This window comes from Leucopleurus acutus (genome assembly GCF_964270905.1).
Source record: "Leucopleurus acutus genome assembly, chromosome: 6".
Classification (NCBI taxonomy): domain Eukaryota; kingdom Metazoa; phylum Chordata; class Mammalia; order Artiodactyla; family Delphinidae; genus Leucopleurus; species Leucopleurus acutus.
In genome coordinates, this window is record NC_139149.1 from 2,785,303 (window position 1) to 2,855,062 (window position 69,760).

The following is a 69,760-nucleotide window of genomic DNA, read 5'->3' on the forward strand; positions in this document are numbered from 1 at the left end:
CCTTGTTAACATTTCCTGGCGTGCAGAGTCCAAGGCGACACGCTGTCCTCTTCCTTGGAAACCTACGTTGCCACAGCTTGCCAAACGCTACCGAAGGCAGTCCTAACCAGTCTCGTGTGCTGCGCAACTTTGATTCGGTTACGAAAAGCCACCTGCATTGCGGTGAACACTCTGCTCAGCGTTCTTTCCGGGAGCTCACAGTTGCTCCCTCTCTAGGTTAAGCAAGGTGTCGAGGTGAGGTCCAGACTGAGCCAAGAGCACAATTGCTCACTTTGCAGTGGTAGTCGTCCTAAGAGGCATTGCCTACTACGCCTTGCTAAGGTCTTCGTTCTGTTAGGGAAGTCGCCACACTTAGACGCCTGTAAAGGAGAATTTATTCAGCGAAGTTCCCAGTGTATTGCGACGGTCTCCCTTCGCAGTGCCAATACAGCAGGGACTTAGCTTTGCTGCTAACTAGGCTAGGTGACCCTGCATACAGAAGCAGGCGTTTCCCTTTGGAAGCTTGGATCCCGGTTTCTCAGGGGCTGCTTGCAAGACCCTGCTATTGCCCAGCATCTGTCCTCTGCCCCTACGCCTGGGTAGGAAGCCAGTATTTTAGCCTGAGAAGCAGGGCTCTTGCAACTCTGGAGGAGAGCTAATCCTGCAGCCCACGTTCGTCCTGGGAAACCGCAAGGCGACCCTTGGCCTCAGAGTAGTGGCGAAATTGCCGCCGGACAGGTCTTGCCTGCCGCGGTTTCCATGAGTTCGCCACCGTTTTCGGGCTTAAGTGGAGAGCGAGGAGAGCTGTCGGCTCTCACAGAACTCTGGCCTCCGCACTGTCTGCCATGCAACTGCACTCAAGACCACACGTCTCCTCCCGACCTGCTGAGAAACAGGCATCCGCGTAGGCCCTTGTTAACATTTCCTGGCGTGCAGAGTCCAAGGCGACACGCTGTCCTCTTCCTTGGAAACCTACGTTGCCACAGCTTGCCAAACGCTACCGAAGGCAGTCCTAACCAGTCTCGTGTGCTGCGCAACTTTGATTCGGTTACGAAAAGCCACCTGCATTGCGGTGAACACTCTGCTCAGCGTTCTTTCCGGGAGCTCACAATTGCCGCCTCTCTAGGTTAAGCAGGAAGTCGTAGTGAGGACCAACCTGAGCAAAGAGCACAATTCCTCACGTTACACTGGTAGTCGTCGAAAGAGGAATTGCCAACTACGCCTGGCTAAGGCCTTCCCTGGGTTAAGGAACCAGCCACACTTAGACGCCTTTAAAGGAAAATTTATTCAGCGAAGTTCCCATTGTTTGGCGATGGTCAACCTTTGCAGCGCCAATACTGCAGGGACTTAGGATTGCTGCTAACAAGGCTAGGTGACCCTGCAGACAGAAGCAGGCGTTTCCCTTTGGAAGCTTGGATCCCGGTTTCCTAGGGGCTGCTTCCAAGGCCCTGCTATTGCCCAGCATCTGTCCTCTGCCCCTACGCCTGGGTAGGAAGCCAGTATTTTAGCCTGAGAGGCAGGGCTCTTGCATCTCTGGAGGAGAGCTAATCCTGCAGCCCACGTTCGTCCTGGGAAACCGCAAGGCGACCCTTGGCCTCAGTGTAGTGTCGAAATTGCCACCGGACAGGTCTTGCCTGCCGCGGTTTCCGTGAGTTCTCCACCGTTTTCGGGCTTAAATGGAGAGCGAGGAGAGCTGTCGGCTCTCACAGAACTCTGGCCTCCGCACTGTCTGCCATGCAACTGCACTCAAGACCACACGTCTCCTCCCGACCTGCTGAGAAACAGGCATCCGCGTAGGCCCTTGTTAACATTTCCTGGCGTGCAGAGTCCAAGGCGACACGCTGTCCTCTTCCTTGGAAACCTACGTTGCCACAGCTTGCCAAACGCTACCGAAGGCAGTCCTAACCAGTCTCGTGGGCTGCGCAACTTTGATTCGGTTACGAAAAGCCACCTGCATTGCGATGAACACTCTGCTCAGCGTTCTTTCCGGGAGCTCACAGTTGCTCCCTCTCTAGGTTAAGCAAGGTGTCGAGGTGAGGTCCAGACTGAGCCAAGAGCACAATTGCTCACTTTGCAGTGGTAGTCGTCCTAAGAGGCATTGCCTACTACGCCTTGCTAAGGTCTTCGTTCTGTTAGGGAAGTCGCCACACTTAGACGCCTGTAAAGGAGAATTTATTCAGCGAAGTTCCCAGTGTCTTGCGACGGTCTCCCTTCGCAGTGCCAATACAGCAGGGACTTAGCTTTGCTGCTAACTAGGCTAGGTGACCCTGCATACAGAAGCAGGCGTTTCCCTTTGGAAGCTTGGATCCCGGTTTCCTAGGGGCTGCTTCCAAGGCCCTGCTATTGCCCAGCATCTGTCCTCTGCCCCTACGCCTGGGTAGGAAGCCAGTATTTTAGCCTGAGAGGCAGGGCTCTTGCATCTCTGGAGGAGAGCTAATCCTGCAGCCCACGTTCGTCCTGGGAAACCGCAAGGCGACCCTTGGCCTCAGTGTAGTGTCGAAATTGCCGCCGGACAGGTCTTGCCTGCCGCGGTTTCCGTGAGTTCGCCACCGTTTTCGGGCTTAAGTGGAGAGCGAGGAGAGCTGTCGGCTCTCACAGAACTCTGGCCTCCGCACTGTCTGCCATGCAACTGCACTCAAGACCACACGTCTCCTCCCGACCTGCTGAGAAACAGGCATCCGCGTAGGCCCTTGTTAACATTTCCTGGCGTGCAGAGTCCAAGGCGACACGCTGTCCTCTTCCTTGGAAACCTACGTTGCCACAGCTTGCCAAACGCTACCGAAGGCAGTCCTAACCAGTCTCGTGTGCTGCGCAACTTTGATTCGGTTACGAAAAGCCACCTGCATTGCGGTGAACACTCTGCTCAGCGTTCTTTCCGGGAGCTCACAGTTGCTCCCTCTCTAGGTTAAGCAAGGTGTCGAGGTGAGGTCCAGACTGAGCCAAGAGCACAATTGCTCACTTTGCAGTGGTAGTCGTCCTAAGAGGCATTGCCTACTACGCCTTGCTAAGGTCTTCGTTCTGTTAGGGAAGTCGCCACACTTAGACGCCTGTAAAGGAGAATTTATTCAGCGAAGTTCCCAGTGTCTTGCGACGGTCTCCCTTCGCAGTGCCAATACAGCAGGGACTTAGCTTTGCTGCTAACTAGGCTAGGTGACCCTGCATACAGAAGCAGGCGTTTCCCTTTGGAAGCTTGGATCCCGGTTTCTCAGGGGCTGCTTGCAAGAGCCTGCTATTGCCCAGCATCTGTCCTCTGCCCCTACGTCTGGGTAGGAAGCGAGTATTTTAGCCTGAGAAGCAGGGCTCTTGCAACTCTGGAGGAGAGCTAATCCTGCAGCCCACGTTCGTCCTGGGAAACCGCAAGGCGACCCTTGGCCTCAGAGTAGTGGCGAAATTGCCGCCGGACAGGTCTTGCCTGCCGCGGTTTCCATGAGTTCGCCACCGTTTTCGGGCTTAAGTGGAGAGCGAGGAGAGCTGTCGGCTCTCACAGAACTCTGGCCTCCGCACTGTCTGCCATGCAACTGCACTCAAGACCACACGTCTCCTCCCGGCCTGCTGAGAAACAGGCCGCCGTGTAGGCCCTTCGTAACACTTCTTGGCCTGTAGACTCCAAGGCGACACACTGTCCTCTTCCTTGGAAAACTACGGTGCCCCAGCTTGCCAACGCTCACGAAGGCAGTCCGAGCCCGTCTCGTGTGCTGGGCCACTTGCATTCAGTGAGGAAAAGCCACCTGCATTGAGGTGAACACTCTGCTCAGCGTTCTTTCCGGGAGCTCACAATTGCCGCCTCTCTAGGTTAAGCAGGAAGTCGTAGTGAGGACCAACCTGAGCAAAGAGCACAATTCCTCACGTTACACTGGTAGTCGTCGAAAGAGGAATTGCCAACTACGCCTGGCTAAGGCCTTCCCTGGGTTAAGGAACCAGCCACACTTAGACGCCTTTAAAGGAAAATTTATTCAGCGAAGTTCCCATTGTTTGGCGATGGTCAACCTTTGCAGCGCCAATACTGCAGGGACTTAGGTTTGCTGCTAACAAGGCTAGGTGACCCTGCAGACAGAAGCAGGCGTTTCCCTTTGGAAGCTTGGATCCCGGTTTCCTAGGGGCTGCTTCCAAGGCCCTGCTATTGCCCAGCATCTGTCCTCTGCCCCTACGCCTGGGTAGTAAGCCAGTATTTTAGCCTGAGAGGCAGGGCTCTTGCATCTCTGGAGGAGAGCTAATCCTGCAGCCCACGTTCGTCCTGGGAAACCGCAAGGCGACCCTTGGCCTCAGTGTAGTGTCGAAATTGCCGCCGGACAGGTCTTGCCTGCCGCGGTTTCCGTGAGTTCTCCACCGTTTTCGGGCTTAAATGGAGAGCGAGGAGAGCTGTCGGCTCTCACAGAACTCTGGCCTCCGCACTGTCTGCCATGCAACTGCACTCAAGACCACACGTCTCCTCCCGACCTGCTGAGAAACAGGCATCCGCGTAGGCCCTTGTTAACATTTCCTGGCGTGCAGAGTCCAAGGCGACACGCTGTCCTCTTCCTTGGAAACCTACGTTGCCACAGCTTGCCAAACGCTACCGAAGGCAGTCCTAACCAGTCTCGTGTGCTGCGCAACTTTGATTCGGTTACGAAAAGCCACCTGCATTGCGGTGAACACTCTGCTCAGCGTTCTTTCCGGGAGCTCACAATTGCCGCCTCTCTAGGTTAAGCAGGAAGTCGTAGTGAGGACCAACCTGAGCAAAGAGCACAATTCCTCACGTTACACTGGTAGTCGTCGAAAGAGGAATTGCCAACTACGCCTGGCTAAGGCCTTCCCTGGGTTAAGGAACCAGCCACACTTAGACGCCCTTAAAGGAAAATTTATTCAGCGAAGTTCCCATTGTTTGGCGATGGTCAACCTTTGCAGCGCCAATACTGCAGGGACTTAGGTTTGCTGCTAACAAGGCTAGGTGACCCTGCAGACAGAAGCAGGCGTTTCCCTTTGGAAGCTTGGATCCCGGTTTCCTAGGGGCTGCTTCCAAGGCCCTGCTATTGCCCAGCATCTGTCCTCTGCCCCTACGCCTGGGTAGGAAGCCAGTATTTTAGCCTGAGAGGCAGGGCTCTTGCATCTCTGGAGGAGAGCTAATCCTGCAGCCCACGTTCATCCTGGGAAACCGCAAGGCGACCCTTGGCCTCAGTGTAGTGTCGAAATTGCCGCCGGACAGGTCTTGCCTGCCGCGGTTTCCGTGAGTTCTCCACCGTTTTCGGGCTTAAATGGAGAGCGAGGAGAGCTGTCGGCTCTCACAGAACTCTGGCCTCCGCACTGTCTGCCATGCAACTGCACTCAAGACCACACGTCTCCTCCTGACCTGCTGAGAAACAGGCATCCGCGTAGGCCCTTGTTAACATTTCCTGGCGTGCAGAGTCCAAGGCGACACGCTGTCCTCTTCCTTGGAAACCTACGTTGCCACAGCTTGCCAAACGCTACCGAAGGCAGTCCTAACCAGTCTCGTGGGCTGCGCAACTTTGATTCGGTTACGAAAAGCCACCTGCATTGCGGTGAACACTCTGCTCAGCGTTCTTTCCGGGAGCTCACAGTTGCTCCCTCTCTAGGTTAAGCAAGGTGTCGAGGTGAGGTCCAGACTGAGCCAAGAGCACTATTGCTCACTTTGCCGTGGTAGTCGTCCTAAGAGGCATTGCCTACTACGCCTTGCTAAGGTCTTCGTTCTGTTAGGGAAGTCGCCACACTTAGACGCCTGTAAAGGAGAATTTATTCAGCGAAGTTCCCAGTGTCTTGCGACGGTCTCCCTTCGCAGTGCCAATACAGCAGGGACTTAGCTTTGCTGCTAACTAGGCTAGGTGACCCTGCATACAGAAGCAGGCGTTTCCCTTTGGAAGCTTGGATCCCGGTTTCTCAGGGGCTGCTTGCAAGACCCTGCTATTGCCCAGCATCTGTCCTCTGCCCCTACGCCTGGGTAGGAAGCCAGTATTTTAGCCTGAGAAGCAGGGCTCTTGCAACTCTGGAGGAGAGCTAATCCTGCAGCCCACGTTCGTCCTGGGAAACCGCAAGGCGACCCTTGGCCTCAGAGTAGTGGCGAAATTGCCGCCGGACAGGTCTTGCCTGCCGCGGTTTCCATGAGTTCGCCACCGTTTTCGGGCTTAAGTGGAGAGCGAGGAGAGCTGTCGGCTCTCACAGAACTCTGGCCTCCGCACTGTCTGCCATGCAACTGCACTCAAGACCACACGTCTCCTCCCGGCCTGCTGAGAAACAGGCCGCCGTGTAGGCCCTTCGTAACACTTCTTGGCCTGTAGACTCCAAGGCGACACACTGTCCTCTTCCTTGGAAAACTACGGTGCCCCAGCTTGCCAACGCTCACGAAGGCAGTCCGAGCCCGTCTCGTGTGCTGGGCCACTTGCATTCAGTGAGGAAAAGCCACCTGCATTGAGGTGAACACTCTGCTCAGCGTTCTTTCCGGGAGCTCACAATTGCCGCCTCTCTAGGTTAAGCAGGAAGTCGTAGTGAGGACCAACATGAGCAAAGAGCAAAATTCCTCACGTTACACTGGTAGTCGTCGAAAGAGGAATTGCCAACTACGCCTGGCTAAGGCCTTCCCTGGGTTAAGGAACCAGCCACACTTAGACGCCCTTAAAGGAAAATTTATTCAGCGAAGTTCCCATTGTTTGGCGATGGTCAACCTTTGCAGCGCCAATACTGCAGGGACTTAGGTTTGCTGCTAACAAGGCTAGGTGACCCTGCAGACAGAAGCAGGCGTTTCCCTTTGGAAGCTTGGATCCCGGTTTCCTAGGGGCTGCTTCCAAGGCCCTGCTATTGCCCAGCATCTGTCCTCTGCCCCTACGCCTGGGTAGGAAGCCAGTATTTTAGCCTGAGAGGCAGGGCTCTTGCATCTCTGGAGGAGAGCTAATCCTGCAGCCCACGTTCGTCCTGGGAAACCGCAAGGCGACCCTTGGCCTCAGTGTAGTGTCGAAATTGCCGCCGGACAGGTCTTGCCTGCCGCGGTTTCCGTGAGTTCTCCACCGTTTTCGGGCTTAAATGGAGAGCGAGGAGAGCTGTCGGCTCTCACAGAACTCTGGCCTCCGCACTGTCTGCCATGCAACTGCACTCAAGACCACACGTCTCCTCCCGACCTGCTGAGAAACAGGCATCCGCGTAGGCCCTTGTTAACATTTCCTGGCGTGCAGAGTCCAAGGCGACACGCTGTCCTCTTCCTTGGAAACCTACGTTGCCACAGCTTGCCAAACGCTACCGAAGGCAGTCCTAACCAGTCTCGTGTGCTGCGCAACTTTGATTCGGTTACGAAAAGCCACCTGCATTGCGGTGAACACTCTGCTCAGCGTTCTTTCCGGGAGCTCACAGTTGCTCCCTCTCTAGGTTAAGCAAGGTGTCGAGGTGAGGTCCAGACTGAGCCAAGAGCACAATTGCTCACTTTGCAGTGGTAGTCGTCCTAAGAGGCATTGCCTACTACGCCTTGCTAAGGTCTTCGTTCTGTTAGGGAAGTCGCCACACTTAGACGCCTGTAAAGGAGAATTTATTCAGCGAAGTTCCCAGTGTCTTGCGACGGTCTCCCTTCGCAGTGCCAATACAGCAGGGACTTAGCTTTGCTGCTAACTAGGCTAGGTGACCCTGCATACAGAAGCAGGCGTTTCCCTTTGGAAGCTTGGATCCCGGTTTCTCAGGGGCTGCTTGCAAGACCCTGCTATTGCCCAGCATCTGTCCTCTGCCCCTACGCCTGGGTAGGAAGCCAGTATTTTAGCCTGAGAAGCAGGGCTCTTGCAACTCTGGAGGAGAGCTAATCCTGCAGCCCACGTTCGTCCTGGGAAACCGCAAGGCGACCCTTGGCCTCAGAGTAGTGGCGAAATTGCCGCCGGACAGGTCTTGCCTGCCGCGGTTTCCATGAGTTCGCCACCGTTTTCGGGCTTAAGTGGAGAGCGAGGAGAGCTGTCGGCTCTCACAGAACTCTGGCCTCCGCACTGTCTGCCATGCAACTGCACTCAAGACCACACGTCTCCTCCCGGCCTGCTGAGAAACAGGCCGCCGTGTAGGCCCTTCGTAACACTTCTTGGCCTGTAGACTCCAAGGCGACACACTGTCCTCTTCCTTGGAAAACTACGGTGCCCCAGCTTGCCAACGCTCACGAAGGCAGTCCGAGCCCGTCTCGTGTGCTGGGCCACTTGCATTCAGTGAGGAAAAGCCACCTGCATTGAGGTGAACACTCTGCTCAGCGTTCTTTCCGGGAGCTCACAATTGCCGCCTCTCTAGGTTAAGCAGGAAGTCGTAGTGAGGACCAACATGAGCAAAGAGCAAAATTCCTCACGTTACACTGGTAGTCGTCGAAAGAGGAATTGCCAACTACGCCTGGCTAAGGCCTTCCCTGGGTTAAGGAACCAGCCACACTTAGACGCCCTTAAAGGAAAATTTATTCAGCGAAGTTCCCATTGTTTGGCGATGGTCAACCTTTGCAGCGCCAATACTGCAGGGACTTAGGTTTGCTGCTAACAAGGCTAGGTGACCCTGCAGACAGAAGCAGGCGTTTCCCTTTGGAAGCTTGGATCCCGGTTTCCTAGGGGCTGCTTCCAAGGCCCTGCTATTGCCCAGCATCTGTCCTCTGCCCCTACGCCTGGGTAGGAAGCCAGTATTTTAGCCTGAGAGGCAGGGCTCTTGCATCTCTGGAGGAGAGCTAATCCTGCAGCCCACGTTCGTCCTGGGAAACCGCAAGGCGACCCTTGGCCTCAGTGTAGTGGAGAAATTGCCGCCGGACAGGTCTTGCCTGCCGCGGTTTCCGTGAGTTCTCCACCGTTTTCGGGCTTAAATGGAGAGCGAGGAGAGCTGTCGGCTCTCACAGAACTCTGGCCTCCGCACTGTCTGCCATGCAACTGCACTCAAGACCACACGTCTCCTCCCGACCTGCTGAGAAACAGGCATCCGCGTAGGCCCTTGTTAACATTTCCTGGCGTGCAGAGTCCAAGGCGACACGCTGTCCTCTTCCTTGGAAACCTACGTTGCCACAGCTTGCCAAACGCTACCGAAGGCAGTCCTAACCAGTCTCGTGTGCTGCGCAACTTTGATTCGGTTACGAAAAGCCACCTGCATTGCGGTGAACACTCTGCTCAGCGTTCTTTCCGGGAGCTCACAATTGCCGCCTCTCTAGGTTAAGCAGGAAGTCGTAGTGAGGACCAACCTGAGCAAAGAGCACAATTCCTCACGTTACACTGGTAGTCGTCGAAAGAGGAATTGCCAACTACGCCTGGCTAAGGCCTTCCCTGGGTTAAGGAACCAGCCACACTTAGACGCCCTTAAAGGAAAATTTATTCAGCGAAGTTCCCATTGTTTGGCGATGGTCAACCTTTGCAGCGCCAATACTGCAGGGACTTAGGTTTGCTGCTAACAAGGCTAGGTGACCCTGCAGACAGAAGCAGGCGTTTCCCTTTGGAAGCTTGGATCCCGGTTTCCTAGGGGCTGCTTCCAAGGCCCTGCTATTGCCCAGCATCTGTCCTCTGCCCCTACGCCTGGGTAGGAAGCCAGTATTTTAGCCTGAGAGGCAGGGCTCTTGCATCTCTGGAGGAGAGCTAATCCTGCAGCCCACGTTCATCCTGGGAAACCGCAAGGCGACCCTTGGCCTCAGTGTAGTGTCGAAATTGCCGCCGGACAGGTCTTGCCTGCCGCGGTTTCCGTGAGTTCTCCACCGTTTTCGGGCTTAAATGGAGAGCGAGGAGAGCTGTCGGCTCTCACAGAACTCTGGCCTCCGCACTGTCTGCCATGCAACTGCACTCAAGACCACACGTCTCCTCCTGACCTGCTGAGAAACAGGCATCCGCGTAGGCCCTTGTTAACATTTCCTGGCGTGCAGAGTCCAAGGCGACACGCTGTCCTCTTCCTTGGAAACCTACGTTGCCACAGCTTGCCAAACGCTACCGAAGGCAGTCCTAACCAGTCTCGTGGGCTGCGCAACTTTGATTCGGTTACGAAAAGCCACCTGCATTGCGGTGAACACTCTGCTCAGCGTTCTTTCCGGGAGCTCACAGTTGCTCCCTCTCTAGGTTAAGCAAGGTGTCGAGGTGAGGTCCAGACTGAGCCAAGAGCACTATTGCTCACTTTGCCGTGGTAGTCGTCCTAAGAGGCATTGCCTACTACGCCTTGCTAAGGTCTTCGTTCTGTTAGGGAAGTCGCCACACTTAGACGCCTGTAAAGGAGAATTTATTCAGCGAAGTTCCCAGTGTCTTGCGACGGTCTCCCTTCGCAGTGCCAATACAGCAGGGACTTAGCTTTGCTGCTAACTAGGCTAGGTGACCCTGCATACAGAAGCAGGCGTTTCCCTTTGGAAGCTTGGATCCCGGTTTCTCAGGGGCTGCTTGCAAGACCCTGCTATTGCCCAGCATCTGTCCTCTGCCCCTACGCCTGGGTAGGAAGCCAGTATTTTAGCCTGAGAAGCAGGGCTCTTGCAACTCTGGAGGAGAGCTAATCCTGCAGCCCACGTTCGTCCTGGGAAACCGCAAGGCGACCCTTGGCCTCAGAGTAGTGGCGAAATTGCCGCCGGACAGGTCTTGCCTGCCGCGGTTTCCATGAGTTCGCCACCGTTTTCGGGCTTAAGTGGAGAGCGAGGAGAGCTGTCGGCTCTCACAGAACTCTGGCCTCCGCACTGTCTGCCATGCAACTGCACTCAAGACCACACGTCTCCTCCCGGCCTGCTGAGAAACAGGCCGCCGTGTAGGCCCTTCGTAACACTTCTTGGCCTGTAGACTCCAAGGCGACACACTGTCCTCTTCCTTGGAAAACTACGGTGCCCCAGCTTGCCAACGCTCACGAAGGCAGTCCGAGCCCGTCTCGTGTGCTGGGCCACTTGCATTCAGTGAGGAAAAGCCACCTGCATTGAGGTGAACACTCTGCTCAGCGTTCTTTCCGGGAGCTCACAATTGCCGCCTCTCTAGGTTAAGCAGGAAGTCGTAGTGAGGACCAACATGAGCAAAGAGCAAAATTCCTCACGTTACACTGGTAGTCGTCGAAAGAGGAATTGCCAACTACGCCTGGCTAAGGCCTTCCCTGGGTTAAGGAACCAGCCACACTTAGACGCCCTTAAAGGAAAATTTATTCAGCGAAGTTCCCATTGTTTGGCGATGGTCAACCTTTGCAGCGCCAATACTGCAGGGACTTAGGTTTGCTGCTAACAAGGCTAGGTGACCCTGCAGACAGAAGCAGGCGTTTCCCTTTGGAAGCTTGGATCCCGGTTTCCTAGGGGCTGCTTCCAAGGCCCTGCTATTGCCCAGCATCTGTCCTCTGCCCCTACGCCTGGGTAGGAAGCCAGTATTTTAGCCTGAGAGGCAGGGCTCTTGCATCTCTGGAGGAGAGCTAATCCTGCAGCCCACGTTCGTCCTGGGAAACCGCAAGGCGACCCTTGGCCTCAGTGTAGTGTCGAAATTGCCGCCGGACAGGTCTTGCCTGCCGCGGTTTCCGTGAGTTCTCCACCGTTTTCGGGCTTAAATGGAGAGCGAGGAGAGCTGTCGGCTCTCACAGAACTCTGGCCTCCGCACTGTCTGCCATGCAACTGCACTCAAGACCACACGTCTCCTCCCGACCTGCTGAGAAACAGGCATCCGCGTAGGCCCTTGTTAACATTTCCTGGCGTGCAGAGTCCAAGGCGACACGCTGTCCTCTTCCTTGGAAACCTACGTTGCCACAGCTTGCCAAACGCTACCGAAGGCAGTCCTAACCAGTCTCGTGTGCTGCGCAACTTTGATTCGGTTACGAAAAGCCACCTGCATTGCGGTGAACACTCTGCTCAGCGTTCTTTCCGGGAGCTCACAGTTGCTCCCTCTCTAGGTTAAGCAAGGTGTCGAGGTGAGGTCCAGACTGAGCCAAGAGCACAATTGCTCACTTTGCAGTGGTAGTCGTCCTAAGAGGCATTGCCTACTACGCCTTGCTAAGGTCTTCGTTCTGTTAGGGAAGTCGCCACACTTAGACGTCTGTAAAGGAGAATTTATTCAGCGAAGTTCCCAGTGTCTTGCGACGGTCTCCCTTCGCAGTGCCAATACAGCAGGGACTTAGCTTTGCTGCTAACTAGGCTAGGTGACCCTGCATACAGAAGCAGGCGTTTCCCTTTGGAAGCTTGGATCCCGGTTTCTCAGGGGCTGCTTGCAAGACCCTGCTATTGCCCAGCATCTGTCCTCTGCCCCTACGCCTGGGTAGGAAGCGAGTATTTTAGCCTGAGAAGCAGGGCTCTTGCAACTCTGGAGGAGAGCTAATCCTGCAGCCCACGTTCGTCCTGGGAAACCGCAAGGCGACCCTTGGCCTCAGAGTAGTGGCGAAATTGCCGCCGGACAGGTCTTGCCTGCCGCGGTTTCCATGAGTTCGCCACCGTTTTCGGGCTTAAGTGGAGAGCGAGGAGAGCTGTCGGCTCTCACAGAACTCTGGCCTCCGCACTGTCTGCCATGCAACTGCACTCAAGACCACACGTCTCCTCCCGGCCTGCTGAGAAACAGGCCGCCGTGTAGGCCCTTCGTAACACTTCTTGGCCTGTAGACTCCAAGGCGACACACTGTCCTCTTCCTTGGAAAACTACGGTGCCCCAGCTTGCCAACGCTCACGAAGGCAGTCCGAGCCCGTCTCGTGTGCTGGGCCACTTGCATTCAGTGAGGAAAAGCCACCTGCATTGAGGTGAACACTCTGCTCAGCGTTCTTTCCGGGAGCTCACAATTGCCGCCTCTCTAGGTTAAGCAGGAAGTCGTAGTGAGGACCAACATGAGCAAAGAGCAAAATTCCTCACGTTACACTGGTAGTCGTCGAAAGAGGAATTGCCAACTACGCCTGGCTAAGGCCTTCCCTGGGTTAAGGAACCAGCCACACTTAGACGCCCTTAAAGGAAAATTTATTCAGCGAAGTTCCCATTGTTTGGCGATGGTCAACCTTTGCAGCGCCAATACTGCAGGGACTTAGGTTTGCTGCTAACAAGGCTAGGTGACCCTGCAGACAGAAGCAGGCGTTTCCCTTTGGAAGCTTGGATCCCGGTTTCCTAGGGGCTGCTTCCAAGGCCCTGCTATTGCCCAGCATCTGTCCTCTGCCCCTACGCCTGGGTAGGAAGCCAGTATTTTAGCCTGAGAGGCAGGGCTCTTGCATCTCTGGAGGAGAGCTAATCCTGCAGCCCACGTTCGTCCTGGGAAACCGCAAGGCGACCCTTGGCCTCAGTGTAGTGGAGAAATTGCCGCCGGACAGGTCTTGCCTGCCGCGGTTTCCGTGAGTTCTCCACCGTTTTCGGGCTTAAATGGAGAGCGAGGAGAGCTGTCGGCTCTCACAGAACTCTGGCCTCCGCACTGTCTGCCATGCAACTGCACTCAAGACCACACGTCTCCTCCTGACCTGCTGAGAAACAGGCATCCGCGTAGGCCCTTGTTAACATTTCCTGGCGTGCAGAGTCCAAGGCGACACGCTGTCCTCTTCCTTGGAAACCTACGTTGCCACAGCTTGCCAAACGCTACCGAAGGCAGTCCTAACCAGTCTCGTGTGCTGCGCAACTTTGATTCGGTTACGAAAAGCCACCTGCATTGCGGTGAACACTCTGCTCAGCATTCTTTCCGGGAGCTCACAATTGCCGCCTCTCTAGGTTAAGCAGGAAGTCGTAGTGAGGACCAACCTGAGCAAAGAGCACAATTCCTCACGTTACACTGGTAGTCGTCGAAAGAGGAATTGCCAACTACGCCTGGCTAAGGCCTTCCCTGGGTTAAGGAACCAGCCACACTTAGACGCCTTTAAAGGAAAATTTATTCAGCGAAGTTCCCATTGTTTGGCGATGGTCAACCTTTGCAGCGCCAATACTTCAGGGACTTAGGTTTGCTGCTAACAAGGCTAGGTGACCCTGCAGACAGAAGCAGGCGTTTCCCTTTGGAAGCTTGGATCCCGGTTTCCTAGGGGCTGCTTCCAAGGCCCTGCTATTGCCCAGCATCTGTCCTCTGCCCCTACGCCTGGGTAGGAAGCCAGTATTTTAGCCTGAGAGGCAGGGATCTTGCATCTCTGGAGGAGAGCTAATCCTGCAGCCCACGTTCGTCCTGGGAAACCGCAAGGCGACCCTTGGCCTCAGTGTAGTGTCGAAATTGCCGCCGGACAGGTCTTGCCTGCCGCGGTTTCCGTGAGTTCTCCACCGTTTTCGGGCTTAAATGGAGAGCGAGGAGAGCTGTCGGCTCTCACAGAACTCTGGCCTCCGCACTGTCTGCCATGCAACTGCACTCAAGACCACACGTCTCCTCCCGACCTGCTGAGAAACAGGCATCCGCGTAGGCCCTTGTTAACATTTCCTGGCGTGCAGAGTCCAAGGCGACACGCTGTCCTCTTCCTTGGAAACCTACGTTGCCACAGCTTGCCAAACGCTACCGAAGGCAGTCCTAACCAGTCTCGTGTGCTGCGCAACTTTGATTCGGTTACGAAAAGCCACCTGCATTGCGGTGAACACTCTGCTCAGCGTTCTTTCCGGGAGCTCACAGTTGCTCCCTCTCTAGGTTAAGCAAGGTGTCGAGGTGAGGTCCAGACTGAGCCAAGAGCACAATTGCTCACTTTGCAGTGGTAGTCGTCCTAAGAGGCATTGCCTACTACGCCTTGCTAAGGTCTTCGTTCTGTTAGGGAAGTCGCCACACTTAGACGCCTGTAAAGGAGAATTTATTCAGCGAAGTTCCCAGTGTCTTGCGACGGTCTCCCTTCGCAGTGCCAATACAGCAGGGACTTAGGTTTGCTGCTAACTAGGCTAGGTGACCCTGCATACAGAAGCAGGCGTTTCCCTTTGGAAGCTTGGATCCCGGTTTCTCAGGGGCTGCTTGCAAGACCCTGCTATTGCCCAGCATCTGTCCTCGGCCCCTACGCCTGGGTAGGAAGCGAGTATTTTAGCCTGAGAAGCAGGGCTCTTGCAACTCTGGAGGAGAGCTAATCCTGCAGCCCACGTTCGTCCTGGGAAACCGCAAGGCGACCCTTGGCCTCAGAGTAGTGGCGAAATTGCCGCCGGACAGGTCTTGCCTGCCGCGGTTTCCATGAGTTCGCCACCGTTTTCGGGCTTAAGTGGAGAGCGAGGAGAGCTGTTGGCTCTCACAGAACTCTGGCCTCCGCACTGTCTGCCATGCAACTGCACTCAAGACCACACGTCTCCTCCCGGCCTGCTGAGAAACAGGCCGCCGTGTAGGCCCTTCGTAACACTTCTTGGCCTGTAGACTCCAAGGCGACACACTGTCCTCTTCCTTGGAAAACTACGGTGCCCCAGCTTGCCAACGCTCACGAAGGCAGTCCGAGCCCGTCTCGTGTGCTGGGCCACTTGCATTCAGTGAGGAAAAGCCACCTGCATTGAGGTGAACACTCTGCTCAGCGTTCTTTCCGGGAGCTCACAATTGCCGCCTCTCTAGGTTAAGCAGGAAGTCGTAGTGAGGACCAACCTGAGCAAAGAGCACAATTCCTCACGTTACACTGGTAGTCGTCGAAAGAGGAATTGCCAACTACGCCTGGCTAAGGCCTTCCCTGGGTTAAGGAACCAGCCACACTTAGACGCCTTTAAAGGAAAATTTATTCAGCGAAGTTCCCATTGTTTGGCGATGGTCAACCTTTGCAGCGCCAATACTGCAGGGACTTAGGTTTGCTGCTAACAAGGCTAGGTGACCCTGCAGACAGAAGCAGGCGTTTCCCTTTGGAAGCTTGGATCCCGGTTTCCTAGGGGCTGCTTCCAAGGCCCTGCTATTGCCCAGCATCTGTCCTCTGCCCCTATGCCTGTGTAGGAAGCCAGTATTTTAGCCTGAGAGGCAGGGCTCTTGCATCTCTGGAGGAGAGCTAATCCTGCAGCCCACGTTCGTCCTGGGAAACCGCAAGGCGACCCTTGGCCTCAGTGTAGTGGAGAAATTGCCGCCGGACAGGTCTTGCCTGCCGCGGTTTCCGTGAGTTCTCCACCGTTTTCGGGCTTAAATGGAGAGCGAGGAGAGCTGTCGGCTCTCACAGAACTCTGGCCTCCGCACTGTCTGCCATGCAACTGCACTCAAGACCACACGTCTCCTCCCGACCTGCTGAGAAACAGGCATCCGCGTAGGCCCTTGTTAACATTTCCTGGCGTGCAGAGTCCAAGGCGACACGCTGTCCTCTTCCTTGGAAACCTACGTTGCCACAGCTTGCCAAACGCTACCGAAGGCAGTCCTAACCAGTCTCGTGTGCTGCGCAACTTTGATTCGGTTACGAAAAGCCACCTGCATTGCAGTGAACACTCTGCTCAGCGTTCTTTCCGGGAGCTCACAATTGCCGCCTCTCTAGGTTAAGCAGGAAGTCGTAGTGAGGACCAACCTGAGCAAAGAGCACAATTCCTCACGTTACACTGGTAGTCGTCGAAAGAGGAATTGCCAACTACGCCTGGCTAAGGCCTTCCCTGGGTTAAGGAACCAGCCACACTTAGACGCCTTTAAAGGAAAATTTATTCAGCGAAGTTCCCATTGTTTGGCGATGGTCAACCTTTGCAGCGCCAATACTGCAGGGACTTAGGTTTGCTGCTAACAAGGCTAGGTGACCCTGCAGACAGAAGCAGGCGTTTCCCTTTGGAAGCTTGGATCCCGGTTTCCTAGGGGCTGCTTCCAAGGCCCTGCTATTGCCCAGCATCTGTCCTCTGCCCCTACGCCTGGGTAGGAAGCCAGTATTTTAGCCTGAGAGGCAGGGCTCTTGCATCTCTGGAGGAGAGCTAATCCTGCAGCCCACGTTCGTCCTGGGAAACCGCAAGGCGACCCTTGGCCTCAGTGTAGTGTCGAAATTGCCGCCGGACAGGTCTTGCCTGCCGCGGTTTCCGTGAGTTCTCCACCGTTTTCGGGCTTAAATGGAGAGCGAGGAGAGCTGTCGGCTCTCACAGAACTCTGGCCTCCGCACTGTCTGCCATGCAACTGCACTCAAGACCACACGTCTCCTCCCGACCTGCTGAGAAACAGGCATCCGCGTAGGCCCTTGTTAACATTTCCTGGCGTGCAGAGTCCAAGGCGACACGCTGTCCTCTTCCTTGGAAACCTACGTTGCCACAGCTTGCCAAACGCTACCGAAGGCAGTCCTAACCAGTCTCGTGTGTTGTGCAACTTTGATTCGGTTACGAAAAGCCACCTGCATTGCGGTGAACACTCTGCTCAGCGTTCTTTCCGGGAGCTCACAGTTGCTCCCTCTCTAGGTTAAGCAAGGTGTCGACGTGAGGTCCAGACTGAGCCAAGAGCACAATTGCTCACTTTGCAGTGGTAGTCGTCCTAAGAGGCATTGCCTACTACGCCTTGCTAAGGTCTTCGTTCTGTTAGGGAAGTCGCCACACTTAGACGCCTGTAAAGGAGAATTTATTCAGCGAAGTTCCCAGTGTCTTGCGACGGTCTCCCTTCGCAGTGCCAATACAGCAGGGACTTAGCTTTGCTGCTAACTAGGCTAGGTGACCCTGCATACAGAAGCAGGCGTTTCCCTTTGGAAGCTTGGATCCCGGTTTCTCAGGGGCTGCTTGCAAGACCCTGATATTGCCCAGCATCTGTCCTCTGTCCCTACGCCTGGGTAGGAAGCGAGTATTTTAGCCTGAGAAGCAGGGCTCTTGCAACTCTGGAGGAGAGCTAATCCTGCAGCCCACGTTCGTCCTGGGAAACCGCAAGGCGACCCTTGGCCTCAGAGTAGTGGCGAAATTGCCGCCGGACAGGTCTTGCCTGCCGCGGTTTCCATGAGTTCGCCACCGTTTTCGGGCTTAAGTGGAGAGCGAGGAGAGCTGTCGGCTCTCACAGAACTCTGGCCTCCGCACTGTCTGCCATGCAACTGCACTCAAGACCACACGTCTCCTCCCGGCCTGCTGAGAAACAGGCCGCCGTGTAGGCCCTTCGTAACACTTCTTGGCCTGTAGACTCCAAGGCGACACACTGTCCTCTTCCTTGGAAAACTACGGTGCCCCAGCTTGCCAACGCTCACGAAGGCAGTCCGAGCCCGTCTCGTGTGCTGGGCCACTTGCATTCAGTGAGGAAAAGCCACCTGCATTGAGGTGAACACTCTGCTCAGCGTTCTTTCCGGGAGCTCACAATTGCCGCCTCTCTAGGTTAAGCAGGAAGTCGTAGTGAGGACCAACCTGAGCAAAGAGCACAATTCCTCACGTTACACTGATAGTCGTCGAAAGAGGAATTGCCAACTACGCCTGGCTAAGGCCTTCCCTGGGTTAAGGAACCAGCCACACTTAGACGCCTTTAAAGGAAAATTTATTCAGCGAAGTTCCCATTGTTTGGCGATGGTCAACCTTTGCAGCGCCAATACTGCAGGGACTTAGGTTTGCTGCTAACAAGGCTAGGTGACCCTGCAGACAGAAGCAGGCGTTTCCCTTTGGAAGCTTGGATCCCGGTTTCCTAGGGGCTGCTTCCAAGGCCCTGCTATTGCCCAGCATCTGTCCTCTGCCCCTACGCCTGGGTAGGAAGCCAGTATTTTAGCCTGAGAGGCAGGGCTCTTGCATCTCTGGAGGAGAGCTAATCCTGCAGCCCACGTTCGTCCTGGGAAACCGCAAGGCGACCCTTGGCCTCAGTGTAGTGTCGAAATTGCCGCCGGACAGGTCTTGCCTGCCGCGGTTTCCGTGAGTTCTCCACCGTTTTCGGGCTTAAATGGAGAGCGAGGAGAGCTGTCGGCTCTCACAGAACTCTGGCCTCCGCACTCTCTGCCATGCAACTGCACTCAAGACCACACGTCTCCTCCCGACCTGCTGAGAAACAGGCATCCGCGTAGGCCCTTGTTAACATTTCCTGGCGTGCAGAGTCCAAGGCGACACGCTGTCCTCTTCCTTGGAAACCTACGTTGCCACAGCTTGCCAAACGCTACCGAAGGCAGTCCTAACCAGTCTCGTGTGCTGCGCAACTTTGATTCGGTTACGAAAAGCCACCTGCATTGCAGTGAACACTCTGCTCAGCGTTCTTTCCGGGAGCTCACAATTGCCGCCTCTCTAGGTTAAGCAGGAAGTCGTAGTGAGGACCAACCTGAGCAAAGAGCACAATTCCTCACGTTACACTGGTAGTCGTCGAAAGAGGAATTGCCAACTACGCCTGGCTAAGGCCTTCCCTGGGTTAAGGAACCAGCCACACTTAGACGCCTTTAAAGGAAAATTTATTCAGCGAAGTTCCCATTGTTTGGCGATGGTCAACCTTTGCAGCGCCAATACTGCAGGGACTTAGGTTTGCTGCTAACAAGGCTAGGTGACCCTGCAGACAGAAGCAGGCGTTTCCCTTTGGAAGCTTGGATCCCGGTTTCCTAGGGGCTGCTTCCAAGGCCCTGCTATTGCCCAGCATCTGTCCTCTGCCCCTACGCCTGGGTAGGAAGCCAGTATTTTAGCCTGAGAGGCAGGGCTCTTGCATCTCTGGAGGAGAGCTAATCCTGCAGCCCACGTTCGTCCTGGGAAACCGCAAGGCGACCCTTGGCCTCAGTGTAGTGTCGAAATTGCCGCCGGACAGGTCTTGCCTGCCGCGGTTTCCGTGAGTTCTCCACCGTTTTCGGGCTTAAATGGAGAGCGAGGAGAGCTGTCGGCTCTCACAGAACTCTGGCCTCCGCACTGTCTGCCATGCAACTGCACTCAAGACCACACGTCTCCTCCCGACCTGCTGAGAAACAGGCATCCGCGTAGGCCCTTGTTAACATTTCCTGGCGTGCAGAGTCCAAGGCGACACGCTGTCCTCTTCCTTGGAAACCTACGTTGCCACAGCTTGCCAAACGCTACCGAAGGCAGTCCTAACCAGTCTCGTGTGCTGCGCAACTTTGATTCGGTTACGAAAAGCCACCTGCATTGCGGTGAACACTCTGCTCAGCGTTCTTTCCGGGAGCTCACAGTTGCTCCCTCTCTAGGTTAAGCAAGGTGTCGAGGTGAGGTCCAGACTGAGCCAAGAGCACAATTGCTCACTTTGCAGTGGTAGTCGTCCTAAGAGGCATTGCCTACTACGCCTTGCTAAGGTCTTCGTTCTGTTAGGGAAGTCGCCACACTTAGACGCCTGTAAAGGAGAATTTATTCAGCGAAGTTCCCAGTGTCTTGCGACGGTCTCCCTTCGCAGTGCCAATACAGCAGGGACTTAGCTTTGCTGCTAACTAGGCTAGGTGACCCTGCATACAGAAGCAGGCGTTTCCCTTTGGAAGCTTGGATCCCGGTTTCTCAGGGGCTGCTTGCAAGACCCTGCTATTGCCCAGCATCTGTCCTCTGCCCCTACGCCTGGGTAGGAAGCGAGTATTTTAGCCTGAGAAGCAGGGCTCTTGCAACTCTGGAGGAGAGCTAATCCTGCAGCCCACGTTCGTCCTGGGAAACCGCAAGGCGACCCTTGGCCTCAGAGTAGTGGCGAAATTGCCGCCGGACAGGTCTTGCCTGCCGCGGTTTCCATGAGTTCGCCACCGTTTTCGGGCTTAAGTGGAGAGCGAGGAGAGCTGTCGGCTCTCACAGAACTCTGGCCTCCGCACTGTCTGCCATGCAACTGCACTCAAGACCACACGTCTCCTCCCGGCCTGCTGAGAAACAGGCCGCCGTGTAGGCCCTTCGTAACACTTCTTGGCCTGTAGACTCCAAGGCGACACACTGTCCTCTTCCTTGGAAAACTACGGTGCCCCAGCTTGCCAATGCTCATGAAGGCAGTCCGAGCCCGTCTCGTGTGCTGGGCCACTTGCATTCAGTGAGGAAAAGCCACCTGCATTGAGGTGAACACTCTGCTCAGCGTTCTTTCCGGGAGCTCACAATTGCCGCCTCTCTAGGTTAAGCAGGAAGTCGTAGTGAGGACCAACCTGAGCAAAGAGCACAATTCCTCACGTTACACTGGTAGTCGTCGAAAGAGGAATTGCCAACTACGCCTGGCTAAGGCCTTCCCTGGGTTAAGGAACCAGCCACACTTAGACGCCTTTAAAGGAAAATTTATTCAGCGAAGTTCCCATTGTTTGGCGATGGTCAACCTTTGCAGCGCCAATACTGCAGGAACTTAGGTTTGCTGCTAACAAGGCTAGGTGACCCTGCAGACAGAAGCAGGGGTTTCCCTTTGGAAGCTTGGATCCCGGTTTCCTAGGGGCTGCTTCCAAGGCCCTGCTATTGCCCAGCATCTGTCCTCTGCACCTACGCCTGGGTAGGAAGCCAGTATTTTAGCCTGAGAGGCAGGGCTCTTGCATCTCTGGAGGAGAGCTAATCCTGCAGCCCACGTTCGTCCTGGGAAACCGCAAGGCGACCCTTGGCCTCAGTGTAGTGTCGAAATTGCCGCCGGACAGGTCTTGCCTGCCGCGGTTTCCGTGAGTTCGCCACCGTTTTCGGGCTTAAATGGAGAGCGAGGAGAGCTGTCGGCTCTCACAGAACTCTGGCCTCCGCACTGTCTGCCATGCAACTGCACTCAAGACCACACGTCTCCTCCCGACCTGCTGAGAAACAGGCATCCGCGTAGGCCCTTGTTAACATTTCCTGGCGTGCAGAGTCCAAGGCGACACGCTGTCCTCTTCCTTGGAAACCTACGTTGCCACAGCTTGCCAAACGCTACCGAAGGCAGTCCTAACCAGTCTCGTGTGCTGCGCAACTTTGATTCGGTTACGAAAAGCCACCTGCATTGCAGTGAACACTCTGCTCAGCGTTCTTTCCGGGAGCTCACAATTGCCGCCTCTCTAGGTTAAGCAGGAAGTCGTAGTGAGGACCAACCTGAGCAAAGAGCACAATTCCTCACGTTACACTGGTAGTCGTCGAAAGAGGAATTGCCAACTACGCCTGGCTAAGGCCTTCCCTGGGTTAAGGAACCAGCCACACTTAGACGCCTTTAAAGGAAAATTTATTCAGCGAAGTTCCCATTGTTTGGCGATGGTCAACCTTTGCAGCGCCAATACTGCAGGGACTTAGGTTTGCTGCTAACAAGGCTAGGTGACCCTGCAGACAGAAGCAGGCGTTTCCCTTTGGAAGCTTGGATCCCGGTTTCCTAGGGGCTGCTTCCAAGGCCCTGCTATTGCCCAGCATCTGTCCTCTGCCCCTACGCCTGGGTAGGAAGCCAGTATTTTAGCCTGAGAGGCAGGGCTCTTGCATCTCTGGAGGAGAGCTAATCCTGCAGCCCACGTTCGTCCTGGGAAACCGCAAGGCGACCCTTGGCCTCAGTGTAGTGTCGAAATTGCCGCCGGACAGGTCTTGCCTGCCACGGTTTCCGTGAGTTCTCCACCGTTTTCGGGCTTAAATGGAGAGCGAGGAGAGCTGTCGGCTCTCACAGAACTCTGGCCTCCGCACTGTCTGCCATGCAACTGCACTCAAGACCACACGTCTCCTCCCGACCTGCTGAGAAACAGGCATCCGCGTAGGCCCTTGTTAACATTTCCTGGCGTGCAGAGTCCAAGGCGACACGCTGTCCTCTTCCTTGGAAACCTACGTTGCCACAGCTTGCCAAACGCTACCGAAGGCAGTCCTAACCAGTCTCGTGTGCTGCGCAACTTTGATTCGGTTACGAAAAGCCACCTGCATTGCGGTGAACACTCTGCTCAGCGTTCTTTCCGGGAGCTCACAGTTGCTCCCTCTCTAGGTTAAGCAAGGTGTCGAGGTGAGGTCCAGACTGAGCCAAGAGCACAATTGCTCACTTTGCAGTGGTAGTCGTCCTAAGAGGCATTGCCTACTACGCCTTGCTAAGGTCTTCGTTCTGTTAGGGAAGTCGCCACACTTAGACGCCTGTAAAGGAGAATTTATTCAGCGAAGTTCCCAGTGTCTTGCGACGGTCTCCCTTCGCAGTGCCAATACAGCAGGGACTTAGCTTTGCTGCTAACTAGGCTAGGTGACCCTGCATACAGAAGCAGGCGTTTCCCTTTGGAAGCTTGGATCCCGGTTTCTCAGGGGCTGCTTGCAAGACCCTGCTATTGCCCAGCATCTGTCCTCTGCCCCTACGCCTGGGTAGGAAGCGAGTATTTTAGCCTGAGAAGCAGGGCTCTTGCAACTCTGGAGGAGAGCTAATCCTGCAGCCCACGTTCGTCCTGGGAAACCGCAAGGCGACCCTTGGCCTCAGAGTAGTGGCGAAATTGCCGCCGGACAGGTCTTGCCTGCCGCGGTTTCCATGAGTTCGCCACCGTTTTCGGGCTTAAGTGGAGAGCGAGGAGAGCTGTCGGCTCTCACAGAACTCTGGCCTCCGCACTGTCTGCCATGCAACTGCACTCAAGACCACACGTCTCCTCCCGGCCTGCTGAGAAATAGGCCGCCGTGTAGGCCCTTCGTAACACTTCTTGGCCTGTAGACTCCAAGGCGACACACTGTCCTCTTCCTTGGAAAACTACGGTGCCCCAGCTTGCCAACACTCACGAAGGCAGTCCGAGGCCGTCTCGTGTGCTGGGCCACTTGCATTCAGTGAGGAAAAGCCACCTGCATTGAGGTGAACACTCTGCTCAGCGTTCTTTCCGGGAGCTCACAATTGTCGCCTCTCTAGGTTAAGCAGGAAGTCGTAGTGAGGACCAACCTGAGCAAAGAGCACAATTCCTCACGTTACACTGGTAGTCGTCGAAAGAGGAATTGCCAACTACGCCTGGCTAAGGCCTTCCCTGGGTTAAGGAACCAGCCACACTTAGACGCCTTTAAAGGAAAATTTATTCAGCGAAGTTCCCATTGTTTGGCGATGGTCAACCTTTGCAGCACCAATACTGCAGGGACTTAGGTTTGCTGCTAACAAGGCTAGGTGACCCTGCAGACAGAAGCAGGCGTTTCCCTTTGGAAGCTTGGATCCCGGTTTCCTAGGGGCTGCTTCCAAGGCCCTGCTATTGCCCAGCATCTGTCCTCTGCCCCTACGCCTGGGTAGGAAGCCAGTATTTTAGCCTGAGAGGCAGGGCTCTTGCATCTCTGGAGGAGAGCTAATCCTGCAGCCCACGTTCGTCCTGGGAAACCGCAAGGCGACCCTTGGCCTCAGTGTAGTGTCGAAATTGCCGCCGGACAGGTCTTGCCTGCCGCGGTTTCCGTGAGTTCTCCACCGTTTTCGGGCTTAAATGGAGAGCGAGGAGAGCTGTCGGCTCTCACAGAACTCTGGCCTCCGCACTGTCTGCCATGCAACTGCACTCAAGACCACACGTCTCCTCCCGACCTGCTGAGAAACAGGCATCCGCGTAGGCCCTTGTTAACATTTCCTGGCGTGCAGAGTCCAAGGCCACACGCTGTCCTCTTCCTTGGAAACCTACGTTGCCACAGCTTGCCAAACGCTACCGAAGGCAGTCCTAACCAGTCTCGTGTGTTGCGCAACTTTGATTCGGTTACGAAAAGCCACCTGCATTGCGGTGAACACTCTGCTCAGCGTTCTTTCCGGGAGCTCACAGTTGCTCCCTCTCTAGGTTAAGCAAGGTGTCGAGGTGAGGTCCAGACTGAGCCAAGAGCACAATTGCTCACTTTGCAGTGGTAGTCGTCCTAAGAGGCATTGCCTACTACGCCTTGCTAAGGTCTTCGTTCTGTTAGGGAAGTCGCCACACTTAGACGCCTGTAAAGGAGAATTTATTCAGCGAAGTTCCCAGTGTCTTGCGACGGTCTCCCTTCGCAGTGCCAATACAGCAGGGACTTAGCTTTGCTGCTAACTAGGCTAGGTGACCCTGCATACAGAAGCAGGCGTTTCCCTTTGGAAGCTTGGATCCCGGTTTCTCAGGGGCTGCTTGCAAGACCCTGCTATTGCCCAGCATCTGTCCTCGGCCCCTACGCCTGGGTAGGAAGCGAGTATTTTAGCCTGAGAAGCAGGGCTCTTGCAACTCTGGAGGAGAGCTAATCCTGCAGCCCACGTTCGTCCTGGGAAACCGCAAGGCGACCCTTGGCCTCAGAGTAGTGGCGAAATTGCCGCCGGACAGGTCTTGCCTGCCGCGGTTTCCATGAGTTCGCCACCGTTTTCGGGCTTAAGTGGAGAGCGAGGAGAGCTGTCGGCTCTCACAGAACTCTGGCCTCTGCACTGTCTGCCATGCAACTGCACTCAAGACCACACGTCTCCTCCCGGCCTGCTGAGAAACAGGCCGCCGTGTAGGCCCTTCGTAACACTTCTTGGCCTGTAGACTCCAAGGCGACACACTGTCCTCTTCCTTGGAAAACTACGGTGCCCCAGCTTGCCAACGCTCACGAAGGCAGTCCGAGCCCGTCTCGTGTGCTGGGCCACTTGCATTCAGTGAGGAAAAGCCACCTGCATTGAGGTGAACACTCTGCTCAGCGTTCTTTCCGGGAGCTCACAATTGCCGCCTCTCTAGGTTAAGCAGGAAGTCGTAGTGAGGACCAACCTGAGCAAAGAGCACAATTCCTCACGTTACACTGGTAGTCGTCGAAAGAGGAATTGCCAACTACGCCTGGCTAAGGCCTTCCCTGGGTTAAGGAACCAGCCACACTTAGACGCCTTTAAAGGAAAATTTATTCAGCGAAGTTCCCATTGTTTGGCGATGGTCAACCTTTGCAGCGCCAATACTGCAGGGACTTAGGTTTGCTGCTAACAAGGCTAGGTGACCCTGCAGACAGAAGCAGGCGTTTCCCTTTGGAAGCTTGGATCCCGGTTTCCTAGGGGCTGCTTCCAAGGCCCTGCTATTGCCCAGCATCTGTCCTCTGCCCCTACGCCTGGGTAGGAAGCCAGTATTTTAGCCTGAGAGGCAGGGCTCTTGCATCTCTGGAGGAGAGCTAATCCTGCAGCCCACGTTCGTCCTGGGAAACCGCAAGGCGACCCTTGGCCTCAGTGTAGTGTCGAAATTGCCGCCGGACAGGTCTTGCCTGCCGCGGTTTCCGTGAGTTCTCCACCATTTTCGGGCTTAAATGGAGAGCGAGGAGAGCTGTCGGCTCTCACAGAACTCTGGCCTCCGCACTGTCTGCCATGCAACTGCACTCAAGACCACACGTCTCCTCCCGACCTGCTGAGAAACAGGCATCCGCGTAGGCCCTTGTTAACATTTCCTGGCGTGCAGAGTCCAAGGCGACACGCTGTCCTCTTCCTTGGAAACCTACGTTGCCACAGCTTGCCAAACGCTACCGAAGGCAGTCCTAACCAGTCTCGTGTGCTGCGCAACTTTGATTCGGTTACGAAAAGCCACCTGCATTGCGGTGAACACTCTGCTCAGCGTTCTTTCCGGGAGCTCACAGTTGCTCCCTCTCTAGGTTAAGCAAGGTGTCGAGGTGAGGTCCAGACTGAGCCAAGAGCACAATTGCTCACTTTGCAGTGGTAGTCGTCCTAAGAGGCATTGCCTACTACGCCTTGCTAAGGTCTTCGTTCTGTTAGGGAAGTCGCCACACTTAGACGCCTGTAAAGGAGAATTTATTCAGCGAAGTTCCCAGTGTCTTGCGACGGTCTCCCTTCGCAGTGCCAATACAGCAGGGACTTAGCTTTGCTGCTAACTAGGCTAGGTGACCCTGCATACAGAAGCAGGCGTTTCCCTTTGGAAGCTTGGATCCCGGTTTCTCAGGGGCTGCTTGCAAGACCCTGCTATTGCCCAGCATCTGTCCTCTGCCCCTACGCCTGGGTAGGAAGCGAGTATTTTAGCCTGAGAAGCAGGGCCCTTGCAACTCTGGAGGAGAGCTAATCCTGCAGCCCACGTTCGTCCTGGGAAACCGCAAGGCGACCCTTGGCCTCAGAGTAGTGGCGAAATTGCCGCCGGACAGGTCTTGCCTGCCGCGGTTTCCATGAGTTCGCCACCGTTTTCGGGCTTAAGTGGAGAGCGAGGAGAGCTGTCGGCTCTCACAGAACTCTGGCCTCCGCACTGTCTGCCATGCAACTGCACTCAAGACCACACGTCTCCTCCCGGCCTGCTGAGAAACAGGCCGCCGTGTAGGCCCTTCGTAACACTTCTTGGCCTGTAGACTCCAAGGCGACACACTGTCCTCTTCCTTGGAAAACTACGGTGCCCCAGCTTGCCAACGCTCACGAAGGCAGTCCGAGCCCGTCTCGTGTGCTGGGCCACTTGCATTCAGTGAGGAAAAGCCACCTGCATTGAGGTGAACACTCTGCTCAGAGTTCTTTCCGGGAGCTCACAATTGCCGCCTCTCTAGGTTAAGCAGGAAGTCGTAGTGAGGACCAACCTGAGCAAAGAGCACAATTCCTCACGTTACACTGGTAGTCGTCGAAAGAGGAATTGCCAACTAAGCCTGGCTAAGGCCTTCCCTGGGTTAAGGAACCAGCCACACTTAGACGCCTTTAAAGGAAAATTTATTCAGCGAAGTTCCCATTGTTTGGCGATGGTCAACCTTTGCAGCGCCAATACTGCAGGGACTTAGGTTTGCTGCTAACAAGGCTAGGTGACCCTGCAGACAGAAGCAGGGGTTTCCCTTTGGAAGCTTGGATCCCGGTTTCCTAGGGGCTGCTTCCAAGGCCCTGCTATTGCCCAGCATCGGTCCTCTGCCCCTACGCCTGGGTAGGAAGCCAGTATTTTAGCCTGAGAGGCAGGGCTCTTGCATCTCTGGAGGAGAGCTAATCCTGCAGCCCACGTTCGTCCTGGGAAACCGCAAGGCGACCCTTGGCCTCAGTGTAGTGTCGAAATTGCCGCCGGACAGGTCTTGCCTGCCGCGGTTTCCGTGAGTTCGCCACCGTTTTCGGGCTTAAATGGAGAGCGAGGAGAGCTGTCGGCTCTCACAGAACTCTGGCCTCCGCACTGTCTGCCATGCAACTGCACTCAAGACCACACGTCTCCTCCCGACCTGCTGAGAAACAGGCATCCACGTAGGCCCTTGTTAACATTTCCTGGCGTGCAGAGTCCAAGGCGACACGCTGTCCTCTTCCTTGGAAACCTACGTTGCCACAGCTTGCCAAACGCTACCGAAGGCAGTCCTAACCAGTCTCGTGTGCTGCGCAACTTTGATTCGGTTACGAAAAGCCACCTGCATTGCGGTGAACACTCTGCTCAGCGTTCTTTCCGGGAGCTCACAGTTGCTCCCTCTCTAGGTTAAGCAAGGTGTCGAGGTGAGGTCCAGACTGAGCCAAGAGCACAATTGCTCACTTTGCAGTGGTAGTCGTCCTAAGAGGCATTGCCTACTACGCCTTGCTAAGGTCTTCGTTCTGTTAGGGAAGTCGCCACACTTAGACGCCTGTAAAGGAGAATTTATTCAGCGAAGTTCCCAGTGTCTTGCGACGGTCTCCCTTCGCAGTGCCAATACAGCAGGGACTTAGCTTTGCTGCTAACTAGGCTAGGTGACACTGCATACAGAAGCAGGCGTTTCCCTTTGGAAGCTTGGATCCCGGTTTCTCAGGGGCTGCTTGCAAGACCCTGCTATTGCCCAGCATCTGTCCTCTGCCCCTACGCCTGGGTAGGAAGCGAGTATTTTAGCCTGAGAAGCAGGGCTCTTGCAACTCTGGAGGAGAGCTAATCCTGCAGCCCACGTTCGTCCTGGGAAACCGCAAGGCGACCCTTGGCCTCAGAGTAGTGGCGAAATTGCCGCCGGACAGGTCTTGCCTGCCGCGGTTTCCATGAGTTCGCCACCGTTTTCGGGCTTAAGTGGAGAGCGAGGAGAGCTGTCGGCTCTCACAGAACTCTGGCCTCCGCACTGTCTGCCATGCAACTGCACTCAAGACCACACGTCTCCTCCCGGCCTGCTGAGAAACAGGCCGCCGTGTAGGCCCTTCGTAACACTTCTTGGCCTGTAGACTCCAAGGCGACACACTGTCCTCTTCCTTGGAAAACTACGGTGCCCCAGCTTGCCAACGCTCACGAAGGCAGTCCGAGCCCGTCTCGTGTGCTGGGCCACTTGCATTCAGTGAGGAAAAGCCACCTGCATTGAGGTGAACACTCTGCTCAGAGTTCTTTCCGGGAGCTCACAATTGCCGCCTCTCTAGGTTAAGCAGGAAGTCGTAGTGAGGACCAACCTGAGCAAAGAGCACAATTCCGCACGTTACACTGGTAGTCGTCGAAAGAGGAATTGCCAACTACGCCTGGCTAAGGCCTTCCCTGGGTTAAGGAACCAGCCACACTTAGACGCCTTTAAAGGAAAATTTATTCAGCGAAGTTCCCATTGTTTGGCGATGGTCAACCTTTGCAGCGCCAATACTGCAGGGACTTAGGTTTGCTGCTAACAAGGCTAGGTGACCCTGCAGACAGAAGCAGGGGTTTCCCTTTGGAAGCTTGGATCCCGGTTTCCTAGGGGCTGCTTCCAAGGCCCTGCTATTGCCCAGCATCTGTCCTCTGCCCCTACGCCTGGGTAGGAAGCCAGTATTTTAGCCTGAGAGGCAGGGCTCTTGCATCTCTGGAGGAGAGCTAATCCTGCAGCCCACGTTCGTCCTGGGAAACCGCAAGGCGACCCTTGGCCTCAGTGTAGTGTCGAAATTGCCGCCGGACAGGTCTTGCCTGCCGCGGTTTCCGTGAGTTCGCCACCGTTTTCGGGCTTAAATGGAGAGCGAGGAGAGCTGTCGGCTCTCACAGAACTCTGGCCTCCGCACTGTCTGCCATGCAACTGCACTCAAGACCACACGTCTCCTCCCGACCTGCTGAGAAACAGGCATCCGCGTAGGCCCTTGTTAACATTTCCTGGCGTGCAGAGTCCAAGGCGACACGCTGTCCTCTTCCTTGGAAACCTACGTTGCCACAGCTTGCCAAACGCTACCGAAGGCAGTCCTAACCAGTCTCGTGTGCTGCGCAACTTTGATTCGGTTACGAAAAGCCACCTGCATTGCGGTGAACACTCTGCTCAGCGTTCTTTCCGGGAGCTCACAGTTGCTCCCTCTCTAGGTTAAGCAAGGTGTCGAGGTGAGGTCCAGACTGAGCCAAGAGCACAATTGCTCACTTTGCAGTGGTAGTCGTCCTAAGAGGCATTGCCTACTACGCCTTGCTAAGGTCTTCGTTCTGTTAGGGAAGTCGCCACACTTAGACGCCTGTAAAGGAGAATTTATTCAGCGAAGTTCCCAGTGTCTTGCGACGGTCTCCCTTCGCAGTGCCAATACAGCAGGGACTTAGCTTTGCTGCTAACTAGGCTAGGTGACACTGCATACAGAAGCAGGCGTTTCCCTTTGGAAGCTTGGATCCCGGTTTCTCAGGGGCTGCTTGCAAGACCCTGCTATTGCCCAGCATCTGTCCTCTGCCCCTACGCCTGGGTAGGAAGCGAGTATTTTAGCCTGAGAAGCAGGGCTCTTGCAACTCTGGAGGAGAGCTAATCCTGCAGCCCACGTTCGTCCTGGGAAACCGCAAGGCGACCCTTGGCCTCAGAGTAGTGGCGAAATTGCCGCCGGACAGGTCTTGCCTGCCGCGGTTTCCATGAGTTCGCCACCGTTTTCGGGCTTAAGTGGAGAGCGAGGAGAGCTGTCGGCTCTCACAGAACTCTGGCCTCCGCACTGTCTGCCATGCAACTGCACTCAAGACCACACGTCTCCTCCCGGCCTGCTGAGAAACAGGCCGCCGTGTAGGCCCTTCGTAACACTTCTTGGCCTGTAGACTCCAAGGCGACACACTGTCCTCTTCCTTGGAAAACTACGGTGCCCCAGCTTGCCAACGCTCACGAAGGCAGTCCGAGCCCGTCTCGTGTGCTGGGCCACTTGCATTCAGTGAGGAAAAGCCACCTGCATTGAGGTGAACACTCTGCTCAGAGTTCTTTCCGGGAGCTCACAATTGCCGCCTCTCTAGGTTAAGCAGGAAGTCGTAGTGAGGACCAACCTGAGCAAAGAGCACAATTCCTCACGTTACACTGGTAGTCGTCGAAAGAGGAATTGCCAACTACGCCTGGCTAAGGCCTTCCCTGGGTTAAGGAACCAGCCACACTTAGACGCCTTTAAAGGAAAATTTATTCAGCGAAGTTCCCATTGTTTGGCGATGGTCAACCTTTGCAGCGCCAATACTGCAGGGACTTAGGTTTGCTGCTAACAAGGCTAGGTGACCCTGCAGACAGAAGCAGGGGTTTCCCTTTGGAAGCTTGGATCCCGGTTTCCTAGGGGCTGCTTCCAAGGCCCTGCTATTGCCCAGCATCTGTCCTCTGCCCCTACGCCTGGGTAGGAAGCCAGTATTTTAGCCTGAGAGGCAGGGCTCTTGCATCTCTGGAGGAGAGCTAATCCTGCAGCCCACGTTCGTCCTGGGAAACCGCAAGGCGACCCTTGGCCTCAGTGTAGTGTCGAAATTGCCGCCGGACAGGTCTTGCCTGCCGCGGTTTCCGTGAGTTCGCCACCGTTTTCGGGCTTAAATGGAGAGCGAGGAGAGCTGTCGGCTCTCACAGAACTCTGGCCTCCGCACTGTCTGCCATGCAACTGCACTCAAGACCACACGTCTCCTCCCGACCTGCTGAGAAACAGGCATCCGCGTAGGCCCTTGTTAACATTTCCTGGCGTGCAGAGTCCAAGGCGACACGCTGTCCTCTTCCTTGGAAACCTACGTTGCCACAGCTTGCCAAACGCTACCGAAGGCAGTCCTAACCAGTCTCGTGTGCTGCGCAACTTTGATTCGGTTACGAAAAGCCACCTGCATTGCGGTGAACACTCTGCTCAGCGTTCTTTCCGGGAGCTCACAATTGCCGCCTCTCTAGGTTAAGCAGGAAGTCGTAGTGAGGACCAACCTGAGCAAAGAGCACAATTCCTCACGTTACACTGGTAGTCGTCGAAAGAGGAATTGCCAACTACGCCTGGCTAAGGCCTTCCCTGGGTTAAGGAACCAGCCACACTTAGACGCCTTTAAAGGAAAATTTATTCAGTGAATTTCCCATTGTTTGGCGATGGTCAACCTTTGCAGCGCCAATACTGCAGGGACTTAGGTTTGCTGCTAACAAGGCTAGGTGACCCTGCAGACAGAAGCAGGCGTTTCCCTTTGGAAGCTTGGATCCCGGTTTCCTAGGGGCTGCTTCCAAGGCCCTGCTATTGCCCAGCATCTGTCCTCTGCCCCTACGCCTGGGTAGGAAGCCAGTATTTTAGCCTGAGAGGCAGGGCTCTTGCATCTCTGGAGGAGAGCTAATCCTGCAGCCCACGTTCGTCCTGGGAAACCGCAAGGCGACCCTTGGCCTCAGTGTAGTGTCGAAATTGCCGCCGGACAGGTCTTGCCTGCCACGGTTTCCGTGAGTTCTCCACCGTTTTCGGGCTTAAATGGAGAGCGAGGAGAGCTGTCGGCTCTCACAGAACTCTGGCCTCCGCACTGTCTGCCATGCAACTGCACTCAAGACCACACGTCTCCTCCCGACCTGCTGAGAAACAGGCATCCGCGTAGGCCCTTGTTAACATTTCCTGGCGTGCAGAGTCCAAGGCGACACGCTGTCCTCTTCCTTGGAAACCTACGTTGCCACAGCTTGCCAAACGCTACCGAAGGCAGTCCTAACCAGTCTCGTGTGCTGCGCAACTTTGATTCGGTTACGAAAAGCCACCTGCATTGCGGTGAACACTCTGCTCAGCGTTCTTTCCGGGAGCTCACAGTTGCTCCCTCTCTAGGTTAAGCAAGGTGTCGAGGTGAGGTCCAGACTGAGCCAAGAGCACAATTGCTCACTTTGCAGTGGTAGTCGTCCTAAGAGGCATTGCCTACTACGCCTTGCTAAGGTCTTCGTTCTGTTAGGGAAGTCGCCACACTTAGACGCCTGTAAAGGAGAATTTATTCAGCGAAGTTCCCAGTGTCTTGCGACGGTCTCCCTTCGCAGTGCCAATACAGCAGGGACTTAGCTTTGCTGCTAACTAGGCTAGGTGACCCTGCATACAGAAGCAGGCGTTTCCCTTTGGAAGCTTGGATCCCAGTTTCTCAGGGGCTGCTTGCAAGACCCTGCTATTGCCCAGCATCTGTCCTCTGCCCCTACGCCTGGGTAGGAAGCGAGTATTTTAGCCTGAGAAGCAGGGCTCTTGCCACTCTGGAGGAGAGCTAATCCTGCAGCCCACGTTCGTCCTGGGAAACCGCAAGGCGACCCTTGGCCTCAGAGTAGTGGCGAAATTGCCGCCGGACAGGTCTTGCCTGCCGCGGTTTCCATGAGTTCGCCACCGTTTTCGGGCTTAAGTGGAGAGCGAGGAGAGCTGTCAGCTCTCACAGAACTCTGGCCTCCGCACTGTCTGCCATGCAACTGCACTCAAGACCACACGTCTCCTCCCGGCCTGCTGAGAAATAGGCCGCCGTGTAGGCCCTTCGTAACACTTCTTGGCCTGTAGACTCCAAGGCGACACACTGTCCTCTTCCTTGGAAAACTACGGTGCCCCAGCTTGCCAACACTCACGAAGGCAGTCCGAGGCCGTCTCGTGTGCTGGGCCACTTGCATTCAGTGAGGAAAAGCCACCTGCATTGAGGTGAACACTCTGCTCAGCGTTCTTTCCGGGAGCTCACAATTGCCGCCTCTCTAGGTTAAGCAGGAAGTCGTAGTGAGGACCAACCTGAGCAAAGAGCACAATTCCTCACGTTACACTGGTAGTCGTCGAAAGAGGAATTGCCAACTACGCCTGGCTAAGGCCTTCCCTGGGTTAAGGAACCAGCCACACTTAGACGCCTTTAAAGGAAAATTTATTCAGCGAAGTTCCCATTGTTTGGCGATGGTCAACCTTTGCAGCGCCAATACTGCAGGGACTTAGGTTTGCTGCTAACAAGGCTAGGTGACCCTGCAGACAGAAGCAGGCGTTTCCCTTTGGAAGCTTGGATCCCGGTTTCCTAGGGGCTGCTTCCAAGGCCCTGCTATTGCCCAGCATCTGTCCTCTGCCCCTACGCCTGGGTAGGAAGCCAGTATTTTAGCCTGAGAGGCAGGGCTCTTGCATCTCTGGAGGAGAGCTAATCCTGCAGCCCACGTTCGTCCTGGGAAACCGCAAGGCGACCCTTGGCCTCAGTGTAGTGTCGAAATTGCCGCCGGACAGGTCTTGCCTGCCGCGGTTTCCGTGAGTTCTCCACCGTTTTCGGGCTTAAATGGAGAGCGAGGAGAGCTGTCGGCTCTCACAGAACTCTGGCCTCCGCACTGTCTGCCATGCAACTGCACTCAAGACCACACGTCTCCTCCCGACCTGCTGAGAAACAGGCATCCGCGTAGGCCCTTGTTAACATTTCCTGGCGTGCAGAGTCCAAGGCGACACGCTGTCCTCTTCCTTGGAAACCTACGTTGCCACAGCTTGCCAAACGCTACCGAAGGCAGTCCTAACCAGTCTCGTGTGCTGCGCAACTTTGATTCGGTTACGAAAAGCCACCTGCATTGCGGTGAACACTCTGCTCAGCGTTCTTTCCGGGAGCTCACAATTGCCGCCTCTCTAGGTTAAGCAGGAAGTCGTAGTGAGGACCAACCTGAGCAAAGAGCACAATTCCTCACGTTACACTGGTAGTCGTCGAAAGAGGAATTGCCAACTACGCCTGGCTAAGGCCTTCCCTGGGTTAAGGAACCAGTCACACTTAGACGCCTTTAAAGGAAAATTTATTCAGCGAAGTTCCCATTGTTTGGCGATGGTCAACCTTTGCAGCGCCAATACTGCAGGGACTTAGGTTTGCTGCTAACAAGGCTAGGTGACCCTGCAGACAGAAGCAGGCGTTTCCCTTTGGAAGCTTGGATCCCGGTTTCCTAGGGGCTGCTTCCAAGGCCCTGCTATTGCCCAGCATCTGTCCTCTGCCCCTACGCCTGGGTAGGAAGCCAGTATTTTAGCCTGAGAGGCAGGGCTCTTGCATCTCTGGAGGAGAGCTAATCCTGCAGCCCACGTTCGTCCTGGGAAACCGCAAGGCGACCCTTGGCCTCAGTGTAGTGTCGAAATTGCCGCCGGACAGGTCTTGCCTGCCGCGGTTTCCGTGAGTTCTCCACCGTTTTCGGGCTTAAATGGAGAGCGAGGAGAGCTGTCGGCTCTCACAGAACTCTGGCCTCCGCACTGTCTGCCATGCAACTGCACTCAAGACCACACGTCTCCTCCCGACCTGCTGAGAAACAGGCATCCGCGTAGGCCCTTGTTAACATTTCCTGGCGTGCAGAGTCCAAGGCGACACGCTGTCCTCTTCCTTGGAAACCTACGTTGCCACAGCTTGCCAAACGCTACCGAAGGCAGTCCTAACCAGTCTCGTGGGCTGCGCAACTTTGATTCGGTTACGAAAAGCCACCTGCATTGCGGTGAACACTCTGCTCAGCGTTCTTTCCGGGAGCTCACAGTTGCTCCCTCTCTAGGTTAAGCAAGGTGTCGAGGTGAGGTCCAGACTGAGCCAAGAGCACAATTGCTCACTTTGCAGTGGTAGTCGTCTTAAGAGGCATTGCCTACTACGCCTTGCTAAGGTCTTCGTTCTGTTAGGGAAGTCGCCACACTTAGACGCCTGTAAAGGAGAATTTATTCAGCGAAGTTCCCAGTGTCTTGCGACGGTCTCCCTTCGCAGTGCCAATACAGCAGGGACTTAGCTTTGCTGCTAACTAGGCTAGGTGACCCTGCATACAGAAGCAGGCGTTTCCCCTTTGGAAGCTTGGATCCCGGTTTCTCAGGGGCTGCTTGCAAGACCCTGCTATTGCCCAGCATCTGTCCTCTGCCCCTACGCCTGGGTAGGAAGCGAGTATTTTAGCCTGAGAAGCAGGGCTCTTGCAACTCTGGAGGAGAGCTAATCCTGCAGCCCACGTTCGTCCTGGGAAACCGCAAGGCGACCCTTGGCCTCAGAGTAGTGGCGAAATTGCCGCCGGACAGGTCTTGCCTGCCGCGGTTTCCATGAGTTCGCCACCGTTTTCGGGCTTAAGTGGAGAGCGAGGAGAGCTGTCGGCTCTCACAGAACTCTGGTCTCCGCACTGTCTGCCATGCAACTGCACTCAAGACCACACGTCTCCTCCCGGCCTGCTGAGAAACAGGCCGCCGTGTAGGCCCTTCGTAACACTTCTTGGCCTGTAGACTCCAAGGCGACACACTGTCCTCTTCCTTGGAAAACTACGGTGCCCCAGATTGCCAACGCTCACAAAGGCAGTCCGAGCCCGTCTCGTGTGCTGGGCCACTTGCATTCAGTGAGGAAAAGCCACCTGCATTGAGGTGAACACTCTGCTCAGCGTTCTTTCCGGGAGCTCACAATTGCCGCCTCTCTAGGTTAAGCAGGAAGTCGTAGTGAGGACCAACCTGAGCAAAGAGCACAATTCCTCATGTTACACTGGTAGTCGTCGAAAGAGGAATTGCCAACTACGCCTGGCTAAGGCCTTCCCTGGGTTAAGGAACCAGCCACACTTAGACGCCTTTAAAGGAAAATTTATTCAGCGAAGTTCCCATTGTTTGGCGATGGTCAACCTTTGCAGCGCCAATACTGCAGGGACTTAGGTTTGCTGCTAACAAGGCTAGGTGACCCTGCAGACAGAAGCAGGCGTTTCCCTTTGGAAGCTTGGATCCCGGTTTCCTAGGGGCTGCTTCCAAGGCCCTGCTATTGCCCAGCATCTGTCCTCTGCCCCTACGCCTGGGTAGGAAGCCAGTATTTTAGCCTGAGAGGCAGGGCTCTTGCATCTCTGGAGGAGAGCTAATCCTGCAGCCCACGTTCGTCCTGGGAAACCGCAAGGCGACCCTTGGCCTCAGTGTAGTGGAGAAATTGCCGCCGGACAGGTCTTGCCTGCCGCGGTTTCCGTGAGTTCTCCACCGTTTTCGGGCTTAAATGGAGAGCGAGGAGAGCTGTCGGCTCTCACAGAACTCTGGCCTCCGCACTGTCTGCCATGCAACTGCACTCAAGACCACACGTCTCCTCCCGACCTGCTGAGAAACAGGCATCCGCGTAGGCCCTTGTTAACATTTCCTGGCGTGCAGAGTCCAAGGCGACATGCTGTCCTCTTCCTCGGAAACCTACGTTGCCACAGCTTGCCAAACGCTACCGAAGGCAGTCCTAACCAGTCTCGTGTGCTGCGCAACTTTGATTCGGTTACGAAAAGCCACCTGGATTGCGGTGAACACTCTGCTCAGCGTTCTTTCCGGGAGCTCACAGTTGCTCCCTCTCTAGGTTAAGCAAGGTGTCGAGGTGAGGTCCAGACTGAGCCAAGAGCACAATTGCTCACTTTGCAGTGGTAGTCGTCCTTAGAGGCATTGCCTACTACGCCTTGCTAAGGTCTTCGTTCTGTTAGGGAAGTCGCCACCCTTAGACGCCTGTAAAGGAGAATTTATTCAGCGAAGTTCCCAGTGTCTTGCGACGGTCTCCCTTCGCAGTGCCAATACAGCAGGGACTTAGCTTTGCTGCTAACTAGGCTAGGTGACCCTGCATACAGAAGCAGGCGTTTCCCTTTGGAAGCTTGGATCCCGGTTTCTCAGGGGCTGCTTGCAAGACCCTGCTATTGCCCAGCATCTGTCCTCTGCCCCTACGCCTGGGTAGGAAGCGAGTATTTTAGCCTGAGAAGCAGGGCTCTTGCAACTCTGGAGGAGAGCTAATCCTGCAGCCCACGTTCGTCCTGGGAAACCGCAAGGCGACCCTTGGCCTCAGAGTAGTGGCGTAATTGCCGCCGGACAGGTCTTGCCTGCCGCAGTTTCCATGAGTTCACCACCGTTTTCGGGCTTAAGTGGAGAGCGAGGAGAGCTGTCGGCTCTCACAGAACTCTGGCCTCCGCACTGTCTGCCATGCAACTGCACTCAAGACCACACGTCTCCTCCCGGCCTGCTGAGAAACAGGCCGCCGTGTAGGCCCTTCGTAACACTTCTTGGCCTGTAGACTCCAAGGCGACACACTGTCCTCTTCCTTGGAAAACTACGGTGCCCCAGCTTGCCAACGCTCACGAAGGCAGTCCGAGCCCGTCTCGTGTGCTGGGCCACTTGCATTCAGTGAGGAAAAGCCACCTGCATTGAGGTGAACACTCTGCTCAGCGTTCTTTCCGGGAGCTCACAATTGCCGCCTCTCTAGGTTAAGCAGGAAGTCGTAGTGAGGACCAACCTGAGCAAAGAGCACAATTCCTCACGTTACACTGGTAGTCGTCGAAAGAGGAATTGCCAACTAAGCCTGGCTAAGGCCTTCCCTGGGTTAAGGAACCAGCCACACTTAGACGCCTTTAAAGGAAAATTTATTAAGCGAAGTTCCCATTGTTTGGCGATGGTCAACCTTTGCAGCGCCAATACTGCAGGGACTTAGGTTTGCTGCTAACAAGGCTAGGTGACCCTGCAGACAGAAGCAGGGGTTTCCCTTTGGAAGCTTGGATCCCGGTTTCCTAGGGGCTGCTTCCAAGGCCCTGCTATTGCCCAGCATCTGTCCTCTGCCCCTACGCCTGGGTAGGAAGCCAGCATTTTAGCCTGAGAGGCAGGGCTCTTGCATCTCTGGAGGAGAGCTAATCCTGCAGCCCACGTTCGTCCTGGGAAACCGCAAGGCGACCCTTGGCCTCAGTGTAGTGTCGAAATTGCCGCCGGACAGGTCTTGCCTGCCGTGGTTTCCGTGAGTTCTCCACCGTTTTCGGGCTTAAATGGAGAGTGAGGAGAGCTGTCGGCTCTCACAGAACTCTGACCTCCGCACTGTCTGCCATGCAACTGCACTCAAGACCACACGTCTCCTCCCGGCCTGCTGAGAAACAGGCATCCGCGTAGGCCCTTGTTAACATTTCCTGGCGTGCAGAGTCCAAGGCGACACGCTGTCCTCTTCCTTGGAAACCTACGTTGCCACAGCTTGCCAAACGCTACCGAAGGCAGTCCTAACCAGTCTCGTGTGCTGCGCAACTTTGATTCGGTTACGAAAAGCCACCTGCATTGCAGTGAACACTCTGCTCAGCGTTCTTTCCGGGAGCTCACAATTGCCGCCTCTCTAGGTTAAGCAGGAAGTCGTAGTGAGGACCAACCTGAGCAAAGAGCACAATTCCTCACGTTACACTGGTAGTCGTCGAAAGAGGAATTGCCAACTACGCCTGGCTAAGGCCTTCCCTGGGTTAAGGAAGCAGCCACACTTAGACGCCTTTAAAGGAAAATTTATTCAGCGAAGTTCCCATTGTATGGCGATGGTCAACCTTTGCAGCGCCAATACTGCAGGGACTTAGGTTTGCTGCTAACAAGGCTAGGTGACCCTGCAGACAGAAGCAGGCGTTTCCCTTTGGAAGCTTGGATCCCGGTTTCCTAGGGGCTGCTTCCAAGGCCCTGCTATTGCCCAGCATCTGTCCTCTGCCCCTACGCCTGGGTAGGAAGCCAGCATTTTAGCCTGAGAGGCAGGGCTCTTGCATCTCTGGAGGAGAGCTAATCCTGCAGCCCACGTTTGTCCTGGGAAACCGCAAGGCGACCCTTGGCCTCAGTGTAGTGTCGAAATTGCCGCCGGACAGGTCTTGCCTGCCGCGGTTTCCGTGAGTTCTCCACCGTTTTCGGGCTTAAATGGAGAGCGAGGAGAGCTGTCGGCTCTCACAGAACTCTGGCCTCCGCACTGTCTGCCATGCAACTGCACTCAAGACCACACGTCTCCTCCCGACCTGCTGAGAAACAGGCATCCGCGTAGGCCCTTGTTAACATTTCCTGGCGTGCAGAGTCCAAGGCGACACGCTGTCCTCTTCCTTGGAAACCTACGTTGCCACAGCTTGCCAAACGCTACCGAAGGCAGTCCTAACCAGTCTCGTGTGCTGCGCAACTTTGATTCGGTTACGAAAAGCCACCTGCATTGCGGTGAACACTCTGCTCAGCGTTCTTTCCGGGAGCTCACAATTGCCGCCTCTCTAGGTTAAGCAGGAAGTCGTAGTGAGGACCAACCTGAGCAAAGAGCACAATTCCTCACGTTACACTGGTAGTCGTCGAAAGAGGAATTGCCAACTACGCCTGGCTAAGGCCTTCCCTGGGTTAAGGAACCAGCCACACTTAGACGCCTTTAAAGGAAAATTTATTCAGCGAAGTTCCCATTGTTTGGCGATGGTCAACCTTTGCAGCGCCAATACTGCAGGGACTTAGGTTTGCTGCTAACAAGGCTAGGTGACCCTGCAGACAGAAGCAGGCGTTTCCCTTTGGAAGCTTGGATCCCGGTTTCCTAGGGGCTGCTTCCAAGGCCCTGCTATTGCCCAGCATCTGTCCTCTGCCCCTACGCCTGGGTAGGAAGCCAGCATTTTAGCCTGAGAGGCAGGGCTCTTGCATCTCTGGAGGAGAGCTAATCCTGCAGCCCACGTTCGTCCTGGGAAACCGCAAGGCGACCCTTGGCCTCAGTGTAGTGTCGAAATTGCCGCCGGACAGGTCTTGCCTGCCGCGGTTTCCGTGAGTTCTCCACCGTTTTCGGGCTTAAATGGAGAGCGAGGAGAGCTGTCGGCTCTCACAGAACTCTGGCCTCCGCACTGTCTGCCATGCAACTGCACTCAAGACCACACGTCTCCTCCCGACCTGCTGAGAAACAGGCATCCGCGTAGGCCCTTGTTAACATTTCCTGGCGTGCAGAGTCCAAGGCGACACGCTGTCCTCTTCCTTGGAAACCTACGTTGCCACAGCTTGCCAAACGCTACCGAAGGCAGTCCTAACCAGTCTCGTGTGCTGCGCAACTTTGATTCGGTTACGAAAAGCCACCTGCATTGCGGTGAACACTCTGCTCAGCGTTCTTTCCGGGAGCTCACAATTGCCGCCTCTCTAGGTTAAGCAGGAAGTCGTAGTGAGGACCAACCTGAGCAAAGAGCACAATTCCTCACGTTACACTGGTAGTCGTCGAAAGAGGAATTGCCAACTACGCCTGGCTAAGGCCTTCCCTGGGTTAAGGAACCAGCCACACTTAGACGCCTTTAAAGGAAAATTTATTCAGCGAAGTTCCCATTGTTTGGCGATGGTCAACCTTTGCAGCGCCAATACTGCAGGGACTTAGGTTTGCTGCTAACAAGGCTAGGTGACCCTGCAGACAGAAGCAGGCGTTTCCCTTTGGAAGCTTGGATCCCGGTTTCCTAGGGGCTGCTTCCAAGGCCCTGCTATTGCCCAGCATCTGTCCTCTGCCCCTACGCCTGGGTAGGAAGCCAGTATTTTAGCCTGAGAGGCAGGGCTCTTGCATCTCTGGAGGAGAGCTAATCCTGCAGCCCACGTTCGTCCTGGGAAACCGCAAGGCGACCCTTGGCCTCAGTGTAGTGTCGAAATTGCCGCCGGACAGGTCTTGCCTGCCGCGGTTTCCATGAGTTCTCCACCGTTTTCGGGCTTAAATGGAGAGCGAGGAGAGCTGTCGGCTCTCACAGAACTCTGGCCTCCGCACTGTCTGCCATGCAACTGCACTCAAGACCACACGTCTCCTCCCGACCTGCTGAGAAACAGGCATCCGCGTAGGCCCTTGTTAACATTTCCTGGCGTGCAGAGTCCAAGGCGACACGCTGTCCTCTTCCTTGGAAACCTACGTTGCCACAGCTTGCCAAACGCTACCGAAGGCAGTCCTAACCAGTCTCGTGTGCTGCGCAACTTTGATTCGGTTACGAAAAGCCACCTGCATTGCGGTGAACACTCTGCTCAGCGTTCTTTCCGGGAGCTCACAGTTGCTCCCTCTCTAGGTTAAGCAAGGTGTCGAGGTGAGGTCCAGACTGAGCCAAGAGCACAATTGCTCACTTTGCAGTGGTAGTCGTCCTAAGAGGCATTGCCTACTACACCTTGCTAAGGTCTTCGTTCTGTTAGGGAAGTCGCCACACTTAGACGCCTGTAAAGGAGAATTTATTCAGCGAAGTTCCCAGTGTCTTGCGACGGTCTCCCTTCGCAGTGCCAATACAGCAGGGACTTAGCTTTGCTGCTAACTAGGCTAGGTGACCCTGCATACAGAAGCAGGCGTTTCCCTTTGGAAGCTTGGATCCCGGTTTCTCAGGGGCTGCTTGCAAGACCCTGCTATTGCCCAGCATCTGTCCTCGGCCCCTACGCCTGGGTAGGAAGCGAGTATTTTAGCCTGAGAAGCAGGGCTCTTGCAACTCTGGAGGAGAGCTAATCCTGCAGCCCACGTTCGTCCTGGGAAACCGCAAGGCGACCCTTGGCCTCAGAGTAGTGGCGAAATTGCCGCCGGACAGGTCTTGCCTGCCGCGGTTTCCATGAGTTCGCCACCGTTTTCGGGCTTAAGTGGAGAGCGAGGAGAGCTGTCGGCTCTCACAGAACTCTGGCCTCCGCACTGTCTGCCATGCAACTGCACTCAAGACCACACGTCTCCTCCCGGCCTGCTGAGAAACAGGCCGCCGTGTAGGCCCTTCGTAACACTTCTTGGCCTGTAGACTCCAAGGCGACACACTGTCCTCTTCCTTGGAAAACTACGGTGCCCCAGCTTGCCAACGCTCACGAAGGCAGTCCGAGCCCGTCTCGTGTGCTGGGCCACTTGCATTCAGTGAGGAAAAGCCACCTGCATTGAGGTGAACACTCTGCTCAGCGTTCTTTCCGGGAGCTCACAATTGCCGCCTCTCTAGGTTAAGCAGGAAGTCGTAGTGAGGACCAACCTGAGCAAAGAGCACAATTCCTCACGTTACACTGGTAGTCGTCGAAAGAGGAATTGCCAACTACGCCTGGCTAAGGCCTTCCCTGGGTTAAGGAACCAGCCACACTTAGACGCCTTTAAAGGAAAATTTATTCAGCGAAGTTCCCATTGTTTGGCGATGGTCAACCTTTGCAGCGCCAATACTGCAGGGACTTAGGTTTGCTGCTAACAAGGCTAGGTGACCCTGCAGACAGAAGCAGGCGTTTCCCTTTGGAAGCTTGGATCCCGGTTTCCTAGGGGCTGCTTCCAAGGCCCTGCTATTGCCCAGCATCTGTCCTCTGCCCCTACGCCTGGGTAGGAAGCCAGTATTTTAGCCTGAGAGGCAGGGCTCTTGCATCTCTGGAGGAGAGCTAATCCTGCAGCCCACGTTCGTCCTGGGAAACCGCAAGGCGACCCTTGGCCTCAGTGTAGTGTCGAAATTGCCGCCGGACAGGTCTTGCCTGCCGCGGTTTCTGTGAGTTCTCCACCGTTTTCGGGCTTAAATGGAGAGCGAGGAGAGCTGTCGGCTCTCACAGAACTCTGGCCTCCGCACTGTCTGCCATGCAACTGCACTCAAGACCACACGTCTCCTCCCGACCTGCTGAGAAACAGGCATCCGCGTAGGCCCTTGTTAACATTTCCTGGCGTGCAGAGTCCAAGGCGACACGCTGTCCTCTTCCTTGGAAACCTACGTTGCCACAGCTTGCCAAACGCTACCGAAGGCAGTCCTAACCAGTCTCGTGTGCTGCGCAACTTTGATTCGGTTACGAAAAGCCACCTGCATTGCGGTGAACACTCTGCTCAGCGTTCTTTCCGGGAGCTCACAATTGCCGCCTCTCTAGGTTAAGCAGGAAGTCGTAGTGAGGACCAACCTGAGCAAAGAGCACAATTCCTCACGTTACACTGGTAGTCGTCGAAAGAGGAATTGCCAACTACGCCTGGCTAAGGCCTTCCCTGGGTTAAGGAACCAGCCACACTTAGACGCCTTTAAAGGAAAATTTATTCAGCGAAGTTCCCATTGTTTGGCGATGGTCAACCTTTGCAGCGCCAATACTGCAGGGACTTAGGTTTGCTGCTAACAAGGCTAGGTGACCCTGCAGACAGAAGCAGGCGTTTCCCTTTGGAAGCTTGGATCCCGGTTTCCTAGGGGCTGCTTCCAAGGCCCTGCTATTGCCCAGCATCTGTCCTCTGCCCCTACGCCTGGGTAGGAAGCCAGTATTTTAGCCTGAGAGGCAGGGCTCTTGCATCTCTGGAGGAGAGCTAATCCTGCAGCCCACGTTCGTCCTGGGAAACCGCAAGGCGACCCTTGGCCTCAGTGTAGTGGAGAAATTGCCGCCGGACAGGTCTTGCCTGCCGCGGTTTCCGTGAGTTCTCCACCGTTTTCGGGCTTAAATGGAGAGCGAGGAGAGCTGTCGGCTCTCACAGAACTCTGGCCTCCGCACTGTCTGCCATGCAACTGCACTCAAGACCACACGTCTCCTCCCGACCTGCTGAGAAACAGGCATCCGCGTAGGCCCTTGTTAACATTTCCTGGCGTGCAGAGTCCAAGGCGACACGCTGTCCTCTTCCTTGGAAACCTACGTTGCCACAGCTTGCCAAACGCTACCGAAGGCAGTCCTAACCAGTCTCGTGTGCTGCGCAACTTTGATTCGGTTACGAAAAGCCACCTGCATTGCGGTGAACACTCTGCTCAGCGTTCTTTCCGGGAGCTCACAGTTGCTCCCTCTCTAGGTTAAGCAAGGTGTCGAGGTGAGGTCCAGACTGAGCCAAGAGCACAATTGCTCACTTTGCAGTGGTAGTCGTCCTAAGAGGCATTGCCTACTACGCCTTGCTAAGGTCTTCGTTCTGTTAGGGAAGTCGCCACACTTAGACGCCTGTAAAGGAGAATTTATTCAGCGAAGTTCCCAGTGTCTTGCGACGGTCTCCCTTCGCAGTGCCAATACAGCAGGGACTTAGCTTTGCTGCTAACTAGGCTAGGTGACCCTGCATACAGAAGCAGGCGTTTCCCTTTGGAAGCTTGGATCCCGGTTTCTCAGGGGCTGCTTGCAAGACCCTGCTATTGCCCAGCATCTGTCCTCGGCCCCTACGCCTGGGTAGGAAGCGAGTATTTTAGCCTGAGAAGCAGGGCTCTTGCAACTCTGGAGGAGAGCTAATCCTGCAGCCCACGTTCATCCTGGGAAACCGCAAGGCGACCCTTGGCCTCAAAGTAGTGGCGAAATTGCCGCCGGAAAGGTCTTGCCTGCCGCGGTTTCCATGAGTTCGCCACCGTTTTCGGGCTTAAGTGGAGAGCGAGGAGAGCTGTCGGCTCTCACAGAACTCTGGCCTCCGCACTGTCTGCCATGCAACTGCACTCAAGACCACACGTCTCCTCCCGGCCTGCTGAGAAACAGGCCGCCGTGTAGGCCCTTCGTAACACTTCTTGGCCTGTAGACTCCAAGGCGACACACTGTCCTCTTCCTTGGAAAACTACGGTGCCCCAGCTTGCCAACGCTCACGAAGGCAGTCCGAGCCCGTCTCGTGTGCTGGGCCACTTGCATTCAGTGAGGAAAAGCCACCTGCATTGAGGTGAACACTCTGCTCAGCGTTCTTTCCGGGAGCTCACAATTGCCACCTCTCTAGGTTAAGCAGGAAGTCGTAGTGAGGACCAACCTGAGCAAAGAGCACAATTCCTCACGTTACACTGGTAGTCGTCGAAAGAGGAATTGCCAACTACGCCTGGCTAAGGCCTTCCCTGGGTTAAGGAACCAGCCACACTTAGACGCCTTTAAAGGAAAATTTATTCAGCGAAGTTCCCATTGTTTGGCGATGGTCAACCTTTGCAGCGCCAATACTGCAGGGACTTAGGTTTGCTGCTAACAAGGCTAGGTGACCCTGCAGACAGAAGCAGGCGTTTCCCTTTGGAAGCTTGGATCCCGGTTTCCTAGGGGCTGCTTCCAAGGCCCTGCTATTGCCCAGCATCTGTCCTCTGCCCCTACGCCTGGGTAGGAAGCCAGTATTTTAGCCTGAGAGGCAGGGCTCTTGCATCTCTGGAGGAGAGCTAATCCTGCAGCCCACGTTCGTCCTGGGAAACCGCAAGGCGACCCTTGGCCTCAGTGTAGTGTCGAAATTGCCGCCGGACAGGTCTTGCCTGCCGCGGTTTCCGTGAGTTCTCCACCGTTTTCGGGCTTAAATGGAGAGCGAGGAGAGCTGTCGGCTCTCACAGAACTCTGGCCTCCGCACTGTCTGCCACGTAACTGCACTCAAGACCACACGTCTCCTCCCGACCTGCTGAGAAACAGGCATCCGCGTAGGCCCTTGTTAACATTTCCTGGCGTGCAGAGTCCAAGGCGACACGCTGTCCTCTTCCTTGGAAACCTACGTTGCCACAGCTTGCCAAACGCTACCGAAGGCAGTCCTAACCAGTCTCGTGTGCTGCGCAACTTTGATTCGGTTACGAAAAGCCACCTGCATTGCGGTGAACACTCTGCTCAGCGTTCTTTCCGGGAGCTCACAGTTGCTCCCTCTCTAGGTTAAGCAAGGTGTCGAGGTGAGGTCCAGACTGAGCCAAGAGCACAATTGCTCACTTTGCAGTGGTAGTCGTCCTAAGAGGCATTGCCTACTACGCCTTGCTAAGGTCTTCGTTCTGTTAGGGAAGTCGCCACACTTAGACGCCTGTAAAGGAGAATTTATTCAGCGAAGTTCCCAGTGTCTTGCGATGGTCTCCCTTCGCAGTGCCAATACAGCAGGGACTTAGCTTTGCTGCTAACTAGGCTAGGTGACCCTGCATACAGAAGCAGGCGTTTCCCTTTGGAAGCTTGGATCCCGGTTTCTCAGGGGCTGCTTGCAAGACCCTGCTATTGCCCAGCATCTGTCCTCGGCCCCTACGCCTGGGTAGGAAGGCAGTATTTTAGCCTGAGAAGCAGGGCTCTTGCAACTCTGGAGGAGAGCTAATCCTGCAGCCCACGTTCGTCCTGGGAAACCGCAAGGCGACCCTTGGCCTCAAAGTAGTGGCGAAATTGCCGCCGGACAGGTCTTACCTGCCGCGGTTTCCATGAGTTCGCCACCGTTTTCGGGCTTAAGTGGAGAGCGAGGAGAGCTGTCGGCTCTCACAGAACTCTGGCCTCCGCACTGTCTGCCATGCAACTGCACTCAAGACCACACGTCTCCTCCCGGCCTGCTGAGAAACAGGCCGCCGTGTAGGCCCTTCGTAACACTTCTTGGCCTGTAGACTCCAAGGCGACACACTGTCCTCTTCCTTGGAAAACTACGGTGCCCCAGCTTGCCAACGCTCACGAAGGCAGTCCGAGCCCGTCTCGTGTGCTGGGCCACTTGCATTCAGTGAGGAAAAGCCACCTGCATTGAGGTGAACACTCTGCTCAGCGTTCTTTCCGGGAGCTCACAATTGCCACCTCTCTAGGTTAAGCAGGAAGTCGTAGTGAGGACCAACCTGAGCAAAGAGCACAATTCCTCACGTTACACTGGTAGTCGTCGAAAGAGGAATTGCCAACTACGCCTGGCTAAGGCCTTCCCTGGGTTAAGGAACCAGCCACACTTAGACGCCTTTAAAGGAAAATTTATTCAGCGAAGTTCCCATTGTTTGGCGATGGTCAACCTTTGCAGCGCCAATACTGCAGGGACTTAGGTTTGCTGCTAACAAGGCTAGGTGACCCTGCAGACAGAAGCAGGCGTTTCCCTTTGGAAGCTTGGATCCCGGTTTCCTAGGGGCTGCTTCCAAGGCCCTGCTATTGCCCAGCATCTGTCCTCTGCCCCTACGCCTGGGTAGGAAGCCAGTATTTTAGCCTGAGAGGCAGGGCTCTTGCATCTCTGGAGGAGAGCTAATCCTGCAGCCCACGTTCGTCCTGGGAAACCGCAAGGCGACCCTTGGCCTCAGTGTAGTGTCGAAATTGCCGCCGGACAGGTCTTGCCTGCCGCGGTTTCCGTGAGTTCTCCACCGTTTTCGGGCTTAAATGGAGAGCGAGGAGAGCTGTCGGCTCTCACAGAACTCTGGCCTCCGCACTGTCTGCCATGCAACTGCACTCAAGACCACACGTCTCCTCCCGACCTGCTGAGAAACAGGCATCCGCGTAGGCCCTTGTTAACATTTCCTGGCGTGCAGAGTCCAAGGCGACACGCTGTCCTCTTCCTTGGAAACCTACGTTGCCACAGCTTGCCAAACGCTACCGAAGGCAGTCCTAACCAGTCTCGTGTGCTGCGCAACTTTGATTCGGTTACGAAAAGCCACCTGCATTGCGGTGAACACTCTGCTCAGCGTTCTTTCCGGGAGCTCACAGTTGCTCCCTCTCTAGGTTAAGCAAGGTGTCGAGGTGAGGTCCAGACTGAGCCAAGAGCACAATTGCTCACTTTGCAGTGGTAGTCGTCCTAAGAGGCATTGCCTACTACGCCTTGCTAAGGTCTTCGTTCTGTTAGGGAAGTCGCCACACTTAGACGCCTGTAAAGGAGAATTTATTCAGCGAAGTTCCCAGTGTCTTGCGACGGTCTCCCTTCGCAGTGCCAATACAGCAGGGACTTAGCTTTGCTGCTAACTAGGCTAGGTGACCCTGCATACAGAAGCAGGCGTTTCCCTTTGGAAGCTTGGATCCCGGTTTCTCAGGGGCTGCTTGCAAGACCCTGCTATTGCCCAGCATCTGTCCTCGGCCCCTACGCCTGGGTAGGAAGCGAGTATTTTAGCCTGAGAAGCAGGGCTCTTGCAACTCTGGAGGAGAGCTAATCCTGCAGCCCACGTTCGTCCTGGGAAACCGCAAGGCGACCCTTGGCCTCAGAGTAGTGGCGAAATTGCCGCCGGACAGGTCTTGCCTGCCGCGGTTTCCATGAGTTCGCCACCGTTTTCGGGCTTAAGTGGAGAGCGAGGAGAGCTGTCGGCTCTCACAGAACTCTGGCCTCCGCACTGTCTGCCATGCAACTGCACTCAAGACCACACGTCTCCTCCCGGCCTGCTGAGAAACAGGCCGCCGTGTAGGCCCTTCGTAACACTTCTTGGCCTGTAGACTCCAAGGCGACACACTGTCCTCTTCCTTGGAAAACTACGGTGCCCCAGCTTGCCAACGCTCACGAAGGCAGTCCGAGCCCGTCTCGTGTGCTGGGCCACTTGCATTCAGTGAGGAAAAGCCACCTGCATTGAGGTGAACACTCTGCTCAGCGTTCTTTCCGGGAGCTCACAATTGCCGCCTCTCTAGGTTAAGCAGGAAGTCGTAGTGAGGACCAACCTGAGCAAAGAGCACAATTCCTCACGTTACACTGGTAGTCGTCGAAAGAGGAATTGCCAACTACGCCTGGCTAAGGCCTTCCCTGGGTTAAGGAACCAGCCACACTTAGACGCCTTTAAAGGAAAATTTATTCAGCGAAGTTCCCATTGTTTGGCGATGGTCAACCTTTGCAGCGCCAATACTGCAGGGACTTAGGTTTGCTGCTAACAAGGCTAGGTGACCCTGCAGACAGAAGCAGGCGTTTCCCTTTGGAAGCTTGGATCCCGGTTTCCTAGGGGCTGCTTCCAAGGCCCTGCTATTGCCCAGCATCTGTGCTCTGCCCCTACGCCTGGGTAGGAAGCCAGTATTTTAGCCTGAGAGGCAGGGCTCTTGCATCTCTGGAGGAGAGCTAATCCTGCAGCCCACGTTCGTCCTGGGAAACCGCAAGGCGACCCTTGGCCTCAGTGTAGTGTCGAAATTGCCGCCGGACAGGTCTTGCCTGCCGCGGTTTCTGTGAGTTCGCCACCGTTTTCGGGCTTAAATGGAGAGCGAGGAGAGCTGTCGGCTCTCACAGAACTCTGGCCTCCGCACTGTCTGCCATGCAACTGCACTCAAGACCACACGTCTCCTCCCGACCTGCTGAGAAACAGGCATCCGCGTAGGCCCTTGTTAACATTTCCTGGCGTGCAGAGTCCAAGGCGACACACTGTCCTCTTCCTTGGAAACCTACGTTGCCACAGCTTGCCAAACGCTACCGAAGGCAGTCCTAACCAGTCTCGTGTGCTGCGCAACTTTGATTCGGTTACGAAAAGCCACCTGCATTGCGGTGAACACTCTGCTCAGCGTTCTTTCTGGGAGCTCACAATTGCCGCCTCTCTAGGTTAAGCAGGAAGTCGTAGTGAGGACCAACCTGAGCAAAGAGCACAATTCCTCACGTTACACTGGTAGTCGTCGAAAGAGGAATTGCCAACTATGCCTGGCTAAGGCCTTCCCTGGGTTAAGGAACCAGCCACACTTAGACGCCTTTAAAGGAAAATTTATTCAGCGAAGTTCCCATTGTTTGGCGATGGTCAACCTTTGCAGCGCCAATACTGCAGGGACTTAGGTTTGCTGCTAACAAGGCTAGGTGACCCTGCAGACAGAAGCAGGCGTTTCCCTTTGGAAGCTTGGATCCCGGTTTCCTAGGGGCTGCTTCCAAGGCCCTGCTATTGCCCAGCATCTGTCCTCTGCCCCTACGCCTGGGTAGGAAGCCAGTATTTTAGCCTGAGAGGCAGGGCTCTTGCATCTCTGGAGGAGAGCTAATCCTGCAGCCCACGTTCGTCCTGGGAAACCGCAAGGCGACCCTTGGCCTCAGTGTAGTGTCGAAATTGCCGCCGGACAGGTCTTGCCTGCCGCGGTTTCCGTGAGTTCTCCACCGTTTTCGGGCTTAAATGGAGAGCGAGGAGAGCTGTCGGCTCTCACAGAACTCTGGCCTCCACACTGTCTGTCATGCAACTGCACTCAAGACCACATGTCTCCTCCCGACCTGCTGAGAAACAGGCATCCGCGTAGGCCCTTGTTAACATTTCCTGGCGTGCAGAGTCCAAGGCGACACGCTGTCCTCTTCCTTGGAAACCTACGTTGCCACAGCTTGCCAAACGCTACCGAAGGCAGTCCTAACCAGTCTCGTGTGCTGCGCAACTTTGATTCGGTTACGAAAAGCCACCTGCATTGCGGTGAACACTCTGCTCAGCGTTCTTTCCGGGAGCTCACAGTTGCTCCCTCTCTAGGTTAAGCAAGGTGTCGAGGTGAGGTCCAGACTGAGCCAAGAGCACAATTGCTCACTTTGCAGTGGTAGTCGTCCTAAGAGGCATTGCCTACTACGCCTTGCTAAGGTCTTCGTTCTGTTAGGGAAGTCGCCACACTTAGACGCCTGTAAAGGAGAATTTATTCAGCGAAGTTCCCAGTGTCTTGCGACGGTCTCCCTTCGCAGTGCCAATACAGCAGGGACTTAGCTTTGCTGCTAACTAGGCTAGGTGACCCTGCATACAGAAGCAGGCGTTTCCCTTTGGAAGCTTGGATCCCGGTTTCTCAGGGGCTGCTTGCAAGACCCTGCTATTGCCCAGCATCTGTCCTCGGCCCCTACGCCTGGGTAGGAAGCGAGTATTTTAGCCTGAGAAGCAGGGCTCTTGCAACTCTGGAGGAGAGCTAATCCTGCAGCCCACGTTCATCCTGGGAAACCGCAAGGCGACCCTTGGCCTCAAAGTAGTGGCGAAATTGCCGCCGGAAAGGTCTTGCCTGCCGCGGTTTCCATGAGTTCGCCACCGTTTTCGGGCTTAAGTGGAGAGCGAGGAGAGCTGTCGGCTCTCACAGAACTCTGGCCTCCGCACTGTCTGCCATGCAACTGCACTCAAGACCACACGTCTCCTCCCGGCCTGCTGAGAAACAGGCCGCCGTGTAGGCCCTTCGTAACACTTCTTGGCCTGTAGACTCCAAGGCGACACACTGTCCTCTTCCTTGGAAAACTACGGTGCCCCAGCTTGCCAACGCTCACGAAGGCAGTCCGAGCCCGTCTCGTGTGCTGGGCCACTTGCATTCAGTGAGGAAAAGCCACCTGCATTGAGGTGAACACTCTGCTCAGCGTTCTTTCCGGGAGCTCACAATTGCCACCTCTCTAGGTTAAGCAGGAAGTCGTAGTGAGGACCAACCTGAGCAAAGAGCACAATTCCTCACGTTACACTGGTAGTCGTCGAAAGAGGAATTGCCAACTACGCCTGGCTAAGGCCTTCCCTGGGTTAAGGAACCAGCCACACTTAGACGCCTTTAAAGGAAAATTTATTCAGCGAAGTTCCCATTGTTTGGCGATGGTCAACCTTTGCAGCGCCAATACTGCAGGGACTTAGGTTTGCTGCTAACAAGGCTAGGTGACCCTGCAGACAGAAGCAGGCGTTTCCCTTTGGAAGCTTGGATCCCGGTTTCCTAGGGGCTGCTTCCAAGGCCCTGCTATTGCCCAGCATCTGTCCTCTGCCCCTACGCCTGGGTAGGAAGCCAGTATTTTAGCCTGAGAGGCAGGGCTCTTGCATCTCTGGAGGAGAGCTAATCCTGCAGCCCACGTTCGTCCTGGGAAACCGCAAGGCGACCCTTGGCCTCAGTGTAGTGTCGAAATTGCCGCCGGACAGGTCTTGCCTGCCGCGGTTTCCGTGAGTTCTCCACCGTTTTCGGGCTTAAATGGAGAGCGAGGAGAGCTGTCGGCTCTCACAGAACTCTGGCCTCCGCACTGTCTGCCACGTAACTGCACTCAAGACCACACGTCTCCTCCCGACCTGCTGAGAAACAGGCATCCGCGTAGGCCCTTGTTAACATTTCCTGGCGTGCAGAGTCCAAGGCGACACGCTGTCCTCTTCCTTGGAAACCTACGTTGCCACAGCTTGCCAAACGCTACCGAAGGCAGTCCTAACCAGTCTCGTGTGCTGCGCAACTTTGATTCGGTTACGAAAAGCCACCTGCATTGCGGTGAACACTCTGCTCAGCGTTCTTTCCGGGAGCTCACAGTTGCTCCCTCTCTAGGTTAAGCAAGGTGTCGAGGTGAGGTCCAGACTGAGCCAAGAGCACAATTGCTCACTTTGCAGTGGTAGTCGTCCTAAGAGGCATTGCCTACTACGCCTTGCTAAGGTCTTCGTTCTGTTAGGGAAGTCGCCACACTTAGACGCCTGTAAAGGAGAATTTATTCAGCGAAGTTCCCAGTGTCTTGCGATGGTCTCCCTTCGCAGTGCCAATACAGCAGGGACTTAGCTTTGCTGCTAACTAGGCTAGGTGACCCTGCATACAGAAGCAGGCGTTTCCCTTTGGAAGCTTGGATCCCGGTTTCTCAGGGGCTGCTTGCAAGACCCTGCTATTGCCCAGCATCTGTCCTCGGCCCCTACGCCTGGGTAGGAAGGCAGTATTTTAGCCTGAGAAGCAGGGCTCTTGCAACTCTGGAGGAGAGCTAATCCTGCAGCCCACGTTCGTCCTGGGAAACCGCAAGGCGACCCTTGGCCTCAAAGTAGTGGCGAAATTGCCGCCGGACAGGTCTTGCCTGCCGCGGTTTCCATGAGTTCGCCACCGTTTTCGGGCTTAAGTGGAGAGCGAGGAGAGCTGTCGGCTCTCACAGAACTCTGGCCTCCGCACTGTCTGCCATGCAACTGCACTCAAGACCACACGTCTCCTCCCGGCCTGCTGAGAAACAGGCCGCCGTGTAGGCCCTTCGTAACACTTCTTGGCCTGTAGACTCCAAGGCGACACACTGTCCTCTTCCTTGGAAAACTACGGTGCCCCAGCTTGCCAACGCTCACGAAGGCAGTCCGAGCCCGTCTCGTGTGCTGGGCCACTTGCATTCAGTGAGGAAAAGCCACCTGCATTGAGGTGAACACTCTGCTCAGCGTTCTTTCCGGGAGCTCACAATTGCCACCTCTCTAGGTTAAGCAGGAAGTCGTAGTGAGGACCAACCTGAGCAAAGAGCACAATTCCTCACGTTACACTGGTAGTCGTCGAAAGAGGAATTGCCAACTACGCCTGGCTAAGGCCTTCCCTGGGTTAAGGAACCAGCCACACTTAGACGCCTTTAAAGGAAAATTTATTCAGCGAAGTTCCCATTGTTTGGCGATGGTCAACCTTTGCAGCGCCAATACTGCAGGGACTTAGGTTTGCTGCTAACAAGACTAGGTGACCCTGCAGACAGAAGCAGGCGTTTCCCTTTGGAAGCTTGGATCCCGGTTTCCTAGGGGCTGCTTCCAAGGCCCTGCTATTGCCCAGCATCTGTCCTCTGCCCCTACGCCTGGGTAGGAAGCCAGTATTTTAGCCTGAGAGGCAGGGCTCTTGCATCTCTGGAGGAGAGCTAATCCTGCAGCCCACGTTCGTCCTGGGAAACCGCAAGGCGACCCTTGGCCTCAGTGTAGTGTCGAAATTGCCGCCGGACAGGTCTTGCCTGCCGCGGTTTCCGTGAGTTCTCCACCGTTTTCGGGCTTAAATGGAGAGCGAGGAGAGCTGTCGGCTCTCACAGAACTCTGGCCTCCGCACTGTCTGCCATGCAACTGCACTCAAGACCACACGTCTCCTCCCGACCTGCTGAGAAACAGGCATCCGCGTAGGCCCTTGTTAACATTTCCTGGCGTGCAGAGTCCAAGGCGACACGCTGTCCTCTTCCTTGGAAACCTACGTTGCCACAGCTTGCCAAACGCTACCGAAGGCAGTCCTAACCAGTCTCGTGTGCTGCGCAACTTTGATTCGGTTACGAAAAGCCACCTGCATTGCGGTGAACACTCTGCTCAGCGTTCTTTCCGGGAGCTCACAGTTGCTCCCTCTCTAGGTTAAGCAAGGTGTCGAGGTGAGGTCCAGACTGAGCCAAGAGCACAATTGCTCACTTTGCAGTGGTAGTCGTCCTAAGAGGCATTGCCTACTACGCCTTGCTAAGGTCTTCGTTCTGTTAGGGAAGTCGCCACACTTAGACGCCTGTAAAGGAGAATTTATTCAGCGAAGTTCCCAGTGTCTTGCGACGGTCTCCCTTCGCAGTGCCAATACAGCAGGGACTTAGCTTTGCTGCTAACTAGGCTAGGTGACCCTGCAGACAGAAGCAGGCGTTTCCCTTTGGAAGCTTGGATCCCGGTTTCTCAGGGGCTGCTTGCAAGACCCTGCTATTGCCCAGCATCTGTCCTCGGCCCCTACGCCTGGGTAGGAAGCGAGTATTTTAGCCTGAGAAGCAGGGCTCTTGCAACTCTGGAGGAGAGCTAATCCTGCAGCCCACGTTCGTCCTGGGAAACCGCAAGGCGACCCTTGGCCTCAGAGTAGTGGCGAAATTGCCGCCGGACAGGTCTTGCCTGCCGCGGTTTCCATGAGTTCGCCACCGTTTTCGGGCTTAAGTGGAGAGCGAGGAGAGCTGTCGGCTCTCACAGAACTCTGGCCTCCGCACTGTCTGCCATGCAACTGCACTCAAGACCACACGTCTCCTCCCGGCCTGCTGAGAAACAGGCCGCCGTGTAGGCCCTTCGTAACACTTCTTGGCCTGTAGACTCCAAGGCGACACACTGTCTTCTTCCTTGGAAAACTACGGTGCCCCAGCTTGCCAACGCTCACGAAGGCAGTCCGAGCCCATCTCGTGTGCTGGGCCACTTGCATTCAGTGAGGAAAAGCCACCTGCATTGAGGTGAACACTCTGCTCAGCGTTCTTTCCGGGAGCTCACAATTGCCGCCTCTCTAGGTTAAGCAGGAAGTCGTAGTGAGGACCAACCTGAGCAAAGAGCACAATTCCTCACGTTACACTGGTAGTCGTCGAAAGAGGAATTGCCAACTACGCCTGGCTAAGGCCTTCCCTGGGTTAAGGAACCAGCCACACTTAGACGCCTTTAAAGGAAAATTTATTCAGCGAAGTTCCCATTGTTTGGCGATGGTCAACCTTTGCAGCGCCAATACTGCAGGGACTTAGGTTTGCTGCTAACAAGGCTAGGTGACCCTGCAGAGAGAAGCAGGCGTTTTCCTTTGGAAGCTTGGATCCCGGTTTCCTAGGGGCTGCTTGCAAGGCCCTGCTATTGCCCAGCATCTGTCCTCTGCCCCTACGCCTGGGTAGGAAGCCAGTATTTTAGCCTGAGAGGCAGGGCTCTTGCATCTCTGGAGGAGAGCTAATCCTGCAGCCCACGTTCGTCCTGGGAAACCGCAAGGCGACCCTTGGCCTCAGTGTAGTGGAGAAATTGCCACCGGACAGGTCTTGCCTGCCGCGGTTTCTGTGAGTTCTCCACCGTTTTCGGGCTTAAATGGAGAGCGAGGAGAGCTGTCGGCTCTCACAGAACTCTGGCCTCCGCACTGTCTGCCATGCAACTGCACTCAAGACCACACGTCTCCTCCCGACCTGCTGAGAAACAGGCATCCGCGTAGGCCCTTGTTAACATTTCCTGGCGTGCAGAGTCCAAGGCGACACGCTGTCCTCTTCCTTGGAAACCTACGTTGCCACAGCTTGCCAAACGCTACCGAAGGCAGTCCTAACCAGTCTCGTGTGCTGCGCAACTTTGATTCGGTTACGAAAAGCCACCTGCATTGCGGTGAACACTCTGCTCAGCGTTCTTTCCGGGAGCTCACAGTTGCTCCCTCTCTAGGTTAAGCAAGGTGTCGAGGTGAGGTCCAGACTGAGCCAAGAGCACAATTGCTCACTTTGCAGTGGTAGTCGTCCTAAGAGGCATTGCCTACTACGCCTTGCTAAGGTCTTCGTTCTGTTAGGGAAGTCGCCACACTTAGACGCCTGTAAAGGAGAATTTATTCAGCGAAGTTCCCAGTGTCTTGCGATGGTCTCCCTTCGCAGTGCCAATACAGCAGGGACTTAGCTTTGCTGCTAACTAGGCTAGGTGACACTGCATACAGAAGCAGGCGTTTCCCTTTGGAAGCTTGGATCCCGGTTTCTCAGGGGCTGCTTGCAAGACCCTGCTATTGCCCAGCATCTGTCCTCGGCCCCTACGCCTGGGTAGGAAGCGAGTATTTTAGCCTGAGAAGCAGGGCTCTTGCAACTCTGGAGGAGAGCTAATCCTGCAGCCCACGTTCGTCCTGGGAAACCGCAAGGCGACCCTTGGCCTCAAAGTAGTGGCGAAATTGCCGCCGGACAGGTCTTGCCTGCCGCGGTTTCCATGAGTTCGCCACCATTTTTGGGCTTAAGTGGAGAGCGAGGAGAGCTGTCGGCTCTCACAGAACTCTGGCCTCCGCACTGTCTGCCATGCAACTGCACTCAAGACCACACGTCTCCTCCCGGCCTGCTGAGAAACAGGCCGCCGTGTAGGCCCTTCGTAACACTTCTTGGCCTGTAGACTCCAAGGCGACACACTGTCCTCTTCCTTGGAAAACTACGGTGCCCCAGCTTGCCAACGCTCACGAAGGCAGTCCGAGCCCGTCTCGTGTGCTGGGCCACTTGCATTCAGTGAGGAAAAGCCACCTGCATTGAGGTGAACACTCTGCTCAGCGTTCTTTCCGGGAGCTCACAATTGCCACCTCTCTAGGTTAAGCAGGAAGTCGTAGTGAGGACCAACCTGAGCAAAGAGCACAATTCCTCACGTTACACTGGTAGTCGTCGAAAGAGGAATTGCCAACTACGCCTGGCTAAGGCCTTCCCTGGGTTAAGGAACCAGCCACACTTAGACGCCTTTAAAGGAAAATTTATTCAGCGAAGTTCCCATTGTTTGGCGATGGTCAACCTTTGCAGCGCCAATACTGCAGGGACTTAGGTTTGCTGCTAACAAGGCTAGGTGACCCTGCAGACAGAAGCAGGCGTTTCCCTTTGGAAGCTTGGATCCCGGTTTCCTAGGGGCTGCTTCCAAGGCCCTGCTATTGCCCAGCATCTGTCCTCTGCCCCTACGCCTGGGTAGGAAGCCAGTATTTTAGCCTGAGAGGCAGGGCTCTTGCATCTCTGGAGGAGAGCTAATCCTGCAGCCCACGTTCGTCCTGGGAAACCGCAAGGCGACCCTTGGCCTCAGTGTAGTGTCGAAATTGCCGCCGGACAGGTCTTGCCTGCCGCGGTTTCTGTGAGTTCGCCACCGTTTTCGGGCTTAAATGGAGAGCGAGGAGAGCTGTCGGCTCTCACAGAACTCTGGCCTCCGCACTGTCTGCCATGCAACTGCACTCAAGACCACACGTCTCCTCCCGACCTGCTGAGAAACAGGCATCCGCGTAGGCCCTTGTTAACATTTCCTGGCGTGCAGAGTCCAAGGCGACACGCTGTCCTCTTCCTTGGAAACCTACGTTGCCACAGCTTGCCAAACGCTACCGAAGGCAGTCCTAACCAGTCTCGTGTGCTGCGCAACTTTGATTCGGTTACGAAAAGCCACCTGCATTGCGGTGAACACTCTGCTCAGCGTTCTTTCCGGGAGCTCACAGTTGCTCCCTCTCTAGGTTAAGCAAGGTGTCGAGGTGAGGTCCAGACTGAGCCAAGAGCACAATTGCTCACTTTGCAGTGGTAGTCGTCCTAAGAGGCATTGCCTACTACGCCTTGCTAAGGTCTTCGTTCTGTTAGGGAAGTCGCCACACTTAGACGCCTGTAAAGGAGAATTTATTCAGCGAAGTTCCCAGTGTCTTGCGACGGTCTCCCTTCGCAGTGCCAATACAGCAGGGACTTAGCTTTGCTGCTAACTAGGCTAGGTGACCCTGCAGACAGAAGCAGGCGTTTCCCTTTGGAAGCTTGGATCCCGGTTTCTCAGGGGCTGCTTGCAAGACCCTGCTATTGCCCAGCATCTGTCCTCGGCCCCTACGCCTGGGTAGGAAGCGAGTATTTTAGCCTGAGAAGCAGGGCTCTTGCAACTCTGGAGGAGAGCTAATCCTGCAGCCCACGTTCGTCCTGGGAAACCGCAAGGCGACCCTTGGCCTCAGAGTAGTGGCGAAATTGCCGCCGGACAGGTCTTGCCTGCCGCGGTTTCCATGAGTTCGCCACCGTTTTCGGGCTTAAGTGGAGAGCGAGGAGAGCTGTCGGCTCTCACAGAACTCTGGCCTCCGCACTGTCTGCCATGCAACTGCACTCAAGACCACACGTCTCCTCCCGGCCTGCTGAGAAACAGGCCGCCGTGTAGGCCCTTCGTAACACTTCTTGGCCTGTAGACTCCAAGGCGACACACTGTCTTCTTCCTTGGAAAACTACGGTGCCCCAGCTTGCCAACGCTCACGAAGGCAGTCCGAGCCCGTCTCGTGTGCTGGGCCACTTGCATTCAGTGAGGAAAAGCCACCTGCATTGAGGTGAACACTCTGCTCAGCGTTCTTTCCGGGAGCTCACAATTGCCGCCTCTCTAGGTTAAGCAGGAAGTCGTAGTGAGGACCAACCTGAGCAAAGAGCACAATTCCTCACGTTACACTGGTAGTCGTCGAAAGAGGAATTGCCAACTACGCCTGGCTAAGGCCTTCCCTGGGTTAAGGAACCAGCCACACTTAGACGCCTTTAAAGGAAAATTTATTCAGCGAAGTTCCCATTGTTTGGCGATGGTCAACCTTTGCAGCGCCAGTACTGAAGGGACTTAGGTTTGCTGCTAACAAGGCTAGGTGACCCTGCAGACAGAAGCAGGCGTTTCCCTTTGGAAGCTTGGATCCCGGTTTCCTAGGGGCTGCTTCCAAGGCCCTGCTATTGCCCAGCATCTGTCCTCTGACCCTACGCCTGGGTAGGAAGCCAGTATTTTAGCCTGAGAGGCAGGGCTCTTGCATCTCTGGAGGAGAGCTAATCCTGCAGCCCACGTTCGTCCTGGGAAACCGCAAGGCGACCCTTGGCCTCAGTGTAGTGTCGAAATTGCCGCCGGACAGGTCTTGCCTGCCGCGGTTTCCGTGAGTTCTCCACCGTTTTCGGGCTTAAATGGAGAGCGAGGAGAGCTGTCGGCTCTCACAGAACTCTGGCCTCCGCACTGTCTGCCATGCAACTGCACTCAAGACCACACGTCTCCTCCCGACCTGCTGAGAAACAGGCATCCGCGTAGGCCCTTGTTAACATTTCCTGGCGTGCAGAGTCCAAGGCGACACGCTGTCCTCTTCCTTGGAAACCTACGTTGCCACAGCTTGACAAACGCTACCGAAGGCAGTCCTAACCAGTCTCGTGTGCTGCGCAACTTTGATTCGGTTACGAAAAGCCACCTGCATTGCGGTGAACACTCTGCTCAGCGTTCTTTCCGGGAGCTCACAATTGCCGCCTCTCTAGGTTAAGCAGGAAGTCGTAGTGAGAACCAACCTGAGCAAAGAGCACAATTCCTCACGTTACACTGGTAGTCGTCGAAAGAGGAATTGCCAACTACGCCTGGCTAAGGCCTTCCCTGGGTTAAGGAACCAGCCACACTTAGACGCCTTTAAAGGAAAATTTATTCAGCGAAGTTCCCATTGTTTGGCGATGGTCAACCTTTGCAGCGCCAATACTGCAGGGACTTAGGTTTGCTGCTAACAAGGCTAGGTGACCCTGCAGACAGAAGCAGGCGTTTCCCTTTGGAAGCTTGGATCCCGGTTTCCTAGGGGCTGCTTCCAAGGCCCTGCTATTGCCCAGCATCTGTGCTCTGCCCCTACGCCTGGGTAGGAAGCCAGTATTTTAGCCTGAGAGGCAGGGCTCTTGCATCTCTGGAGGAGAGCTAATCCTGCAGCCCACGTTCGTCCTGGGAAACCGCAAGGCGACCCTTGGCCTCAGTGTAGTGTCGAAATTGCCGCCGGACAGGTCTTGCCTGCCGCGGTTTCCGTGAGTTCTCCACCGTTTTCGGGCTTAAATGGAGAGCGAGGAGAGCTGTCGGCTCTCACAGAACTCTGGCCTCCACACTGTCTGTCATGCAACTGCACTCAAGACCACATGTCTCCTCCCGACCTGCTGAGAAACAGGCATCCGCGTAGGCCCTTGTTAACATTTCCTGGCGTGCAGAGTCCAAGGCGACACGCTGTCCTCTTCCTTGGAAACCTACGTTGCCACAGCTTGCCAAACGCTACCGAAGGCAGTCCTAACCAGTCTCGTGTGCTGCGCAACTTTGATTCGGTTACGAAAAGCCACCTGCATTGCGGTGAACACTCTGCTCAGCGTTCTTTCCGGGAGCTCACAGTTGCTCCCTCTCTAGGTTAAGCAAGGTGTCGAGGTGAGGTCCAGACTGAGCCAAGAGCACAATTGCTCACTTTGCAGTGGTAGTCGTCCTAAGAGGCATTGCCTACTACGCCTTGCTAAGGTCTTCGTTCTGTTAGGGAAGTCGCCACACTTAGACGCCTGTAAAGGAGAATTTATTCAGCGAAGTTCCCAGTGTCTTGCGACGGTCTCCCTTCGCAGTGCCAATACAGCAGGGACTTAGCTTTGCTGCTAACTAGGCTAGGTGACCCTGCATACAGAAGCAGGCGTTTCCCTTTGGAAGCTTGGATCCCGGTTTCTCAGGGGCTGCTTGCAAGACCCTGCTATTGCCCAGCATCTGTCCTCTGCCCCTACGCCTGGGTAGGAAGCGAGTATTTTAGCCTGAGAAGCAGGGCTCTTGCAACTCTGGAGGAGAGCTAATCCTGCAGCCCACGTTCGTCCTGGGAAACCGCAAGGCGACCCTTGGCCTCAGAGTAGTGGCGAAATTGCCGCCGGACAGGTCTTGCCTGCCGCGGTTTCCATGAGTTCGCCACCGTTTTCGGGCTTAAGTGGAGAGCGAGGAGAGCTGTCGGCTCTCACAGAACTCTGGCCTCCGCACTGTCTGCCATGCAACTGCACTCAAGACCACACGTCTCCTCCCGGCCTGCTGAGAAACAGGCCGCCGTGTAGGCCCTTCGTAACACTTCTTGGCCTGTAGACTCCAAGGCGACACACTGTCCTCTTCCTTGGAAAACTACGGTGCCCCAGCTTGCCAACGCTCACGAAGGCAGTCCGAGCCCGTCTCGTGTGCTGGGCCACTTGCATTCAGTAAGGAAAAGCCACCTGCATTGAGGTGAACACTCTGCTCAGCGTTCTTTCCGGGAGCTCACAATTGCCGCCTCTCTAGGTTAAGCAGGAAGTCGTAGTGAGGACCAACCTGAGCAAAGAGCACAATTCCTCACGTTACACTGGTAGTCGTCGAAAGAGGAATTGCCAACTACGCCTGGCTAAGGCCTTCCCTGGGTTAAGGAACCAGCCACACTTAGACGCCTTTAAAGGAAAATTTATTCAGCGAAGTTCCCATTGTTTGGCGATGGTCAACCTTTGCAGCGCCAATACTGCAGGGACTTAGGTTTGCTGCTAACAAGGCTAGGTGACCCTGCAGACAGAAGCAGGCGTTTCCCTTTGGAAGCTTGGATCCCGATTTCCTAGGGGCTGCTTCCAAGGCCCTGCTATTGCCCAGCATCTGTCCTCTGCCCCTACGCCTGGGTAGGAAGCCAGTATTTTAGCCTGAGAGGCAGGGCTCTTGCATCTCTGGAGGAGAGCTAATCCTGCAGCCCACGTTCGTCCTGGGAAACCGCAAGGCGACCCTTGGCCTCAGTGTAGTGGCGAAATTGCCGCCGGACAGGTCTTGCCTGCCGCGGTTTCCGTGAGTTCTCCACCGTTTTCGGGCTTAAGTGGAGAGCGAGGAGAGCTGTCGGCTCTCACAGAACTCTGGCCTCCGCACTGTCTGCCATGCAACTGCACTCAAGACCACACGTCTCCTCCCGACCTGCTGAGAAACAGGCATCCGCGTAGGCCCTTGTTAACATTTCCTGGCGTGCAGAGTCCAAGGCGACACGCTGTCCTCTTCCTTGGAAACCTACGTTGCCACAGCTTGCCAAACGCTACCGAAGGCAGTCCTAACCAGTCTCGTGTGTTGCGCAACTTTGATTCGGTTACGAAAATCCACCTGCATTGCGGTGAACACTCTGCTCAGCGTTCTTTCCGGGAGCTCACAATTGCCGCCTCTCTAGGTTAAGCAGGAAGTCGTAGTGAGGACCAACCTGAGCAAAGAACACAATTCCTCACGTTACACTGGTAGTCGTCGAAAGAGGAATTGCCAACTACGCCTGGCTAAGGCCTTCCCTGGGTTAAGGAACCAGCCACACTTAGACGCCTTTAAAGGAAAATTTATTCAGCGAAGTTCCCATTGTTTGGCGATGGTCAACCTTTGCAGCGCCAATACTGCAGGGACTTAGGTTTGCTGCTAACAAGGCTAGGTGACCCTGCAGACAGAAGCAGGCGTTTCCCTTTGGAAGCTTGGATCCCGGTTTCCTAGGGGCTGCTTCCAAGGCCCTGCTATTGCCCAGCATCTGTGCTCTGCCCCTACGCCTGGGTAGGAAGCCAGTATTTTAGCCTGAGAGGCAGGGCTCTTGCATCTCTGGAGGAGAGCTAATCCTGCAGCCCACGTTCGTCCTGGGAAACCGCAAGGCGACCCTTGGCCTCAGTGTAGTGGAGAAATTGCCGCCGGACAGGTCTTGCCTGCCGCGGTTTCCGTGAGTTCTCCACCGTTTTCGGGCTTAAATGGAGAGCGAGGAGAGCTGTCGGCTCTCACAGAACTCTGGCCTCCACACTGTCTGTCATGCAACTGCACTCAAGACCACATGTCTCCTCCCGACCTGCTGAGAAACAGGCATCCGCGTAGGCCCTTGTTAACATTTCCTGGCGTGCAGAGTCCAAGGCGACACTCTGTCCTCTTCCTTGGAAACCTACGTTGCCACAGCTTGCCAAACGCTACCGAAGGCAGTCCTAACCAGTCTCGTGTGCTGCGCAACTTTGATTCGGTTACGAAAAGCCACCTGCATTGCGGTGAACACTCTGCTCAGCGTTCTTTCCGGGAGCTCACAGTTGCTCCCTCTCTAGGTTAAGCAAGGTGTCGAGGTGAGGTCCAGACTGAGCCAAGAGCACAATTGCTCACTTTGCAGTGGTAGTCGTCCTAAGAGGCATTGCCTACTACGCCTTGCTAAGGTCTTCGTTCTGTTAGGGAAGTCGCCACACTTAGACGCCTGTAAAGGAGAATTTATTCAGCGAAGTTCCCAGTGTCTTGCGACGGTCTCCCTTCGCAGTGCCAATACAGCAGGGACTTAGCTTTGCTGCTAACTAGGCTAGGTGACCCTGCATACAGAAGCAGGCGTTTCCCTTTGGAAGCTTGGATCCCGGTTTCTCAGGGGCTGCTTGCAAGACCCTGCTATTGCCCAGCATCTGTCCTCGGCCCCTACGCCTGGGTAGGAAGCGAGTATTTTAGCCTGAGAAGCAGGGCTCTTGCAACTCTGGAGGAGAGCTAATCCTGCAGCCCACGTTCGTCCTGGGAAACCGCAAGGCGACCCTTGGCCTCAGAGTAGTGGCGAAATTGCCGCCGGACAGGTCTTGCCTGCCGCGGTTTCCATGAGTTCGCCACCGTTTTCGGGCTTAAGTGGAGAGCGAGGAGAGCTGTCGGCTCTCACAGAACTCTGGCCTCCGCACTGTCTGCCATGCAACTGCACTCAAGACCACACGTCTCCTCCCGGCCTGCTGAGAAACAGGCCGCCGTGTAGGCCCTTCGTAACACTTCTTGGCCTGTAGACTCCAAGGCGACACACTGTCCTCTTCCTTGGAAAACTACGGTGCCCCAGCTTGCCAACGCTCACGAAGGCAGTCCGAGCCCGTCTCGTGTGCTGGGCCACTTGCATTCAGTGAGGAAAAGCCACCTGCATTGAGGTGAACACTCTGCTCAGCGTTCTTTCCGGGAGCTCACAATTGCCGCCTCTCTAGGTTAAGCAGGAAGTCGTAGTGAGGACCAACCTGAGCAAAGAGCACAATTCCTCACGTTACACTGGTAGTCGTCGAAAGAGGAATTGCCAACTACGCCTGGCTAAGGCCTTCCCTGGGTTAAGGAACCAGCCACACTTAGACGCCTTTAAAGGAAAATTTATTCAGCGAAGTTCCCATTGTTTGGCGATGGTCAACCTTTGCAGCGCCAATACTGCAGGGACTTAGGTTTGCTGCTAACAAGGCTAGGTGACCCTGCAGACAGAAGCAGGCGTTTCCCTTTGGAAGCTTGGATCCCGGTTTCCTAGGGGCTGCTTCCAAGGCCCTGCTATTGCCCAGCATCTGTCCTCTGCCCCTACGCCTGGGTAGGAAGCCAGTATTTTAGCCTGAGAGGCAGGGCTCTTGCATCTCTGGAGGAGAGCTAATCCTGCAGCCCACGTTCGTCCTGGGAAACCGCAAGGCGACCCTTGGCCTCAGTGTAGTGTCGAAATTGCCGCCGGACAGGTCTTGCCTGCCACGGTTTCCGTGAGTTCTCCACCGTTTTCGGGCTTAAATGGAGAGCGAGGAGAGCTGTCGGCTCTCACAGAACTCTGGCCTCCGCACTGTCTGCCATGCAACTGCACTCAAGACCACACGTCTCCTCCCGGCCTGCTGAGAAACAGGCATCCGCGTAGGCCCTTGTTAACATTTCCTGGCGTGCAGAGTCCAAGGCGACACGCTGTCCTCTTCCTTGGAAACCTACGTTGCCACAGCTTGCCAAACGCTACCGAAGGCAGTCCTAACCAGTCTCGTGTGCTGCGCAACTTTGATTCGGTTACGAAAAGCCACCTGCATTGCGGTGAACACTCTGCTCAGCGTTCTTTCCGGGAGCTCACAATTGCCGCCTCTCTAGGTTAAGCAGGAAGTTGTAGTGAGAACCAACCTGAGCAAAGAGCACAATTCCTCACGTTACACTGGTAGTCGTCGAAAGAGGAATTGCCAACTACGCCTGGCTAAGGCCTTCCCTGGGTTAAGGAACCAGCCACACTTAGACGCCTTTAAAGGAAAATTTATTCAGCGAAGTTCCCATTGTTTGGCGATGGTCAACCTTTGCAGCGCCAATACTGCAGGGACTTAGGTTTGCTGCTAACAAGGCTAGGTGACCCTGCAGACAGAAGCAGGCGTTTCCCTTTGGAAGCTTGGATCCCGGTTTCCTAGGGGCTGCTTCCAAGGCCCTGCTATTGCCCAGCATCTGTGCTCTGCCCCTACGCCTGTGTAGGAAGCCAGTATTTTAGCCTGAGAGGCAGGGCTCTTGCATCTCTGGAGGAGAGCTAATCCTGCAGCCCACGTTCGTCCTGGGAAACCGCAAGGCGACCCTTGGCCTCAGTGTAGTGTCGAAATTGCCGCCGGACAGGTCTTGCCTGCCGCGGTTTCCGTGAGTTCTCCACCGTTTTCGGGCTTAAATGGAGAGCGAGGAGAGCTGTCGGCTCTCACAGAACTCTGGCCTCCGCACTGTCTGCCATGCAACTGCACTCAAGACCACACGTCTCCTCCCGGCCTGCTGAGAAACAGGCCGCCGTGTAGGCCCTTCGTAACACTTCTTGGCCTGTAGACTCCAAGGCGACACACTGTCCTCTTCCTTGGAAAACTACGGTGCCCCAGCTTGCCAACGCTCACGAAGGCAGTCCGAGCCCGTCTCGTGTGCTGGGCCACTTGCATTCAGTAAGGAAAAGCCACCTGCATTGAGGTGAACACTCTGCTCAGCGTTCTTTCCGGGAGCTCACAATTGCCGCCTCTCTAGGTTAAGCAGGAAGTCGTAGTGAGGACCAACCTGAGCAAAGAGCACAATTCCTCACGTTACACTGGTAGTCGTCGAAAGAGGAATTGCCAACTACGCCTGGCTAAGGCCTTCCCTGGGTTAAGGAACCAGCCACACTTAGACGCCTTTAAAGGAAAATTTATTCAGCGAAGTTCCCATTGTTTGGCGATGGTCAACCTTTGCAGCGCCAATACTGCAGGGACTTAGGTTTGCTGCTAACAAGGCTAGGTGACCCTGCAGACAGAAGCAGGCGTTTCCCTTTGGAAGCTTGGATCCCGGTTTCCTAGGGGCTGCTTCCAAGGCCCTGCTATTGCCCAGCATCTGTCCTCTGCCCCTACGCCTGGGTAGGAAGCCAGTATTTTAGCCTGAGAGGCAGGGCTCTTGCATCTCTGGAGGAGAGCTAATCCTGCAGCCCACGTTCGTCCTGGGAAACCGCAAGGCGACCCTTGGCCTCAGTGTAGTGTCGAAATTGCCGCCGGACAGGTCTTGCCTGCCGCGGTTTCCGTGAGTTCTCCACCGTTTTCGGGCTTAAGTGGAGAGCGAGGAGAGCTGTCGGCTCTCACAGAACTCTGGCCTCCGCACTGTCTGCCATGCAACTGCACTCAAGACCACACGTCTCCTCCCGACCTGCTGAGAAACAGGCATCCGCGTAGGCCCTTGTTAACATTTCCTGGCGTGCAGAGTCCAAGGCGACACGCTGTCCTCTTCCTTGGAAACCTACGTTGCCACAGCTTGCCAAACGCTACCGAAGGCAGTCCTAACCAGTCTCGTGTGTTGCGCAACTTTGATTCGGTTACGAAAATCCACCTGCATTGCGGTGAACACTCTGCTCAGTGTTCTTTCCGGGAGCTCACAATTGCCGCCTCTCTAGGTTAAGCAGGAAGTCGTAGTGAGGACCAACCTGAGCAAAGAACACAATTCCTCACGTTACACTGGTAGTCGTCGAAAGAGGAATTGCCAACTACGCCTGGCTAAGGCCTTCCCTGGGTTAAGGAACCAGCCACACTTAGACGCCTTTAAAGGAAAATTTATTCAGCGAAGTTCCCATTGTTTGGCGATGGTCAACCTTTGCAGCGCCAATACTGCAGGGACTTAGGTTTGCTGCTAACAAGGCTAGGTGACCCTGCAGACAGAAGCAGGCGTTTCCCTTTGGAAGCTTGGATCCCGGTTTCCTAGGGGCTGCTTCCAAGGCCCTGCTATTGCCCAGCATCTGTGCTCTGCCCCTACGCCTGGGTAGGAAGCCAGTATTTTAGCCTGAGAGGCAGGGCTCTTGCATCTCTGGAGGAGAGCTAATCCTGCAGCCCACGTTCGTCCTGGGAAACCGCAAGGCGACCCTTGGCCTCAGTGTAGTGTCGAAATTGCCGCCGGACAGGTCTTGCCTGCCGCGGTTTCCGTGAGTTCTCCACCGTTTTCGGGCTTAAATGGAGAGCGAGGAGAGCTGTCGGCTCTCACAGAACTCTGGCCTCCACACTGTCTGTCATGCAACTGCACTCAAGACCACATGTCTCCTCCCGACCTGCTGAGAAACAGGCATCCGCGTAGGCCCTTGTTAACATTTCCTGGCGTGCAGAGTCCAAGGCGACACGCTGTCCTCTTCCTTGGAAACCTACGTTGCCACAGCTTGCCAAACGCTACCGAAGGCAGTCCTAACCAGTCTCGTGTGCTGCGCAACTTTGATTCGGTTACGAAAAGCCACCTGCATTGCGGTGAACACTCTGCTCAGCGTTCTTTCCGGGAGCTCACAGTTGCTCCCTCTCTAGGTTAAGCAAGGTGTCGAGGTGAGGTCCAGACTGAGCCAAGAGCACAATTGCTCACTTTGCAGTGGTAGTCGTCCTAAGAGGCATTGCCTACTACGCCTTGCTAAGGTCTTCGTTCTGTTAGGGAAGTCGCCACACTTAGACGCCTGTAAAGGAGAATTTATTCAGCGAAGTTCCCAGTGTCTTGCGACGGTCTCCCTTCGCAGTGCCAATACAGCAGGGACTTAGGTTTGCTGCTAACTAGGCTAGGTGACCCTGCATACAGAAGCAGGCGTTTCCCTTTGGAAGCTTGGATCCCGGTTTCTCAGGGGCTGCTTGCAAGACCCTGCTATTGCCCAGCATCTGTCCTCTGCCCCTACGCCTGGGTAGGAAGCGAGTATTTTAGCCTGAGAAGCAGGGCTCTTGCAACTCTGGAGGAGAGCTAATCCTGCAGCCCACGTTCGTCCTGGGAAACCGCAAGGCGACCCTTGGCCTCAGAGTAGTGGCGAAATTGCCGCCGGACAGGTCTTGCCTGCCGCGGTTTCCATGAGTTCGCCACCGTTTTCGGGCTTAAGTGGAGAGCGAGGAGAGCTGTCGGCTCTCACAGAACTCTGGCCTCCGCACTGTCTGCCATGCAACTGCACTCAAGACCACACGTCTCCTCCCGGCCTGCTGAGAAACAGGCCGCCGTGTAGGCCCTTCGTAACACTTCTTGGCCTGTAGACTCCAAGGCGACACACTGTCCTCTTCCTTGGAAAACTACGGTGCCCCAGCTTGCCAACGCTCACGAAGGCAGTCCGAGCCCGTCTCGTGTGCTGGGCCACTTGCATTCAGTGAGGAAAAGCCACCTGCATTGAGGTGAACACTCTGCTCAGCGTTCTTTCCGGGAGCTCACAATTGCCGCCTCTCTAGGTTAAGCAGGAAGTCGTAGTGAGGACCAACCTGAGCAAAGAGCACAATTCCTCACGTTACACTGGTAGTCGTCGAAAGAGGAATTGCCAACTACGCCTGGCTAAGGCCTTCCCTGGGTTAAGGAACCAGCCACACTTAGACGCCTTTAAAGGAAAATTTATTCAGCGAAGTTCCCATTGTTTGGCGATGGTCAACCTTTGCAGCGCCAATACTGCAGGGACTTAGGTTTGCTGCTAACAAGGCTAGGTGACCCTGCAGACAGAAGCAGGCGTTTCCCTTTGGAAGCTTGGATCCCGGTTTCCTAGGGGCTGCTTCCAAGGCCCTGCTATTGCCCAGCATCTGTGCTCTGCCCCTACGCCTGGGTAGGAAGCCAGTATTTTAGCCTGAGAGGCAGGGCTCTTGCATCTCTGGAGGAGAGCTAATCCTGCAGCCCACGTTCGTCCTGGGAAACCGCAAGGCGACCCTTGGCCTCAGTGTAGTGGAGAAATTGCGGCCGGACAGGTCTTGCCTGCCGCGGTTTCCGTGAGTTCTCCACCGTTTTCGGGCTTAAGTGGAGAGCGAGGAGAGCTGTCGGCTCTCACAGAACTCTGGCCTCCGCACTGTCTGCCATGCAACTGCACTCAAGACCACACGTCTCCTCCCGACCTGCTGAGAAACAGGCATCCGTGTAGGCCCTTGTTAACATTTCCTGGCGTGCAGAGTCCAAGGCGACACGCTGTCCTCTTCCTTGGAAACCTACGTTGCCACAGCTTGCCAAACGCTACCGAAGGCAGTCCTAACCAGTCTCGTGTGCTGCGCAACTTTGATTCGGTTACGAAAAGCCACCTGCATTGCGGTGAACACTCTGCTCAGCGTTCTTTCCGGGAGCTCACAATTGCCGCCTCTCTAGGTTAAGCAGGAAGTCGTAGTGAGGACCAACCTGAGCAAAGAGCACAATTCCTCACGTTACACTGGTAGTCGTCGAAAGAGGAATTGCCAACTACGCCTGGCTAAGGCCTTCCCTGGGTTAAGGAACCAGCCACACTTAGACGCCTTTAAAGGAAAATTTATTCAGCGAAGTTCCCATTGTTTGGCGATGGTCAACCTTTGCAGCGCCAATACTGCAGGGACTTAGGTTTGCTGCTAACAAGGCTAGGTGACCCTGCAGACAGAAGCAGGCGTTTCCCTTTGGAAGCTTGGATCCCGGTTTCCTAGGGGCTGCTTCCAAGGCCCTGCTATTGCCCAGCATATGTCCTCTGCCCCTACGCCTGGGTAGGAAGCCAGTATTTTAGCCTGAGAGGCAGGGCTCTTGCATCTCTGGAGGAGAGCTAATCCTGCAGCCCACGTTCGTCCTGGGAAACCGCAAGGCGACCCTTGGCCTCAGTGTAGTGTCGAAATTGCCGCCGGACAGGTCTTGCCTGCCGCGGTTTCCGTGAGTTCTCCACCGTTTTCGGGCTTAAATGGAGAGCGAGGAGAGCTGTCGGCTCTCACAGAACTCTGGCCTCCGCACTGTCTGCCATGCAACTGCACTCAAGACCACACGTCTCCTCCCAACCTGCTGAGAAACAGGCATCCGCGTAGGCCCTTGTTAACATTTCCTGGTGTGCAGAGTCCAAGGCGACACGCTGTCCTCTTCCTTGGAAACCTACGTTGCCACAGCTTGCCAAACGCTACCGAAGGCAGTCCTAACCAGTCTCGTGTGCTGCGCAACTTTGATTCGGTTACGAAAAGCCACCTGCATTGCGGTGAACACTCTGCTCAGCGTTCTTTCCGGGAGCTCACAGTTGCTCCCTCTCTAGGTTAAGCAAGGTGTCGAGGTGAGGTCCAGACTGAGCCAAGAGCACAATTGCTCACTTTGCAGTGGTAGTCGTCCTAAGAGGCATTGCCTACTACGCCTTGCTAAGGTCTTCGTTCTGTTAGGGAAGTCGCCACACTTAGACGCCTGTAAAGGAGAATTTATTCAGCGAAGTTCCCAGTGTCTTGCGACGGTCTCCCTTCGCAGTGCCAATACAGCAGGGACTTAGCTTTG